Source organism: Erpetoichthys calabaricus, chromosome 8 (assembly GCF_900747795.2).
Source record: "Erpetoichthys calabaricus chromosome 8, fErpCal1.3, whole genome shotgun sequence".
In the NCBI taxonomy this organism is placed as follows: domain Eukaryota; kingdom Metazoa; phylum Chordata; class Cladistia; order Polypteriformes; family Polypteridae; genus Erpetoichthys; species Erpetoichthys calabaricus.
The window spans coordinates 142,592,612-142,664,700 of NC_041401.2; the positions used below are offsets into that span (position 1 = coordinate 142,592,612).

The 72,089-nt window shown below is 40.8% G+C and overlaps 1 protein-coding gene across 1 annotated transcript; it reads left to right on the forward strand.

The window, feature by feature from the left end:
* Window positions 1-33,559: 33,559 nt before the first annotated feature.
* Window positions 33,560-51,656, forward strand: hce2l1 (high choriolytic enzyme 2-like 1). The gene is made up of 7 exons (XM_051931265.1): window positions 33,560-33,602; window positions 34,470-34,619; window positions 38,928-39,045; window positions 42,030-42,208; window positions 45,539-45,620; window positions 48,028-48,152; window positions 51,527-51,656. Exons 1-7 carry the CDS (start codon window positions 33,560-33,562, stop codon window positions 51,532-51,534), a joined length of 705 nt encoding a protein of 234 aa, XP_051787225.1. The 3' UTR covers window positions 51,535-51,656.
* Window positions 51,657-72,089: the final 20,433 nt, after the last annotated feature.

Sequence of the window (72,089 nt, forward strand, 5' to 3'; positions counted from 1 at the left end):
TGCACGCTCATTCAGCGATTCACATCCGTGACAAATAAACTGTTTTACACGCCGCATACAGCGAATCACATCCGCGACAAACATGCTTCTTCTTAGATGGTCCTGCCGCGTCCACCCTCATTCTCAAAGCATACACACTGCCTGGTCAAGTGCCTGCTCGCAAGAGCAACTGACAGAGACCCGCCCACCAACTCTAAGACAATGGGATACCCCTCACAAACTGTTTTACATGCTCATTCAGCGATTCACATCCGCGACAAACAAACTGTTTTACACACTGCATACAGCGATTCACATCGAAGCATACACACTGCCTGGTCATGTGCCCGGTCACAAGAGCAACTAACAGAGACCCGCCCACCAACTCTAAGACCATGGGATACCTTTCGCAAACTGTTTTACACACTCATTCAGTGATTCACATCCGCGACAAACAAACTGTTTTACACACTGCATACAGCAATTCACATCCGCGACAAACATGATTTTTCTTAGATGGTCCTGTCGCGTCCATCCTCGCACTGGAAGCATACACACTGCCTGGTCATGTGCCCGGTCACAAGAGCAACTCACGGAGACCCGCCCCCCACTCTAAGACCATGGGATACCTCTCGCAAACTGTTTTACACGCTGCATACAGCGATTCATATCCGCGACAAACAAACTGTTTTACACACCGCATACAGCGATTCACATCTGCGACAAACATGCTTCTTCTTAGATGGTCCTGCCGCATCTACCCTCATTCTCGAGGCATACACACTGCCTGGTCATGTGCCCACTCACAAGAGCAACTAACAGAGACCCGCCCACCAACTCTAAGACCATGGGATACCCCTCACAAACTGTTTTACACGCTGCATACAGCAATTCACATCCGCAACAAACAAACTGTTTTACACGCTGCATACAGGAGACTTCAATGCTCACGTGGGCAATGACAGTGAGACCTGGAAGGGCGTGATTGGGAGGAATGGCCCCCGCGATCTGAACCCGAGCGGTGTTTTGTTATTGGACTTCTGTGCTCATCACGGATTGTCCATAACGAACACAATGTTCAAGCATAGGGGTGTTCATATGTGCACTTGGCACCAGGACACCCTAGGCCTCAGTTCGATGATCGACTTTGTGGTCGTGTCGTCGGACTTGCGGCCACATGTCTTGGACACTCGGGTGAAGAGAGGGGAGGAGCTGTCAACTGATCACCACCCGGTGGTGAGTTGGCTTCTATGGTGGGGGAGGATGCCGGTCAGGCCTGGTAGGCCCAAACGTGTTGTGAGGGTCTGTTGGGAACGTCTTGCAGAGCCCTCTGTCAGAAGTAGCTTCATCTCCCACCTCCGGCAAAACTTCGACCACGTCCCGAGGGAGGTGGGGGACATTGAGTCCGAATGGGCCATGTTCTGTGCCTCTATTGTTGAGGCAGCTGACCAGAGCTGTGGCCGTAAGGTGGTCGGTGCCTGTTGTGGTGGCAATCTCCGAACCTGTTGGTGGACACCGGTGGTGAGGGATGCCGTCAAGCTGAAGAAGGAGTCCTACAGGACTCTTTTGTCCTGTGGGACTCTGGAGGCAGCTGATAGGTACCAGCAGGCCAAGCAGAATGCGGCTTCAGTGGTTGCTGAGGCAAAAGCTCAGGCGTGGGAGGAGTTTAGGGAGGCCATAGAGAACGACTTTCGGACGGCTTCGAGAAGATTCTGGTCCACCATACAGCGTCTCAGGAAGGGGAAGCAGTGCAGTGTCAACACTGTATACGGTGGGGATGGTGTGCTGCTGACCTCGACTCGGGACGTTGTGGGTCGGTGAGGGGAGTACTTCGAAGACCTCCTCGATCCCACTAACATGCCTTCCAATGAGGAAGCAGAGCCTGGGGACTCAGAGGTGGGCTCCCCCATCTCTGGGACTGTGGTCACCGAGGTGGTCAAAAAACTCCTTGGTGGCAGGTACCGGGGGGTGGATAAGATACGCCCGGAGTTCCTCAAGGCTCTGGATGTTGTAGGACTGTCTTGGTTGACACGCCTCTGCAACATCGCATGGACATCAGGGACAGTGCCTCTGGATTGGCAGACTGGGGTGGTGGTCCCCCTCTTTAAGAAAAGGGACCGGAGGGTGTGTTCCAAATAAAGAGGGATCACACTCCTCAGCCTCCCTGGAAAAGAATAGATTCGGGGGTCCTGGAGAGGAGGGTCCGTCGGATAGTCGAGCCTCGGATTCAGGAGGAACAGTGTGGTTTTCATCCTGGTCGCGGAACAGTGGACCAGCTCTACACCCTTAGCAGGGTCCTGGAGGGTGCATGGGAGTTCGCCCAACCAGTCTACATGTGTTTTGTGGACTTGGAAAAGGCATTCGACCGTGTCCCTCGGGGAATCCTGTGGGGGGTACTCCGAGAGTATGGGGTACCGGACCCCCTGATAAGGGCTGTTCAGTCCCTGTACGATCGGTGCCAGAGCTTGGTCCGCATTGCCGGCAGTAAGTCGAACCCGTTTCCAGTGAGAGTTGGACTCCGCCAGGGCTGCCCTTTGTCACCGATTCTGTTCATAACTTTTATGGATAGAATTTCTAGGCGCAGCCAGGGCATTGAGAGGGTCCGGTTTGGTGGACTCAGGATTGGGTCACTGCTTTTTGCAGATGATGTTGTCCTGTTTGCTTCATCACACCGTGATCTTCAGCTCTCTCTGGATTGGTTCGCAGCCGAGTGTGAAGCAGCTGGGATGGGAATCAGCACCTCCAAATCTGAGACCATGGTCCTCAGCCGTAAAAGGGTGGAGTGCCCTCTTAGGGTTGGTAGCGAGATCCTGCCCCAAGTGGAGGAGTTCAAGTATCTCAGGATCTTGTTCATGAGTGATGGAAGAATGGAGTGTGAGATCGACAGGCGGATCGGTGTGGCATCCGCAGTGATGCGAGCTCTGCATCGGTCTGTCGTGGTGAAAAAGGAGCTGAGCCGCAAGGCGAAACTCTCAATTTACCAGTCAATCTATGTTCCTACCCTTACCTATGGTCATGAGCTATGGGTAGTGACCGAAAGAACGAGATCGCAAATACAAGTGGCTGAAATGAGTTTCCTCCACAGGGTGTCTGGGCTTTCCCTTAAAGATAGGGTGAGAAGCTCAGTCATCCAGGAAGAGCTCAGAGTAGAGCCGCTGCTCCTCCGCATCGAGAGGAGTCAGATGAGGTGGCTCGGGCATCTGTTCAGAATGCCTCCTGGACGCCTCCCTGGTGAGGTGTTCCGGGCACGTCTAACCAGGAAGAGGCCCTGGGGAAGACTGAGGACACGCTGGAGGGACTATGTCTCTCGGCTGGCCTGGGAACGCCTTGGGATTCCCCCGGAAGAGCTAGAAGAAGTGGCTGGGGAGAGGGAAGTCTGGGCATCTCTGCTCAAGCTGCTGCCCCCGCGATCTAACCTTGGATAAGCGGAAGAGGATGGATGGATGGATGGATGGACAACCTGAACCACTTTATAAAGCGCGTATTTACATATGATGACGATATCATTTTTAAGATGAAGTGCAGCAAAATATGTTTATTATATTATAAAGATAAAACTTTAACTTCATTTAAATAATCTGTATTGTTAATAATTAAACATGTGAGGACATGGTGCCGCAGATTGTTCCTGCCTTGTGCTGTATTCTTGCTGGTGCTTAGATTGTTGGATAGAATAATTAAACACGTACTACGAAGATATTTCAATGTTCCTTAAAAGTTTTGAAGAATCGGCGTTCTAAGCTTACAGGTGGCTTAACGTCTATTACAGAGCTGATTGTGTGGTGATTGGGTATTTGGAGAAAGAAAAATAAGGACAGGAATTGGGAGTTAGTACGTTTGACAGAGACAGTACTGCTACAATAAAGTATTTCATCGAAAGTCACGCATGGCGCAGCAAGCATCTTGCGTGAGACATGAACAATCACTGCTCCACCGTGTTCCCATGTTTAATAACATGCTTTAACTCCTATCATCATGAAAATAACTTCACGTATACATCTCAGTATTTTAATTATTCAGAGAGCTGTAATATTACGAATGTAATGGATTCTGTGTCTTGTCGGAGGAAGAGAAAGCCCGTTTTTAGAAGCATGTAGTGATTCACATACATAGAGCACATAGAAGATCAAATACAAAACAAAGCATTTAACGTGCTACTTTAGTTACGATGGGATTTGAGAAACTAATCATTAAACGATTTTAAGATGAAATTTATGATGTTCTACTATAATGACGAAATAAACTACGTGATTAAAGTGTAAATTTAGAGATTAAAGTTGACATTTCGTGCTTTTTTCCCACTGTGTGCCTATTTTTTTTTCTCTGTACCCTAATAAGCTTTCATATGACACTCAGAAGGTGGGCTACGACTCACCTTTTCACGGCGACTTTCATATATGACAACTTCTTTTTTATTTCGGGTTCTGTGCGACTTTGTGAACTTAAGCTTTTGAGATCCTCTGACACTCTATGTCACTCTATCAACTTCCTTTTGTTGTTTATATCACTGTTTAAACCAACAAATAGTAAGTTTTTCCTTGCCTCCACTTGGTATTCGCTGAAATCCTTCTATATTCCCTTGTGCTTTTGCCATTGTCTTTTCACAGAAGGCTGATCTTAAGGGCTATTTATATTTATTTGCATATTCAAAGAGGCGTAATTCTGGGAGGAGTTGGGGCGGGACAGCAGGTGCGTGCACGTACGTTACTTTTCACGCTGATCAGAATTTATGAAGCGTAAGAACATGGAAGTTGGCGTTCGCACAGATTTATGCATGTGGATTTTTTTGTGCATAAGTACATTTCCGCTTTTGTGCTTACGTCATGTTATAGTGTGAATTCTACACACGGCGTTATGCATGAGGCCCCTGGTCTGTCAAGTCCGAGTTTGTCTGACTTCTGATCATGATGTCAGTCCAAAATGGCGATGTACACTGCAAATATTAGTGAAGCTGTAGTATTATACTATTTATTAGAACTTTGGTCTATTTGTGTCCCATGAAATCAGTCATTCACACAGTACTGTCCAACTTCTATCTATTGCTACAGTGTTTTAATGCGCAAAAAACTACAAAATAGGTAACTGAGATGTGGTTGTAAAGCTCGACAGCAAGCTGGCTGCGTATATAGTGGTGCTACACTTGTTGGTCGCCTTTTGACAGACTCAATGAGATGCAAATTAACTCATACCTCGCATTCAAAGTGGTAATAAATATTTGGCACCAAATTTGTAAAGAAAAGGACAGTTCTGAAATCTGGTATCCTTATATCTTTTACAGTTTGTCCTAACCCTGGGGGAAGCCTGAAAATGAAACCTAGATGGGGTTCAAAATGGATCTTCCTGTTAAGTGTTGGGTAAACTAAGAACTGGAAAGAAGATTATGACAGCTTTATCTTATATGGAGATAAGGGTGGCCACATACTAAAGGCAGAAAATAAGGATAGAATAATAACAGAATTCTTAAGCTTGCTTAATCTAATTCATGTTTGCATAGGCCAGAGCCTATCAAAGTGAGACTGGGTACAAGGTAGAAGGCAAGGAAGGATTGTAAAGAAAAAGGCATTTGAGAAGTGGAAAGACAGGAGGCACGAGGCAGAAGCAGATTGGCTGTTCCGTCATTCAGATCTGTACAGGGTGTAGGCTTTACATTTGTTCATGATTAAATAAAAAGGTTCCAGACTCATACTGTACTGACTGGCAAGACAGGTAGCCAAGAAGACTAGAAGGTGGATAAATGCTGAATTAGTGTTTAGACACAGGCTAAGGTCAACTACCAGGAAGTCAAAACAATTGTGCATCTAAATCAATTTGTGTGCCAAAATCAAAAATATTTTTTGCCAAATAATCAAAAGAAAACTCCCAATAGCACTTGCAAAGCTACTGCAAATCCATAATCTTGGACAATGGAAGATGAGTGAGACCAACATTTACACCATCCTGCTAGCTCAGGGTTCTCCAACTCCAGTCCTGGAGAGCTACTGTGGCTGCAAGCTGAATTTAATTTAATTTAATTTCTTAATTAGTGACCAGTTTTTGCTGCTAATTAACTATTTCCCTTTGTTTTAATTGACTTTTCTTGAGACTCTGACCGCTGAATTGATTCTTTTTTCCTTAAACGGCACCTAAAAATTAATTTGATGTGAAGTGAGCCAACAGATGACCAACTAAGTTGGGACCTCAAACTCCAACCAACTTCACTTCATTCAGTTTCTTAACTTGAAGCCATGGTAGACATTTCCAAAACTGTTGATTTTCTTTTTTAAGAGCGTTGTCAAAATGTTTTGTGGACCTGAGCAGATCAACATTACTGAGGCCTTCACCGTTCTTTATTTTCAGTTATTGTGTGATGGATGCAGGTTGTTGTTTATGTGTTGGTACATTTTGTGTGTTAATATTGTTTGGTTGCTAATTATGGAAAAAAGAAATAATTAAGGGGCCTGAGTCTTAAGTTGTGCATCAATTAAAATTAAGGCAAAGAGTTAATTAGCAGCAAAATCTGGTCACTAATTAACAAAAGGGTTAGAATGAAAACCTGCAGCCACAGTAGCACTCCAGGACTGGAGTTGGAGACCCCTGTGCTAGTGACATGTCATGGGTTGGCAATGCGCCTTGCAACCACAAGCAACACAGCTGAAAATCATGGCATGTCTAGACATAAAATATTTCAAAGAACTGAAAATGACTCAAGATAAGAAAACCAATTACAAAAAAATGAATTCCATGTATTTAGAAATCCCTAAGAAAGGGAAACATCATAGATATATGTGGTGCATTTAAACAAAAAAATTAACCACTGTTCTTATTGTAGTAAATATGAGAGATCTCTGTTATGCTTTCCTGCCCGGACAGTAGAAATATGAAAAGATCTATACAATTTCTGAACAAGGTTCATAAATCAATGAAAGTCTATATTAAATACTTTCACTTTCTCTATTGCATGCGTGTGTGTGTGAGATGCTGCTCTGAACTTTCCTACTGGATGTAGGAAGAAACCTATAACAGTTAAAGACTTATCCTTCACAAAGTGACAGTGATACCAATGCTATAATACAGTAGCTGGCTTTTTCCTAATTATCAAATTACAATTAATAGCTCTTGTTATCAAAGTAGGTGTACTTATGGTTTGATGTTGGTAATGCTTTGTTCCTTTCCTGGACAGCTTTCTCCAGCATATGAAAAGATCTTCAGCGCGCATTTCTTTCTTTGTTCTGGAGCTCTTCTCCTTTGTCGCTTTGATTGCACCTTCTGATTGCAAACGGTGCTGCAGTTTTCACTTTGAGGTTTGTACATCCAGTCACTGAGTTATAGCTCTTTGTTTGAGCTGAATGAGAAGACAGCTCTGGGATGTCACTTAAGACAAGGCCCAGAAAATTAATTTCCAAAAAGAGGCTCAGTCAAAAAGAAACTGATATTTTGGCAGTGACTTTTTAAGCCAAGGACTTGTATTCCAGGCATACCAAAATTGGTAATGCCAGTCTTAAATTATTCATGATGCCTACCTCTGCTTGTGTCTCTGAGTTCATGTGGGTTCAAATCGTGAGGTTAAAACAAATCTCTGTGACATATTTAAAATCACAAAGTATTTAATCTTATTCTTTAATTATCATGACATAGTACAGAGGAAACCACATGCCTTTAATTGTTGATAATGTCTTATTGTCCATAATTTATCAACTGAACTTCATCATATGTACAGTATGTATGTAATAAAAATTGCTTATATATAGAGTTTGCTACTATAAGCAGTTTCAGGCATCTGTGATAAGTCTTAGAATGTATCACTCAAGGATAGGGGGTTCTTGTCATGACTTGGGAGTCCTAAAAGCACTTCAAAATTTTGTCCTCTGGAGATTACCATCAAAACCCCAACTACATACAAAAAAGGGCCTTGAAAAGTCTTTACTAAAGAAAAATTTTATTTTGACGAAAGGCTCTGCAATACGCAAAGCTCTTAAGAGCAGAAAAAGAATTACCTGAACAGGCAAGGCACTATACGGTGAATAAAATCCCGAAAAAAAATCTGAAAGCGAAGTCAAAAACAGAGCACAGGTTCAAAAATTCAGGAATTCACAAAGAAATAGCAAAGGCACAGTTAAACACAAGAAACACTCCACTCCCTAGCGTGTTTGAAATAAATCACCAGGAACTATGGAAGGCTCTCCAATAAATAGTGAAGAGGGCAGATCCAGGCAGTGATTGGAAGGTGGCCCCCTCCCCTGGGGAACCACCCACAAAACACCTGGGACATAATTAAATAAAGGTAAAAAATAATATACATAATAAACAAAAGAAACATTAATACAAATAAATGATAAAAAAATTAGACAAAACACACAACTTTGAACCCCACCCAGGGGAGAAATGCTGGCTGAAACATGACAGTTCTATTGCACAACATGATAATTACATTTAATTAACAATGGCAGCTTTATTGATTTAAATATTGTGGATGCATTTGTTTGGAAAGGGGTAGTCTCTGGTTCCCTACAACCCTAACCAGGAAAAAGCAGCTTTTGAAAATGAATATGTAACTTTATTAAAATGCCCCTAAAATCATTTTACAAGTAGGCATTGTCTCTGTTATGATTCACAAAAAGACTACATATTTAACAGAAACATTACTTTGATGAACAAATCTTTTATACCAAAAGAGCTGATATAGTGAATAAAATACCTCATCTTCTCCAAGTGAATTAGTGCAATGAGTGTAACAAGCAGTGAACTCGAGTCCCATACTGGTTAGTCACTCTTTTGTGCCTGCGACCATTTGGATTGGCTCTCGCTCCCCATGGACCCTGCAGTAAAACAAGCAAATTCAGGAAATGAGTGAATAACTAAACCAATAACATAAACAAAAATAGGAAAATAGACAAGACGAAAAAGCCAGTGTCTAAACTGAATGTGAAAATGTCTGCTGCCTGTAGAGGACATGAAATCCTTTGATATGCTTTATGTAAATTCCGAACTTGCCATTTATTTTTAATCGTTAGCAACAAAAACAAATCCGTTCAAACATCAGCGAGCTAAACAATTATAGCCTTACATGGTAGAAAGAAGCTAAAGAAGTATTCTAACACACAGGATGGTATAGTTGTATGCTAAGACCTAGCCAAGACTTTGGTCCAACACTTAGAGAAATGTTGAGAACAAGAAATAGACATGGAGTGAAGTTCAATACAATGTAATTTCTGTAAATTTTAGTAATTGGCAATAATGGATATAATGAGATTATTAGAAATAAACTTGATGCATTAGGATTAAAAGTCAAGACGGAGGTAAAGAATTTAGGGGTAACTATTGACTCTGACCTGAATTTTAAATCACATATTAATCAGACCACTAGGACAGCATTTTTTCACTTAAGAAATATAGCAAAAGTTAGACCTCTTATAACATTGCAAGATGCTGAAAAATTAGTTCACGCTTTTGTTTTCAGTCAGCTAGATTATTGTAACGCACTCCTCTCAGGACTACCCAAGAAAGATATCAATCGCTTGCAACTAGTGCAGAATGCAGCTGCTAGAATCTTAACTCGGAAAAGAAAATCCGAGCACATCACCCCAGTTTTGATGTCACTACGTTGGTTACCTGTGTCATTTAGAATTGACTTTAAAATACTGCTTATGGTTTACAAAGCCTTAAATAATCTCGCTCCATCTTATATTTTGGAATGTGTTACACCTTACACTTCAAATCATAACCTTAGATCTTTAAATGAGTGTCTACTTAGAATTCCAAGAGCTAAACTAAAAGAAGTGGTGAGGCGGCCTTCTGCTGTTACGTACCTAAAATCTGGACTAGCTTGCCAATAGGAATTCAACAGGCTAATACAGTGGAGCACTTTCAAAAAACTTCTGAAAACACATTACTTTAACATGGCTTTCTCATAGTTTCATCTTAGTTTAATGCTGATGCTCTGTTTATTCAATTAATTATCATTATTATTCATGGTGGCTTCAAAATCTGTACTAACCCCTACTTTCTCTTCTGTTCTTTTTCCGGTTTTCTGTGGTGGCGATCTGCTCCACCACCACCTAATCAAAGCACTGTGATGTCCCTACATTGATGGATTAAAGGCCAGAGGTCCACATGACCGTCATCATCAAATTCTTCCATGAGAACTCTGAATCCAATGAGGACTGATTGAGGTCATTTATGTTAGGTAGAATGCCTAGAGGGGGCTGGGTGGTCTCGTGGCGTCAGAACCCCTGAGAATTTTTTTTTCTCCAGCTGTCTGGTTTTTTTTTTTGTTTCTTCTGTCCTCCCTGGCCATCAGACCTTACTTTTATTCTGTTAATTAGTGTTCCCTAATTTTAATTCTTATTTATTTTGTCTTTTTTCTCTTTCTTCATCATGTAAAGCAGTTTGAGCTACATTGTTTGTATGAAAATGTGCTACATAAATAAATGTTGTTGTTGTGTAAAACAGTTCATTCTGATATTTCTTTAAATTCCTTCATTGAATTCAAGTAGCGTTGATTGGTGAAATTCTGCAGAGCATTTTTCAAATTAAATAGGCTGTGTTTACCAGTGACCTTGTTTGCTAAATATTTAATACACTTAGATTAACTTTTTTTTCCCAGCACCCCATGATTCTTTTGCAAGGCCAACATGACAGAGTTGTAGCAAGTATATAACACCGATCCTAGTAGTGGGCTAAAAATGAGCAGAAAACTAGAGAATAAAATTTATACCCATAACACATTCTTGGAAGGAAACTGGAAATGTGTTGGTGTATTTGTGTCTTAAAGGTAATGTCATCCTGTATGGACTTGTATTTGAGATGCAAGTGATACGTAAACCTAACCCTTTGGTAATATTACCTAGAGTAATAGAGTTGATGCATACAGGAAAGAGTGAAAAATCCATGAGCTTTAGTGTTGCATATATTTGATGACAGTGGTAGGGAACAAGCAAAGACAAAACAAACTGTACTTTCATTTTGAGAGATGTAATGATCTGGTATTGAATATGTATGAAGCAAGCCTTAGTGAATTCATTCTTCATGTCTGGCACTTCTGCAAGAAATTTTTGGCCACAATAATCAGCATAGTTGGCAGACGTTTCCGGCGCCATCAGGAGCACTTAAAAGACCATTGCACCATTATAATCTACTCAGAACGTGTTCAGTTTGTCTCTTGTCGTTGACTTTAATGCATTTTGCTGAGCTTGGCAAAGTTCCCAAACATTTCTAACAACTGGAGGTGAAGTGAATTCAGCTGAAGTCGCTCATCACTGGTTCGTACAAATAGTCCTCCTTGTACCATCATTGTTCAGCTGAAGTAGTCCATGAGAGAAGCAGTTTGACTGGTGATGTTAAGCTGGAAAACACAGAATCACTGGGAACTGCAGCTTTTTGAAATGGAAGGGGTAATTTGACAGGATGATGGTGCAAGTAGACTCCAATGGCACTATGGAACACTGTATTAAAAAAAATAAAATATCAAAAATGATGTGGAACCTGACAGTGCATACATGATCCTAATTATTTATACATTTTCCAAAAATGTTTTTGTTCTTCATTTTAAGGATTTACCATGTCAGGATAGAGTATGGCCACTAATGGAAAACACAAGTTCAAAAATTGATGACTACAAGTTTCTTTTAATAAAAAAATTGGAAATGAAGCCACTCTGATTATTTTTCTTTTTTCTCTCTTCACAGCTCTCTGAGAATATGAAGGAACTAGAAGCAAGACAAACAGGCAATGAACCTGAAGCAGGAGAAGATTTTGTATTACATAGTCAGGCTCCTTCTTAAGATCGTACTGCTGCCAAATCATTAAATTCATTTAATTAAATTGTTTAACCGCTTTATTGTTAACCGTGAGCGTGACTCAGGCTCAGAAATCTATGCAATTACTGTCAAACCTGTGTCAGGTTCAGGATGACATGTAATGATACAATTTATAGTGTGTGGTGGACAAGCCGGGTCCCATGCCCGGCAGGGACGCCCCTGCTGCATCTGTTCCGGGGGAGCAACCATTGGCAGTTCAATACCTACCTTGGTGGTAGCCTCCCTGGTGGACGGTGATCCCCCAACCTGTCGCATGGCTCCATGGGTGATGGAGTCCTCCACAGCCTGGTTGGGGGCTCGGATGGCCGCTAGGGGGAGCTGCATGGAGTCAGCAGCCCGGCTGGAAGATTCTTCAGCCCCAGCTGGAAGTGCAATTAGGTCCAGGTGGTCAAGCACCTGGAACGCTTCTGGGTGGGATATAAAAGGGCCAGCCACCACCACTCAGTGAGCCAGAGGAGGAGGAGGAGGACTAAGCTAGAGGAGGAGTGGTGGTCAAGGAGAAAAAGTGTTTTGGTGTGATAAGTGCTTGATGGACTGTGTATTGCCTGTGGGGTTCACGGGGAAGACGTGACCCACAGGTGAAGAAAAAATAAAAAGCCTGTGTGAGTTAACACGTGCCTCTGCATCAGTCTGTGCCGGGTCGGGCGCTATATAGCGCCTTATTACAAGTGTTGTGCCCGAACAACTCTGGTGACAGGATTCTGCTGCTATCGAGTGATGAATTAACATCATGCTGTAAAGAATCACAAATATTATTATGCTTTCTGTCACTTATTGGAACTTTGTGCAGTGGTTCTCAAACTCGGTTCTGGGGACCCCCTGTGGGTGCAGATTTTTGTTCCAACCAAATTCACAATAAGTGATAATAAGTGATCTAATTTAGTTAGCTGGTCTTTTTTTCTCTTCTCTTATTCTACACTTAGAAAAACACAGCAGTATGATTTTTATATTATAAAACATTTAGAAATACAGTAAAACCTTGATTATCCATCAGGGGTCGGGACTGAGGCCATGAAGGTTAAGAGAAAAGATGGATAACAGAACAGCTACTTTAAAAATGATATACAGTAGATTAGTTTAGCAGTCATTTATTTACAAAACAAAATTATATTAACAAAATATAATACAGTATCAACAAAATGAATTAATTCATATAATATTGTACCGACCAGTGTAATAAGCAAACACAACTAAGAGGTACTGGAGTTTTCTACATTTTACTTTGTTCCATCACAAATGGTACCCTGTCTTATACTTGGTTATCTGGGTTACGGAACACACCACCAAAACACTAAAAGAAAGCTTTCCTACCAAACAGTTTATCTCCTGCCACCCATGTTCTGTGTTTTTCTATACAGCAAACTCTCTTGCTTATCGTCTCCAGACTCCCTACTCAAAACTTCATTCAGCCGCACCTTCCTTTTTCTCCTAACTTCTCCTGACACTCATGTCCATCCCTACCATAACAGAAGCCCTTCACCCAGTCCCATCACTTACAGCATTCATTCCACCCTTTCTGCTCCCCCACAGCACATCATAAGCTGCCTTCAAATCACAATATATTAACAAAACATAATATAACAGAATTTAAAAAGAAAATTACAATGCAGAAGAACATTAACATTAATACAGAATAATATTACCGTCAGTGGTTTCTATTTATATGGTTCACTGTTGTTCTTCCTACTCCATAAACTGAAGCAAAACTTGAACCATTTTTGCCTTTTCGTAAATGTTTTAATAATTCCAAATTTTTGGGACATTTCCAACACCACATGCATATGTTTATCGGCCATAACAATGTATAGTAGATTAATCATAACAAAAGAGAAATGCTGCAAAACGCTATTAAAACTGAAGGTACATACCTGACACTGTGATTTGATTTTGAAATGCGACATGACATATAGTCTTGGCGAAGTACACTGCATGCTAGCATAAGGGAGAATTACTCCAATGTACACACCTCGCATTGTACCACAAAGCAGTAGGGATGGGTAGGTGCTGGTGGCTTTTTTTTCATTTTTTGCCCTTAGTGTTAATGGAGACGGACGGTTAATCAAGTGACAGATAACTGAGGTTTTACTGTACTTCTATTTTTTGCTATGGCTTTAAATGCTTAACTCTTTTTGTTGTTTTTCTAATATTTTTTCCATATTCTGTGCAGTCTATTCCCTTCATTGTATCCTAATAGTGACAAAACAAGCAATGCAGACACTCGGGTGTGATAAGAGGTCTATGGCATAGGAAAATTTTTAAATAAATAAACTCATTCTAAGAGTATGCACACTTAATCGGGTGCGGGTGGGCACATGATGGTGCTGCTCTGGGGTTGATTGAGGTACTTGGGTGATCGTGCATTCACGTGGAAGGGCAAACTGATCAGTCAGGTGCCTCATTCATACCTCGGAGTCGGAGGAGGGTCACATCTGCACCCAATCAAGCCTATATACTGTAAAAGGAGCCTGTATGGCAGATAGGACAGAAAAGAGAAAAGTAGAGAAAGAGACAAGGAATCAGAACAGCATAAGAGAGTCAGAGGTTAAAAGGGGAAAAGATTATGGAGATGGGTGGATTGTGAGCCACTGGTGTGCAGAGGAAAGGAGGCAGGCAGATGGGAGGAGAGCCCTTGAAGGAGTGTATGGCAGACACTAGTGGTGGGTGAAGAGGGTTACCTCAAACTGAGCATTTCTTGGGGTATCTGGAGTGACCCGATGCTCATAGGGAGCTCCCGCATAAGACCGAGTAGTGACAGTGGGAGGCAAAGGAGCTGGGAGCCTAGGTTGACAGTAGTGACCCAAGCCTGTGATGCCTGTCAGCAGTAGGATCCCATCTGGTGTAAGCAGAGAAGATGTCAGTTTTTAGGAAGGATGCACTGGGCACTGAGTTTTTTTAGAACCATTTCCTGCCTTGTGATTTTAAGTTTGTTTTTAATGGATATAGCTGATTACCCAGTGGCTTCGCTCACTGGGTGCAAGCAAGGGAAAAAAATAAAATGTAGTCTATAAGTTATTAAACAGTAAAACATTAACATTTAAGAAGTAAAGATACATTGAGCACTACTGGAGTGGTTTCAGGTAAACTACATTTTAAAGGCGGTATAACACAACAGGTAAGTAGTACTAACAGCAGCTAAAATGTATTTGGATCATCCCTCGGTAGTAGATCCCTTGTGAAAGGCGCTACACGACCGCTGTGGTATAGAAATTACATTTTCTATGTGATTGTCCAAATTTCTGCCTGACAACCTTGCACTATGTGCCTGTGATTTAAGAGAAAAATAATTCTGATAAATGTGGAAGCTGCCCTTCCGTGCTTAACAGGCAGAAGATCCAAACAATTCTCAAGTCCAACACTTTACATGAAGAGGTCTGTACATCTTCTTAGATGTAAACTCTCCATCTTCTTAAAATAATTGATCACAAAAGCAACCTCGAATGTTGCGGGGTTTTAGTGACCCGAACTCACCTTAAGGGACAGTAAGTAGTCGTGCAGGGCAATTTACAAACAGAGTCCTGCTTCAATGGCGCCGATTACACTCATTCGCAAAGATTTCCACTCTCCCAGGAGTCAATAGTGCACTTGAAGTGTCACAAACAGTGCGAGAAGAGAGGACTCTGCCCGAAACTGCGAAGCTCTCGACCCGGCGGAGCAGCCCGACATTCCGCGCCTCCTAGCATCCACTTTGTTCTCACGACCCCTCGCCGCTGAAGGCGGTCTCATCTTCACATTGTTTACAGCTTGATGCAGTTAAAAAGTAGAAAGACGCAAAGTTGTTTTCCTCATCTCTTCTACTATCAAGTACTGCCAACTAAAAAAAAAGTTACAATGTGGCAGTTTCCGCGACAGTCACGTGGACAAATAAATAAAACTTCTCTGTCAGAACGCGCCTGGCGGTGGACGGCTCAGCCCTGTAGTCCAGAGATGAAGGCTGGGAGAGGGTGACGCGTGACGCACTTCTACGGGATAGATCGGCGTGTTTGTGTTTACTTCTTTTCAATATCAGTAAAATAACTCTCACACAAATAATAACAATTCGTAAAGACTATATAAAAATGGCGTCCAGAAACGAAATGATTAGCTCCTGTATTATAATATGTTCTGTGGTCATATGTAATTTCCATATCGCGTGGTCATACGTAATTTCCGTTTCAAACGCGAAAAGAATTTTATATATATAGATTTATTTATTGGACTGTTTTAACCTCCACCTTCACATAGATTGAAAGTTAGAAGCGCTGCACTTTTTGAATACTGTTTGCTTATTCATTTGATTTTAATAAAATCACTTAGCACTTCTGCATCAACTCCTTGCTGGATGTGCATGTCCTCATTGCCCTGGCTCATTTTGGTTCATGAATATTGACGGTTCTGTGTTGAAGATAAATTGATTGGATAAGGGTTAGTGACTGCTGTTACTAGTCCTACATTGCTGTTTGTTGGGGTCATTCACTTGGAATAGCTGTTATTCTTTGTTTAACGCCTTTCACAGTTCCCTGTTATTTTGAATTTCCCCCTGGCTTGCCTGCATTTTCCTGTGATTGACTGGACAAGTAGGGAATTGCTTTCTTGTGATCATTCTTGTTTCTGGTCTTGTTTGTTTTCAAGCCCCTGTTCGCTCTATACCTTTACTGGAACAGTTCAAAATTTCCAAGATGTAACATAGATTTTCAGGAGGTGTTCTGTAAGCAGAGATCTCAAGTATTGTCCTCCCACAGACTATGATTGTTCCATCGAGGTTGCTTCCTGTAAGTCCTTTGCCAAAATGATGTATTAATCCATTGTCTTGTCCTGAGTCACAGTCTACTGTGTGAAGGGTTATATTAAAGGAAACTTGGCTAATGTATTTATTCATCCATCTTCAAGTTCTTTGTGTGCAGGATTTTTGCTAGTCTCCAAACAGAATGGGTTGTCCCATCCTTGTATCAACTTTCGTGGCCTTAATAAAATCACTGTAAAGAATAATGTTCCCCTCCCTCTGATCTCTTCGCTTATTGACTAGATTATGAGATCCGCAATATTCACAAAATTGGACCTCCAGAGTGCTTGTAACCTTATTTGTATTAAGAGGTTTGACAAGTGGAAGACAGCTTCATCTTACATCTTCAGGACATTATAAATACCTCATCATGCCATATCAATTGGGTAACACAGCTGAACTTTTTCAGATGTTTATTAATGAAATCTTCAAAAACATACTAGGGCATTCAGTGCTCTTTCTAAATTGATGATATTTTAATCTTTTTGAAAGAAATGTATTCTCATATCACTCAAGTAAAGGAGCTGTTATCTCAAGGTTAACAATTTATTTGTTAAGTTCCAGAAGTGTGAATTTCATAAACAATCAGTTCTATTCTTGGGGTATTCTATCAGCCATTAAAAACATTCGGATGGATCTGGTGATTGGATTCAGACTTCCGTTATTTTGACATGGCAGCCTCTAGAGCAAGGGTCTCCTGCTACCGGCAGCTTGCAACCTCTTTCCAAGTAGCTCGCCAAAGGGTAAATGAATCCTACATAAATTTGAAAACTTGAATAGTCAAATTAGGGGTGGGCGATCTTTCCAAAAAATCATATAATGAACCTTTTAACACAAAATCACAATCCACAATCTGAATTTCAATTTATCTTTTCAATGTGGCATACACTTAAGAGAATATCCGGACTCAAACTCATCAAGACCTAAGTAACACTTTATTTTAAATATCAAACAAAGTTGAATTCAATTGTTCTCTCGTTCGCTAGCTAAGTGGAGTTAAAGAACACACCCCGAAGCTGGCAAATGAGTGAGGGAAGGCCCCCTCCCCCCCTGACCCATCACGTGGATCTTGGATTCGCACAAATTAATCGGTACCGCAAACGAACTATGATACATAAAGAAATGAGAGAAAGTTGCAAAAATCAACCGGAATGTTCAAACAAATTATAGAAAAAAACCCAATCTAAATCCGTTTAAGTAGTTCTCTCGTGAAAAGCGGACAGACATACAGACAGAGACATTGTATTATATATATTATATATTAGCAAACCTTCAAAATAATGTGCAGTTAAAGTCTCAACAGCATTCTCAAGCAAGTTCTGGAGCTTAGTAGAGCCAGATATCTATAAGAATCTTCACCAAGTAGCTCTGAAAATGTCTGCTTTGTTTGGGTCTACATACCTCTGTGAGTCTGCCTTGTCTGACATGAATGTCATGAAATCAAAGTTCAGAACAAGAGATGAACATTTAAATGACTCCATAAGAGTGAACCTAAGTGGCTACACTCCACCATACACCTCTCTTGTTGACTTCATGCAGTGCCAGTCATCTCACTAACTATAAAACACATCACACATGCAACTGGACATGTGAATACTCTTGTGAAGTGAAACAGTGACATGGAACAAAATGACAAATGAATAAGTAATATCTGTGCATTTGTAATTATATTATTTTGTTTTGACAGCATTCCTGTTTTAATTCAGTAGTGTGAGATACACTAGAAAATGCATACAGACATACAAAATGCACTTGCAGGTGAACTAAATATTTTTTTGTGATTTTTTTAATGCAAAATGTGAGTTGAGAACACACTAGAAAATGTATATGGACTCCTGAGGTACAACAGTCATTTAATACATTAAAGTCCAGGTTTACCTCCGTCCCTAACCTTGTCAGCCAGATAGTTCTTTACTGTTTCAGATCGAGGTTGATGCTTCAAGTGTTGGTGTGGGAGCTGTCTTACTGCAACATTTTCTTGACTCTGGTAAATTACATCCATGTGCTTCTTTCTGTAGGAAATTGTCTTCACTGGAATAAAATTAATATGTTGATGATCATGAGATGTTAGCGATTAAACTGGCTTTGGAGTAATGGTATCACAGGTTGGAATCTACTACTCACATATTCACCATTTATACAGACTGCAAAAACTTGATTTATTTAAAATTGACTACACAAATGAATTCTAGACAAGCTAGTTGGTCGTATTCTTTAGCCATTTTCATTTCATTATTACTTATAGTCCAGGAGGGTGTAATATCAAGGCTAATACTTTGTTTCAGATTTTAGAACCTGATACAGTATGCTTCTGAATGAAACAGAGTTCATCATCCCGGATCATAAATTTTTGGGGGTAGTCATGGTGGAAGCCCCTAATTTTTTGAGGGATTAGTTACCCACTGTATGGTCTGTTTTCCCACCACCTCCTGACACTCTGGAGGGAAAGTTATATGTTCCAATCCTGTGGTGGGAAGTGTATTAGAGTGGTGTCACTCTTCTCCATTCCTGGTTCACCCAGGCATTTCTAAGACTCTGGATTTTGTGGACGAAAAAGGCACACTGAAAAGCAGACAGATAATATTTTCTCAATTCACTTTATTTATTCATTCGGAGTCGCAGTAAGTAGAGATTCAAAAGAGCATAACTTATTGCCGCAAAGCTCAATTGAACCCTGATCAAAAGCCAGGAGGGGTTTTTTATACTTCAGCATCTCATGATTAATAAGACAGAAAGAACATCCTTATCAAAACAGTAAAGTTAAACAATATGTCTGTTGAGCTAAGCATTATCTGTGTTTTGGAAGCTAAGCACAGGAGAGACGCCTTTGCATAAACTACATGTACAGTTCTGCAGCCTTGTGACCTTGTCCCTGAAACATTCACTCTGAGAAAGGGAAAAACAAGAAACAGCTTACATTTTATTCATGTGGACACTATTTCTCCTGAACCCTGGAATAACATATTTTTGTTAGTTTATAAGCCAAAGCGTCTCTCACTGGCAAGTTACAAAATAGTTATTATAAAGATTCTAATTTACTAAACACACAAAATACATGGTGCTGAGGAGAACATTCTTCTTCTACATTCCCCCCTTTTTGAACCAACAAAAATATGGGTGACATAGGAGTAACAAGGGAGACAGTAGGAGAAGGGGAAGGAGTGGAAGGAAAGGAGGAAGAAATGGGAAGCATGCATTCTTCGTGTAACATATAAGCCTTGGCCACGGAGGCAGTGAAATACTGGGACACAAGATATCTAATTAGGGGGACTACACAGCAGGCCACAAGTAACAGAATGACAAAAGCAACGGCCAGTGAAATAAAAGCTGACCTGAGCCATCAGCCCCAGGGGCTAGAAATGCCAGAAGTGGTAGCTAATCCATTTGAAAGGGCAGTTAAACCTGGCAAAGCACGGGTGATTGATACATCGGGAGCCGTATTATTAGGGATGCAAGTGCAGCACACATCACCAAACATAGTACATACACCCCCCTTTTCAGCAAGGAGCATATCTAATGCTAATCGATTTTGCCAAGTCATAAGGGATGTTCTATCAAGCTGTTCATGTATCCCTTCAACAGCCTCTTTAGTAAAATTCAGGAAACGCTGTTGGTTGTAATATAAGTAATTAATCCAATCTTCATTTTTATTTATTGTAACTTGGGGGAAAATAGACTCAAATCTGGCAGCAACTTGATCTTGCGCTTGAAATTTATCAGGGACTCCACAAGGGACACCAATGGAATCAAAGTAAACGCCAGGGCCGTGAAGAGAGAATGTGGAGGGGTCAGCAGAGCGGGGTCGACGACGTCGGCCAGAGCTGGACGACATACGAGGAGAATTCAAAGGGAGGAGGCGGAAAGGCATATCAAGTTGGGTTAATGCGCATGTGCCAGTCCAAACAGGGGGAAGAATATCAAGTAATTTTAATGTACTGCACATCCACCAAATATCAGCACGCGGAGTGGACTGTTTCAACAGGAAAAGTGATAATGTAGAATTAAATGAGGTGGAGTTAACCTGGAAAGTCTGGGAACAGAAGGAAGAAGGGATATGACCAACATTAGTACCTCGGAAGGGGGAACTATAATTACTAGAGAAGCAGGTATAATTGCCTTCATGAGACTGGAACATCGGGGGAGTCATATGAGGAGTGGGGGGGGGAAAGAGGAGAGAAAGTGTAATGCAGTTAGAGTCTTTTGGTGTGGACGGAGAGGTAAAAAGGGCAAGGAGACAAGGAAGACCAACAGGGTAAATATTAGAAAGAGGGAAAGGGACGGTAGCCAAATGTGGCCTGGCCGTAGCACAGGCATAGCAATCAGATTGATTTACTTGCTTAGCCGAATATAATACCCACTGTAACCAACGATTCTGATCGCCATAGCCAGTTTCAATTGAAAAAGTGGATGAAAGGGTGGAAATATTCATAATCTTAACAGAAGAAAAGTCTGGACCAGAAGTTGGGGTGACAGGGTGTGTGTGCAGGAGAATGAGAGGTGTTAGTAACAGGATTGTCAATCTTAATTAGAAATCTCCCTAAAGGGTCTGTTCCAGATACATATGCCCCTAATATATAGGTTCCTGAGTCATGTAAAGAGGAGTTCTTCAAAATGATGATCAAGGGGTTACAATGGTTGTCAACACATTTATGAGAAGCATGTCCTTTTATGATAGAAAATCGATTTTTCAAACCGTATTTTTGGGCCTCAAAAGGTTGAGAACCCCAGTCCTCAGTTCCAGTGTTAGCAAAAACCCATTGCCAGGTGTCGCAGTTACCCCCCTAATAATACTTCGTAACAGTCATACACACGTATTTGTCAGACCAGGTCCACTGGGCTTGTCGACCAGTCCCACAGTTGATAATAGAGCAGAAATCAACCTGCACTGATGTGGTGATTCCTAACAGGAAAGTCAAGGTGACCAGGGCAGTAGACAAGGGAAAAGAAAGCATAGTAGCACAGCAATCAAGGGTGCCATCTCTTGCAATGTGAGGCGTGAATCCAGGCGGGCAATCCTTCCATTTTCACTGCATGTGGTGTGGATAGAAGAACTTGGAACGGTCCTCTCCACCTCGGCTGATGCCAATGTTTCCTCTGAGTGTCATGGACGAGGATCCAAGTGCCTAAGGGAATCGGCGTGTCTTTAGATGGAAGACTAGTCCTCCAGGCCTGGTTAACCTGCTCGTGGACTTCTTTCAGAGAAGCTCGGAGACCTGTAAGACAAGAGAGAAGATCATTGTCCACAGTATGCAGGTTAACATTTCACATAACCATGCCCACAGGCATGGGTGTCCGATCAGAATTTCAAACGGCGACAGTCCTAATTGCCGGTGTGTTCTTGCCCTCAATCTCATTAAGGCCAGAGGCAAAGTGTCTGGCCAGGATAAAATTGTCTGCTCACAGATTTTGGCTAATTTAGATGTTAGGGTGCCATTGTCAGTTTGCAATTTCTGTGGTATGCCCCACCTAGGAATAATTTCTTTGATTAAAGCTTTGGCTACAGTTTTAGCATCAGCGTGTTTAGCAGGAAAAAGTTCTACCCATCGGGAGAACACATCAACAATTACTAGACAATAACGATAACCTTTAGATGGAGTTAGTTCAATGAAATCCATTTGGAGGTGTTCAAACGGACCCATTGGATTAGGTGTAACGGCGGGACTTACCTGGACTTACCTGGGTGCCCTTTCCTACATTAGACTTTTGACATAATGCACAGCATCTGCAGAACTGCTCTGCAGAGAAGCCTTTGGGAGGAAAGGTTTGTTAGTTTGCCTATGGGTCCAGACTCCATAAGAGAGGGGACCATTCTTTGGACTATTTTCTTTTTTCTCTGTCCGTGGCTGCACTCTGTAAAGAAACAAGTTGATTATCAAGGTCCTGGTTATTTCTCTGTTGGAATAAAGAGATTGGTGTGTTATTTTATGCAGCCTGTTTAGCAAAGTGATCAGCTAATTCGTTTCCTTTGCTGACAGGATCTTGTTTTCCTATGTGAGCTTGACATTTAACGATCGCTAACTTTGATGGTTTAGTTATAGCTTCTAAGAGGGATTCAATCAGTTTTTGATGTTGGATTGGTTTGCCAGCGCTGGTCTTAAATCCTCTACTAAAATAGAACGAACGGTGTGAGGTACCTTTACTGTTAGGGGGCTCATGAGCACTTTGTTTGTCTGTATGTGGTTGCGTTAAAAACTGCATTCATTAATCCTCCCTTTTTCGTCCACGAACACAGTGAATGGACGAGAATATAGTCAGTGAGAGTAATGCATTTTTATTATTATTTATTTTTTTTTTTTTTTTTAATCACATAGAGCCTTGTCAGCCTGCTATACCACTGCATGCAGCCAGATCGCAGTGTTAGCTAGATTTTGTAAAGGCTGTGCTCCTCCTGAAAAACTTACAATCAAACAACTTCTCAGGCCGCAAGCTGGTACTACTTTTAAATTAGTAATTCATCTCACCGTGGTGCCATACATGCTAGCCTCCAGATCATGGAAAAGTCTGAGGCGGAACCGGGTCAGCGACAACAAGGAAACACTAATTTCCGTGGCGACCCAAGTGCCAACTGTAAACAAAGATAATCCATCTCGGGAAACACACAGCACAACTCCACAACAAGAAAACATTCCCACCAAAAAGCTATGCAGCCACAGAGAAATATGCTGACTTAACCTGTTGTTTTGTGACCGGTCTTGGAAGGTTTGAATGATGGTTAAACGGGCTGCTAGAGAGAGCTCTTGTATCGCAAGAAATGTCATGACCTAAATATTTAACGATAGCTTGAAGTAACTGCAGTTTTTTTTTTCTTTCTTCGACACTTTTTTATGGCCATTTTCACCTAAAAGAATAGCAATTTTCTGAGTGTCATGTGCACTTGTTGTTTATTTATTTTTCTTTTCTTTTTTCTTATCTACATACTGTATCAATTTATTATCTTTTTCCGGCCAAAACCATAAACACAAGGGGCTTCAGTATATCCCTGAGGTATGACGGTCCAGGTCCATCGGCGGTTTTGAAAGGTAAAAGCAAACCAGAATCAGGGTGCACGGGAATGGAAAAGAAAGCGTTAGCAAGGTCAAGAACAGAGAAGTAACCGGTCGGACGGGGGCATCGTGGAAAGAATAGTGGATGGATTAGGAACAATAGGTGTTCTAGGAAAAAACCGCAGAGTTAACATTGTCGACCCGTCAGCCTTTTTACAGGTAAAAATGGGGGAGTTGACTGGAAAGTATGTAATTGGAATAATCGCTCCTCGCCTCACGAGATCAGAATGTACGGCGGCGATGCCAGCCTCTGCCTCTGGAGACAGAGGATCCTGGACATGGTACGGGCGGAAGGAAGATTTTGAGAAAATCACCAGTGGCTCAGTGTGCTATCCTTCCATAATCAATTTTTCCCTTGGCACCACAGTGCTAAGGAAACATGGGGACCCAAATCTCCTAAATAGAAAACGCTTTGTGAATATGTGAGGTGCACTGAAGCAACTGCTTTAGTAGACAACAAAAATACATGGAATGTGCAAAGTTTCAGGGCATGTGCTGGAGGAAAGAAAAAAATTCTAACCAAGGTGTGTCCACTTCAGTAGGGAAAATACTGGGCAGTATAAGGCAGGGTGTCCGGGACCTTGTAAGTGAGGAAAATAGGCATGAGGGGAAAGAATGAAGGGCTTTCAAGAGGAAGGTGTGCGGGGAGATGTTCAGGGTCCAGGCTGTAAAAGAGGGCTTGGGGTGTGAAGTGTGGCACAGGAGCTTAGGAATGGAGCAGCAAAATCCTTGTTCAGTTAAAGAAAATTGAGACTGACAATTTAAGTCATAAGATCCCATCCCAGCAGTTTCACAGGACACAAATGATTTAACAGAAAGCAACGAGTCAATAATGAAACTGTTAATGCTGAGCTGTAATTGCACAGGAACCTCCTTCAGCGCATGGCTCCTGTGTCCATTTCAAAGGCAGTTTCTTTGCCATTAAAGTCAATAAAAGATCAGTTTCAGCATGACGAGTAAGCAAAGGAAACTGGAAAAAGTGGCTTGGGTCCCTGATATTTCTTAGGACCAAGGAATGTCATTAGGCTCAGGGAGAGGGGGGTGACGGAGGCGCTTGTGTGAGCAGTTGCGTCTGAAATGTCCAAGTTCACCGCAGCAGCGGCAGGCATATGACGCTGGCGTCTGCTCCGAAGGGTTAGGCATCTGAGCAAAAGGATTTTTAGGGTTTGATAAATGGAACCCGCGTCCTCTTCCGTGCCCTCGCCCTCGACCTCCAAAGAATTTTCCACGTCCCTCTCCCCCTAGCCAGGTCAGTTCTTCCAGTATAGTAATTTATTTGTGCAGCCAAAAGTTTGGTCTGTGTGTCTGACTCTTTAATTTAGTCTGTCTGTCAGCATGCTCTGCATGACGCTTGTCTTCCTCGAACGTTGCGGTCTCCCAGCCTTTTTGCAGGACGTGCAGACTTTGCTTTGAATGTCACTTTTCAGTCCCGAGATGAAAGGAGGCACTGCAGCACGAGTTCTATCGTTTGTATTGTCTAGCCCAGAGTGATTAGCCATCAGATCTTGCAATCGGTGAGCCGGCTGAAATTAGTGACCAGTTTGTGCCCTTTTTATATTTTTTCTGCCAGGGCTCCTTTCAAAGGCTCTCACTGGGTGAGGAAAGGACCTTCATTCCAACACCAAGGGACACCGTTATGAACACCGTGATTTACAGTTGCCCATGTGGCGCTCAGCTGTCGACGGAGCACCTGTGTCCACTCTGCAGCATTTGTTTTATACATGTTATCCAGCTGCTGTAACGGCTCCACAAATTGCAGTCCACGGACTGCTCGTGCGCTGGGAGACAGATGACTCTTTTAATTTCTGCCATTACAATCCAGTAGCATCTTGTGAATGATCTGAATTATCTTCTTTAGGGTCAATATGTGAGGATGGGTCATAATGATATTGTTCATCGTAAAAACCTGCTCCAGACGGTTCGTCTGTTAACAGGGGTGTTGTTGGAGAAGAGGGTGTAGGAGGGTGGAAGCGGGGGAGTTTTGGTAAGGAGGGGGGTGGACAGATTACGGGGTATAGGGGGTCTTTCTTTTCGGTCTGCTTTCTTTTACTTTCAGGCTTGGGCGCTGTCTCTATCTTCACTTTCTGCAACGCTAGCAATAATTCTTCCTTGTCTTTTTTGTGTTTTGACTTCAGCAGCCAGCAGGTTGTTACGCCTCTGCTTATTCCACTTCTTACATGCCTTTTAAATCCAACCCAGTCTGCTTCTCTATTAACTGTTTAGGGGACCCGCTTTCAATCCCGACGGTGTACTAGGAGCCTGGTGATTCTCTGAAAATAATCCTTCTAACATTAGGTTTTGAGGACCCTGGGGGACCTGTTTGACTGGCGTGCCATTACAATTTCCCATAGTAAGCGGCAGGCCTTCAACAGAGAGCAACTCAATCCCCAATTATTTCTCGTCCCACTTGTCGTCCCCGGAATCAACCAGTCGACAAGTGGAAATCAACCTCCCCTCTTCCAAATTTCACACGTACTCTAACTGCCCCCTTTCACCCCTATTCCTCTTAATATAGGAACGTGCCACTCGGTCCTTTCTACTCGAATTCTTAAGGGATGACTTACTAGCATTCACACTGTGCCGTCACTCTCTATGAATCCCTAAAACCTTTCTAGGTCGATACGGTATGATTCTCTATTCTTTCAGCATGCTTTTATTTTTTATTCTCTTTATTATTATTTTCTTTTTCCTCTTCCCCGTATACTTCTATTTCTTCCAGCACACCAGTCAAACCAACGGGAAACCCCCGAATCTACTCACCACGACTCCTTCTGCCTGCCTGGAAAAATCCCATCCATTTGCTTTTCGTTTCGGTCAGGAGGAGGTCAGCGACTCCCCACGCAGGAAAACGCCCAAGGTAGGCCAGTCCTAACTTTTACCGGAGCTGGTCCTCGATCCGCGGAAATCGGTCCACTTGGACCGAACCCGCCAGGGAGTCGTCTGCCCATCTCCTGCCCCACGTTGGGCGCCAAAAAACTGTGGACGAAAAAGGCACACTGAAAAGCAGACAGATAATATTTTCTCAATTCACTTTATTTATTCATTCGGAGTCGCAGTAAGTAGAGATTCAAAAGAGCATAACTTATTGCCGCAAAGTCCATTGAACCCTGATCAAAAGCCAGGAGGGGTTTTTTTATACTTCAGCATCTCATGATTAATAAGACAGAAAGAACATCCCTTATCAAAACAGTAAAGTTAAACAATATGTCTGTTGAGCTAAGCATTATCTGTGTTTTGGAAGACTAAGCACAGGAGAGACGCCTTTGCATAAACTACATGTACAGTTCTGCAGCCTTGTGACCTTGTCCCTGAAACATTCACTCTGAGAAAGGGAAAAAACAAGAAACAGCTTACATTTTATTCATGGTGGACACTATTTCTCATGAACCCCTGGAATAACATATTTTTGTTAGTTCATAAGCCAAAGCGTCTCTCACTGGCAAGTTACAAAATAGTTATTATAAAGATTCTAATTTACTAAACACACAAAATACATGGTGCTGAGGAGAACATTCTTCTTCTAACAATTTTTAACAGCAGTGCTTTTGGAGGCTGGGCATGTCCACAGACCTCTTAGAAGTTTCCCAGGGCAAGATCCAACCTGCAAACGCTGCCAACCAGCTCTCTGCCTCACTGGGTCACATGTCCTGGCCTGTGCACCAAACTAACATCATTTTGGACCAAAATATTCTAAGTGCCTTTCAGACAGCCTTGGGGTCACAATCCCTCCTAACCCATTAACAGCTGTGTTTGGTGTTCTTCCGATGGACTTGAAGTGGAGAAGGACAATGCAAAACGGTGATTTGCATTCACTTACACTTTTGGCACGCAGACTTATCTCTTTAAATTGGAAGAATCCTAACTCTCCTCTGATAAGTCAGTGGGAAACCGATGTTTTATATTATTTGAAATTGGAAAAATCAGATTCTCAGTTAGAGGATCTGTACAAAATTTTTTCAAACCTGGCAGGAATCTAATCAATATTATTTTAGAATAAGAGAAATAACTATTACCGCTTTAATTCCCCTCTCCATCTCTTATTTAACATATATATTTATTTTCCCCCTTCTTTTGTTTATTGTTTACCTTATTAAAAAGCCCAAGATTACATCTTGCTGAAGAAGGGGCCTGAGTTGCCTCAAAAGCTTACCTATTGTATCTTTTTAGTTAGCCAATAAAGGTGTCCATTTTGCTTGGCGTTTTCTCTACATTCATAATGGCTAACATGGTACAACACCCCTAGCTGCTAAAAAGCCCTAAGCAATTCTTCCTTTGGCTAAGCATCTCCTTCTCAGCAGGTGGAGTTTGATTTGTCTTCAATTTTTGTTTGGTTTTAAATTGATCTATTTGTATGGAATGATTACAATAAAAATTTATAAATAAATAAATAATAAAAAAAGAAGTTATAAAGGCTGGGGGTTTAAAAAAATATTAAAATATGAAAATTTCCAAAGAGGTTGATATTTTTATAGGCCACTGTACATGTTTTCCTTTCTATGCACACATATGTATAGGAAGAAAATGTAAATTCTAATCAAACAATCACTGTAACCACAGGTTGCAGGCAGCAGCTTTAAAAACATCTCACCTCATTTTGTATACACATGTACAGAGCACTTCCTTTTGTCAAGTGAACAGTGCTTAATACATTTACATATGGTTAACATTCCAAAAAATCTATAAAACAGATATAATACTGTATATTCCAACTGGAAAGAGCCCTCCTGTCAACCCTACATACACAAAAAAAGCTAATGCCATGTCTTTATTAAATAAAGAGATAACACAAGGATGCAAATAAATCCAAATTTGTATGTGTCTTGATATTTATTCATGGGTATAGATTTTTATACATCATTCACAAAAACGTTTAAGAAATAACTGTTATGTTCAGATATAAAATCATTTCTACACATACTGTATTAGTAATAATAAGGTTTCTTAATCACATTCTGGATGACTGCCATAAAAGGGCAACAGTTGCAGACACAGGTTGGAGTGAGACAACTGGCCTCTTTCCAGTCTAAACTTTTCAAAGAACAACCATGATTCCACTTTCATTTCGCTGGAGCTGTGGTCTGCCTTGTTTCAGTCAAGGGGTGTTTTGACGTCATGCTAAAATTTTAGGCCTCACTCTCTGGATGTTAGATAGCTAAGGAACCAACTACATCTTATGTTGCTCTTCAAATCTTCTTCTATGGTGCCCCCCCTTGCTTCGCCTGCTCCCTTCCATAGTATTCAGTGTTCTGGACAGCATTAAATAATGCCACCTAAGCAAAGGTACGTTTTCGCAGCCCAAAAGTAAGTAAGTACTGAAAAGGTAATATGGAAGTATTGGCTATTTAACAAGCAGGACAGGTTATTTGACTCATTAATCTGGTAGTGTTGTGACATAGGAGTCCCTAGAGCATGTAAATCACAAAAAACACTTACAAAAATACCCATTAGAGGGGAAAACCATCAAACACGGAGAGTAAGGAGGGCAAACACAGTATCTTTATAAAAATAAAACATCTCATTTCCACAAAAGTAGCTCTGACAAACAGGTGAAGATCTGAAGAGCGCAAAAGGCATCAAAGATTACCTAGACCAATGAGGGCAACACCAAGCAAACACAGTCCCAAAACTCACAAATCCAAGGCAACATCAAAACACCGGCCAAAACGTTTAAAAGTCCAGAAATATCAAAAAGCACAGAAGAAAACAGAGAAACTCACCAAAACACCCCAACTTGCGTTCGAAATGAACCCACTTCTTCGGTGGTGATTAGCAGGTGACCCCAGCCTCTTGGTGGACCAGCCACAAAAACACATGGAATATAACAAAGGCAGCTTAAGTACATAGATAAAACCAAAAATAAAGAATGATGCACATGAACAACATAAATCAAAGTATCAAAATTAACAAAAGAGACATAAGGCATGAAAAGGAATCCAAGCCCATGGAGGAACCCTGGCTGAGACATAACAGGTAGACTCAGAAGTCACCAATATATAAATCCAAAATGCTTCAATGTGGGATAGTAAATTGTTGAAATTGTACCCCTTGGGGTATTTGTGAACAATTTCTAAAACCATAAATTGTAAAAGAGAATGTTTGGCATCTGTAACATGTCTGGAAGCAGAGTGTTTTGGATATTCAGCATGTACATTCATTTCATATTCTGAGATAAATATCTTAATTTTATGAAACATCTAATGACAAGAAATATTTCATGTGTGAGAGGGAAGAAGAGACTAAAAAGTGTGGGAAGCAGAAGTTAAATTGGAATCTTCAAGTAAAACCAAAGCCCCACCCTGCGCACTTTTTAGAAGTGATGAATATGCCACATTCCCTTGCAGAAGGGAATGAGTTTCCCAGTCAGAAATTTGACATGAATGTTCTTTGAAGTGGAGGCCTCTCAGTTGGAAAATTCAAAGAAAATAAAATTGGTATCTGAATTCTTCAAGTTGTGGCATAATGCTGACACTTCATCGAAGTTGATAATATAAAATAAAACAAAATAGTCTTTTCAGGCAGAAATTGCATTTTTGTGTGTGTAATTGCATTAGGAACAATGTGAAACACTTTAACCTTCGTGCATTTTAGCCCATTGTGTTACTACTAGCACTTGGAATTACATGCAATTATGGCGATTCCTGAGTCAGACTGGGGGGTGACGGTTAATGACCAGCAGTTACGGTGTTAAACTCAAGTAACTTTCAGGACAGTATTGTACTGACATCAAGTGGATTAAATAACATTAAATAAAAAAGGTAACTCATCAATATTCATGAGTGGACCAAAGTACAATGGTATGTAAATGAGAAGCTATAAAGCCAGTTTTAGAACAAAGTGAAACTGAACCATTAGCTGAATCAAGCAATAATGATGACAATGTGTGTTGACACAAATAGTGAAACTAATGAGGTACAGCAACTGTACAACTGAGCTGCAATGATATTCTTGATGAATTCATTTGCGTAAAGCTGCAGCGGGTGTGCAAGTAGCTGCATGGGAAAAAGGCAAAATAACTGTGATCAAGTAGAAAAGTATTAAAGGACACTAAGCTCTGTTCAAAACGTAGCAACTGTAGCTCGTGTCAGGAGAAATGTGGATGTCACTAAGCCTTGCAATGTAGTAGCCCACAATAAGACAAGGGGTGTGTTGCTCGTGTGGGCAAACACTGACATCATATCCTCTCATGTGCAAGCAACAGAAAAAAAGAAAAGAGTGCAAAGAATCACGCTTCTGCAAGCTTCATGTTGGGTTGTGTGTTGGCAACTGTTTCAAAACATATCACATTAAGGACATGTACTAAATCTGCAAAAGTACAGCTGGAGACACTCGACATACCTTTCCTACTGTATCTGTGTTGGACATTCTGGTATTTGCATGTTTCTGTTACACATAATAGCATTTTTCTTGTTGACAATAATTCAATTTTATTATGTAAAACGTAACGCTCCTGCCGATTCTAGAATCACATATTACACAGGTGTCGTCGAATTCCAAAGAATTTCCCAGGGCAAGAGACTTGACACAAAGTAATTGAGGTGTTATTTTTGGAAAGAATTTATTACTGTGGTGTGATTGCTACATTTGTGGCATGTGCACATTGCTGGCAGCTGGCAACTTGACTTCATGCAAATCAATTTTACTGTGCTGACGTTCACTTCTATATGTACGCACATGTATGGTGCATTTGCTTGTACAGTGGTCATTCTGCATGCGTACATATCATGAGACATGATGTAAGATGCAATAATGCACACAAAGCAGTGGTAAGATATCATAGAACTTATGTAGTATCTGATTGGTTCAGAGGTATACAGTACATACTGACACACCAAACACTCAGGTAAAGGAATGGATTGTTCTTTTCCCTTATTTTTTGCCCTACAGGCAACATTTTTATTTGGCTCGATAGCACCCTTTATAGACCACTACTGACATATGGTAATACCTGATTTATATAAAGGTGCTGGACATACTTCCAGTACTTACCTACCCGGTAAAAGTGTTGCATAAAGGAATTGATACTTCTAATTTTGCTCTTAATTTTTACAAATAAATGAGATATTATATTTAATTACTTTTTGTGTGCCCCAAATAGGCAACAAAGTGGGGAGGTGAAACATCACAAGTTGGACCTCTGAACACTCCCACAGCACATGAACTCCACATTAACTCATATTATATTCAGTCAAGTAGAAGACACAGTGGCTTATCTGCCTAAGGCACATTCTGCTGGGAATACGACTGTTCCCTTCATGTTTATATGGATTTCCTTCCACACTACAAAGGTTAAATGGCCATGCATGAGTAAAGGTACTTTGCAATAGTCAGGGGCCCAGACTAGGATTGGTTCTTTCCTTGTGTCAGTGGATACCAGTTTCACCTTTAGTTTCTGTGTTTCCAAAACAAGTAGGTTAAATGTGGAAGTGAATTTCTTCAGGTCATGCATGTAAGTTTTACTAGTGTCTTCTAGATTTTTTAATGATTTTGAATCGTTTTTAGTGCTTTTAGTCTTATTGAAATTGTAATTTACTGCATGACGGTGTGCACCTTGCAAGGTGCTATATACCACAAAAATGAACAAATTGAAAAATGCAAACACAAATCAAAACTGAACCAACTTCTTTTTCACGTATAGCGTGCTTTTCATGCATGGATTCTGCAGATGGTGTTTCCACCATCCACCATCCTGTTTCCCCGCCTTCCTCTAAACACCTACTGAGCCATCATTCACAGAATGCTGAGCTGGCCACTGGAACTACAGGGTGTGCAGAGAGTGAAACGCCTTGCCCAAAGTCCGTTGTGAGTCATAGCACATATAATGAAGGGTTTGCAGTCTTGGAGGGATCTACTTTTATTCCTTTCAAAGCAGAGGACAATACTGGCCAAGGCTCTATGGCTAATCATGCATCAACAAATACCTTGGGTGTAAGCATGTTTGCCAAGAGTATAAATTGGTCCAGCCAGCTTAGCCCAGCCCATGTGAGAAGCAAGACTTGTGCTGAACCTGCCAGCTGCTTTGAGATGTATTCTGCAATAATCGTCTTTTTTGCAGGCTTGGCCTCTGAGATGAGTGCCTTCCCGATTCAGGTAGGGGTCTTTAGGCTTGCCAGTTTCCTCAGGTGGACATGGCCTCTCTGACTTATATATCTGTGCTTTTTCTACAGAATTCTTCTGCACTAAATGATGAAGACAAAAGATTTAAAGAAGTGTCTCAGGTAACTGTCTTTTTTTTTGTGGACAAATTTAATGAAGTGTAAAATGTTCTGGTCTGGCAAAAGTTGAAGTCTTAACCACAGAGTAAAACACATGACAGCAAAAAGTAACACTTAGGGCAGTTTCAAAATGAGATATAATTACATGGATAAAAAGAGAATACCGCATATGATGATACATGAGAAAAAAACTTAATTGCTAAGCTTAAAATGTCATCATACTTTAAGATTTAATAAAATATACTTACTGCCAACTCTTCCTAGAATGAAAGTGCCTTCTACTATGCATAAATGCTATCTGGTGGCTACAACAAATAATAAAAATTGTTACTCTGAATGAGCTCATCACCCATGTAGCATATTAGAAGATCAAACAAAGTGCTGTCATGTCCCAGTGCTCAAAATGTAGTTCATATATCTTCCATATTGCATTTATAGAATTTCTTCCTACTTAATTAGGTCTCCATTTAATTCAATGATGCATACATGAAACCATGCTGCTGAGTATGTGAATTTCCCCTTGGGATTAATAAAGTATCTATCTAGTCTATCTATCTATCTATCTATCTATCTATCTATCTATCTATCTATCTATCTATCTATCTATCTATAATTATTAGAGACGTTGAACTGACCTCAGGTTTGGTTCATTTTTGCTAACTTCACAACCCATTCTGGCTGTTAGAGCAGTTGATGTTGTGTGGTGGGCTGATCACACTAAAATAGCACCATCCTTTGGTCTTGCAGATGAGCGCTTAGGGCGTGGAAGACATGACAGCAATGGACAAAATCCTGGAGACCAATGAATATCAGCGTAAGTACTTAAATCTGAATAAAGTTGTACAGTGATCAATATACTGCCTTGACATTGGACATGAAAATTCTTTTTTTTATAAACTTTTTGAGGTGTTGAAATATTATTTGTAATGCACGATGCCTCATTACCAGGCAACAGAACTATAAACATGGCTTTAATTAGTAGAATAACGGGCCTCCAAAGCTTGTGTATTGTAATATGTTCAGTTAGTCAATTTAACGTGTCATTTTGCTTGACTTCTCATCAAATCCATAATGGCTAACACAATACAACACCCTACTACTACAGAAACCAGCTAAAACGCAACATTGTTTATGGAAATGGGACTTGGTACAAGTACAGCAGTGGTATTATCATGTGAATAGTTTAAGTTCTTACTTGCATTTCAGACCAAAATGCAATGTGTCACCATGATGAACAAGAGTGTATTCAAGTACAGAACTTCTTTTTAATACATACAAAATACAAATCATATTATCTGATGTACTGTTTACTCCTTCGTCCATACCACTTGCTTATTTACAATCATGTTTCTGATGCATGTTTTACTAGAGCTGTCTGATGTACTCATTTGATGAACTTTGAAGAATATTTCCAGACTTGAAAATTAGGGTGACTAAAAAAACATGTCGGAAATCTTTTCATGATCCTCTTTGATTCTTTCCATTATGGTAAGATTGTTGCTTATTAAGGAAAGTTGAGGCTGCCCCACTCCTCTTGTTACCCCTAAAATGGACTTGCCAGCAGTTGTAATTGGCCTTCCAATGGAGCCATGTGGTCTGGCTACTTGCTACATTAAAACACAAGAAGATCACTATTTTACCTTATAAAAATGAACCTCAACTTTCTGTGAATTACAGTGACAGCACACCCCGGAGGCCCCACATTTATGCAGGGTTGACATCGCCATCTCAAGCAAACGAAGTGCCATTGCCTGCCCAGGGAACACCTGCTTGTGGCCTAAATCTGTAGATGGTCACGTCTACATTCCTTACATCTTGTCTCCACAGTACAGTATGTCAAGGAGTATTTTATTCTGAAAGATTGTTCTGCATTTGAGTTAAATGTGTGCCTTTTAATGGACTGCCCTACTCGCATTACTCCTGAGACCAAATCCCAAGCAGAAAACAGTACAAAGAAAATTAATGCCTGTAAAGATGCATATTCCAAATATTATTGCCATACATTTATTTAAATTTAATGTTATAGTAGTTTTGGGGTAGAAAAAACAGCACAGTGTTCAGCAGTACATCTCAGCTTTCTGTATGGACGTTGCAGGATAAGCCTGCTTGCAGACTCTGACTTGCCCTAAGCAAGACTTGTTGTAAGCCAGAATAGTCTTGCACACTATTTTTTAAGCAATAATTTATTTGTCGTTAAGAAAAGAGGGATCAAGCAAATGAGAAAAGTCATGGGACATCACAAAGGGAAGAAAGAAAGTCTCTGACCTGCAGACACCCCTTGATCCATTCAGAGATGGGCTGAAAAAACAAGTAGAAAATACTAAAAAAGGTGTTGCGTTCATGAAATGTTGCTCTACACATCCCTCTTAAAGCAAAATAAACAGTTCTTAAGAAGTGTAACTCCTCTTTCAAGTGATAAAATATGTATGTGAAACTATTTAGTATAGTATGTGAAAGAGGAGAGATTAATGAGGGCAATTCTAACAGAATTAAGTCATTTTTCTAACCCACTTAATCCAGACCATGGTCACCACGGCCTGGAGTCTTTCCCAGCTAGCACAGGGTGCAAGGCAGGAACAAACGCTGCACAGGTAACCAGTTCATCACATCCCAGACACACACTAGGGACAATTTAGCATTGCCAATTTACCTAATCTGCATGTCTTTGGGGGCGGCACGATGGCGCAGTGGGTAGCGCTGCTGCCATCGCAGTTGGGAGATCTGGGGACCTGGTTCAATTCCGGGTCCTCCCTGCGTGGAGTTTGCATGTTCTCCCCGTGTCTGCGTGGGTTCCTCCAGGCGCTCCGGTTTCCTCCTCCCACATTCCAAAGACATGCAGGTTAGGTGGATTGGTGATTCTAAATTGGCCCTAGTGTGTGCTTGGTGTGTGGGTGTGTTTGTGTGTGTCCTGCGGTGGGTTGGCACCCTGCCCAGGATTGTTTCCTGCCTTGTGCCCTATGTTGGCTGGGATTGGCTCCAGCAGACCCCCGTGACTCTGTGTTCGGATTCAGCGGGTTGGAAAATGGATGGATGGATGGATGCATGTCTTTGGACAGCAGGAAGAAAGCAGAGCACCTGGAGGAAACCGAGACAGGAGAACCCCAGACATGAACCATGGTCTCCTTACTGCGAGACTGCAGTGCTACCACTGTGCCATTGTGGCTCCCCCAGAAAAAGACATAAAATAACCCCCCCAATGTATTGAACCTCAATCTTTTTCCCAGTGAGATATCAGGAGGGTCTTAGAAGGTAAAGAACTTATCAAAATCAATTTGTTATTTATAGATTAAAAGGAGTATGGTTGAAAATCTAGAATTAGAAAAGGATGTGAATAGCATGGAATTTTAATGTCTAAAGAAAATAAGAGAAAGGTGAAAATGGAAACAGTGAACAACAACATTTTTTTATATAGCACATTTTCATATAAATGATGTATCTCAAAGTGCTTTAAATGATGAAGAAAGAGAAAAAAGACAAAATAAATAAGAAAATAGAATTAGGGAACATTAATTAACATAGAATAAAAGTAAGGTCAGATGGCCAGGGGGGACAGAAAAAACAAAACTCCAGGCAGCTGGAGAAAAAAATAAAATCTGCAGGGGTTCTGAGGCCACAAGACCACCCAGCCCCCTCTAGGCATTCTACCTAACATAAATGACCTCAATCAGTCCTCATGGTATTCAGGGTTCTCATGGAAGATTTTGATGATGGCGGTCATGTGGACTTCTGGCCTTTAATCCATCAATGTAGGGACATCACGGTGCTTTGATTAGGTGGTGGTGGTGGCACAGATTGCCACCACAGAAAACCGGAAAGAGAACAGAAGAGAAAGCAGGGGTTAGTACGGATTATGGAGCCATCAGGAATGATAATGATAATTAAATGCATATACAGAGTATCAGGATTAAACTAAAATGAAACTATGAGAAAGCTGTGTTAAAATAATGAGTTTTTAGCAGTTTTTTAAAGTGCTCCACCATATTAGCCTGGCGAATTCCTATTGGCAGGCTATTCCAGATTGTAGGTTCATTACAGCAGAAGGCCGCCTTACCACTTCTTTTAAGTTTAGCTCTTGGAATAATAAACAGACTCATTTGAAGATCTAAGGTTATGATTTGGAGTGTAAGGTGTAAAACATTCTGAAATATAAGATTGAGCGAGATTATTTAAGGCTTTGTAAACCAGTATTTTAAAGTCAGTTCTAAATGACACAGGTAACCAATGTAGTGACATCAAAACTGGACAGATGTGCTCGGATTTTCTTTTCCGAGTTAAGATTCTAACAGCTGCATTCTGCACTAGTTGCAATCGATTGATGTCTTTCTTGGGTAGTCCTGAGAGGAGTGCGTTACAGTAATCTAGTCAACTGAAAACAAAAGCGTGTACTAATTTCTTAGCATCTTGCAATGTTATAAGAGGTCTAACTTTTGCTATATTTCTTAAGTGAACAAATGCTGTCCTAGTAATCTGATTAATATGTGATTTAATATTCAGGTCAGAGTCAATAGTTACCCCTAAATTCTTTACCTCCATCTTGACTTTTAATCCTAATGCATCAAGTTTGTTTCTTAATAACCTCATTATATCCATTTTTGCCAATCACTAAAATTTCTGTTTTCTCCTTATTTAGTTTGAGAAAATCACTACTCATCCATTCAGAAACACAAGTAAGACATTGTGTCAGTGAATCAAGAGTGTCGGGGTCGTCAGGTGCTATTGATAAATACAGCTGTGTGTCATCACCATAGCTGTGGTAGCTTACATTATCTGACCTAACAGAAACATGTAAATCGAACAGAGCAGTGGACCCAGGATAGAGCCTTGTATAACATCATATACAGGGTGGTCCAGATATAATTATGCAATTATGCAATTTTCATTACACCATAGAGAATTCACAAAAAATAATTTTTGTTGCCTATAGATGGCAGCACCTGCCCTGCAATCGTTTATTACAAGATATTTTGAACAATTCTTTTGTCTTGCATTGTTTTCCTGCATTTCATTAAAAGTTGCATAATTAGACCTGGACCACCCTATAGAATATTGTGTCTTTTACCACAACTAACAAAGAATTTTCTACCTGCCAGGTAGGATTCAAACCAATTTAAGACACTGCCAGAGAAGCCCACCCACTGACTAAGGCAATTTCTAAGAATATTGTGATCAATGGTATCTATGGTGAACTTTGATGGAACATTAATTACAAATTGAGTAAGAGTCTGTAACCCTTTCAATAAATTCAAAGGGGTTGTGTAAATCTATGAAAATTTTTTATTGAATGAATTTATGATTGGGGTTTTAGGAGTAATTTTTGACTATATTTAATCCAAGCTCAAGGGGGAGGAAAGTGTCACAAGACAAGAAAAGGTTTCTTACATGCAATATAACACAGATGCATGTTTGGACTGAAACCTGATTGTAGAAAAAAGTTAAGAAATAGTGAGATGAAATAGTAAAGGATGAATTGATGCTGCATTTTTTGAGGATCAACCTTAGCTGTAGGTAAAAAAAACATAGAGGAAAACCCTGAGAATTAAGAGCAAAGGTTGTGGAATGAAAGGTGCCATACCTCCCCAAAATGATTATACAGTATAAGAATACCAAGCGTAGTCCAGTGTGGAAAAGAAATTGGGCAGCCACCAAACCTGCAAATAATGTTGTCAGGATGCAAGGCAGAGTAAAATGAAGGAATTATCATTAAATCATGGTGAGGTAGTGTTCCTTTTAAGCCCTACTCCTCCTGGGACTAGCTCTAACCATCCAAAATCTTGAGCTGGACCAATCTCTATGAAAACAGACGGGCTCTATTTTGGATTAGACAGAAGAACAACATATTGGAACTTTAAATCCCAATACGTTTTTTTAACAGCTGCTTTCAAGCATGAAATATATTTTATTAGATTGCATCAGCATTGTTCGGTGCAGTAAGATTGTTATAGTTCATTGTACTACAAGTTTTGCTGTTCTTGAAAATTTTGTATTTTAAAATAAGCATGGTAGTTCTCTCCACAAATCACACCAGTCGAGCAGATGACAAGGTTCCCTCTTTTTGATGAAAGTTTTCCATGTAATCTGCTCACTGTTTATTTTGCAGCTTGACCCCAAACTAAACTTATCTCTCTTTTCAATACCATAGATGACTTTGACAGGATAATCATTGAAACAGGAATGCAGGATATCTCCACTGGCACTTGTGTCCGATTTGTGCCACGGACACATGAGGCCAACTACCTTGACATCCAGCCCAAGTTTGGGTGAGTCTGCTCATCTACAGATGCTTTAGACTTAACATGGCAGGTTTTATTTTGTATATTTTCTCTTACATGACCAAATGACTCACTTTAGTCCTCAACTATCTTAAAACATTTTCATACCATGTTCATTAAACTCAAGTGATTTTTCCCCTAGCCTGGTTCATACAGGCTGATGCGCACTTGCCTATCGCTTTCTGGTGTGGAACAAAACAACCAAAGGCCTTTAGAAAGGGTTAGTATTAGTGCAATTCCAATTAAACTCTGGAGTAGTTTGCATGAGAAATTAATGTGATGGGACTGATCTAACTACAGGAAATACTGTGCATAATGGGAAAAATTTGTGCAAGCTATATTTCCTATGTGACGTTATTTCTGCTGGTGATCAGGCAATCTTAGTATAAAAATAAATACACAATACATGCATAACAGCTCCCATAAGGACCAGTCAATCAGATTAAGCCTCTGAATGGCTTTATCTCTCTCACAAGCAGATAGCAGTTGACCAACAAGACAATAAAAAAACATATTAATTCACTTTTGATGGCGTGGATCAAACCACATCCTGAGGTGGTAAGAAACAAACACCCTGTGGGACTGATGATCAAACCCTCAAATCTTATACTGCATCCACCTTCTCAATGCAACTGCTCTTCAGAAACAATGCAGACAATGAAGGCACATTAATTTGAATACTCTGTAATAAAGTTAATCAACATTCCAAAGTAAACATTATTATCAGTTATTTACATGTTACTTGAGATAAACTTAATAGAGGTTATGTTCATACACAAGCCTACCTGAGAATAAACACACAACATCATACAATGAAATGCAGCTCATCTGATACACCTGCTGTGTAAATGAAATTGAAATCCATGCCCTCTATGCCCTCAGCAGAGCTGGCCCTCTTCTGTACGGTCACATGCCTGTAGATGAAACGTTACCTTTCTATCTCACGCAAAGTAACACATCATTTTCATGTCCTCTTTGTTGTCCGATAAGACGCATTCTGTTCATGGAACTATGTTGGGTGAATAAACCACAAAATTATTAACAAATTCTGGAGCGCACAGTCTTCTTGACTTTCCATGATGAGTTTTAAGGGGGAAAAATAATTTCTTCCCAATAATAGAAATCCATGACATGCCATGGGGGATTTATTGTTCCTTCTGTTTCACTTGAAAGTTTGCTGTGTGAAATGTAACCAAACTAACTAAAGATTGAAACAAAGCAACTAATCACCTCCTGATTCAGCACAAAACAAATGAACCACGAGTGTGAAAGCACCTTCAATGTCTCAACCAGTGGTAACTTTCTTCACTTAACGTATTCAATTTTCCAGCCTGCTGAATGTTGTCTCTTCTTCCCAAAACTTAGGTGTCCATCACTTCTCTCCATGTTCACCTAGGAAACTCCATGAGCCCCTATGGGCAACATGTGGAAGTTCCAGAAAGAGTTGTGGCTGTCTGACATGGTCATTAGCTCTTTGACAATATAAGATGTTCTTCAGTACATGGAATCAGCTATAGTATGTCACAGGATTGGGGGTTAAATGTAGATGTAGACCACCCACAGTTATCAAATAATAAACTCCTAGTAGCTCAGTATGATCATTGTTCTGACAAGTTAGAAAATCGGCAGTAACAGGACTAGGAGATAAAAGAGAAATATGAGTCAAAAATGAGCAGAGGTCAAAACCAGAAATTTAAGAAACCGTTTGTTTCTTAAAGCCAAAATGAGACCATAAATCTTAGTCAAAAACTGCCAAATGACTTTCTAAATCTTAAGGTTTTACAGGAGGTAGCTATCACTTGAATTCTTCGTTTTAAAATGTAGTAGCATTGTGGCAACTTAAAACAATACTCCACCCAAAAATTATGTATTTTTCGAAGTGTTACTTACCCCATGTAGTTTGTACTAAGAAAAATTTTAAATTTAGAAATTACATATTGAATATTCTACAATCAACAGGGCAATTCTGGACAACAGCATATGATGTGAAAAACATCCGTTATCCAATAGTATGGGCACGATATGCCAAATGTGTGTATTTTTTGCCAAAATATTAGTAACAGTTACTTCCTCTTCCTGAAAACTCGCAATTGAATGTAGCTTTTTCTCAACCTTTGTAGGGCTGAGGGCAGTCCCTTGAAGTTGCTGGGCAGGTAGCCCTGCCTCTTGGGGGACCACCCACAAAACACATGGCACATGTAAAAACATACATAGACATAAAGAAACTAATCAACAATGTTAATATACAAAATTAACAAAACAGACATAAATGAAAAATTTGAACCTCGGCTGAAATATAACAAACAGGACAAAAGTTGCAAAACACCAACATGAGATTACATGTAGAGTGGAAATTGCCACACAATTATGATTCAAGTTTTCAAATACAGGTCACATTCAAGTCACATACGTCTGTATTAGATTTATAATGCCATATGAAAGTGCTCTAAATAATATCCAAGTTCCAGGACCATGTGGATATCTGCTTTCATACTTCTCCAAAAAGACTGGATCCATGCTATATGTGAGTTCAAAAATTGCAATAAAGCTGCAGTGTGAACATAGCCATAATTATGCTTCAATTTAAAAACTCCTATTGTTCATTTTTTCTTTTTGAGAGTTCACTATATATGTCTTAATCACCACATTCACATATATGGATGCAAGTAAAAATAAATACACAACTATAAAAATGAGGGCACCAAAAGATCATAGAATCTACGGATGAAGAACAATAAATTCCAAGGACTGATGACTGATGGGTCTTCATCTGCTTTCACTGTTTTAGAAAAAGTGAAATATTTGCTGGATACATAGCCTTTGTGAGGAAAGGAAAGCCAAAAAAGTTCAAGTGCTTAACCCATGTGAAATACGCAACAGTCACCCTTCACTTCTAAGGTTTAGAAACAGTAACTCTGTATAGGGGGTCATCTTTATGTTGCTTTTGAACTTCTCCTCCTCTCTCTTTCCAGATGTTGGTCCTATCTTGGTCTCAATGGTGGTGCACAACAGCTGTCACTACAGACTCCAGGATGTATGTGGTCTGGAGTAGCCTCTCATGAGCTCATGCATGCCCTGGGTTTTGTTCATGAACAATCACGATCGGACAGAGATGAATACGTGACCATCATGTGGGAGAACATTTTGAAAGGTACTGATGGGCCATTAATGTTGTCAAGTAGAAATCAAACTTTATGATGTTTTGAGGTACCATGGTTGATATTCCAGATGTTAGCAGGTAACCACATTCTAATGGATTACTGTGAAATGAATGTGTTTGTGCAGAAAAATCAACAGTTGTATTTTATCTCAGGGAACAAAGCAACAACATACTTACTGAATCTGTGACACTTGCTTTCTAGCTCACCCAGTATCACTGCAATTAAAGAATAATCATTGTGTGTATCAAAAATATCACAAATAATGACTTATTTAATAATAGTAGCTGTAATAGTAGAGTAGAGTGACATTCTCACTTGCATGTCTAACTGACATGCAACAAGTTTCCATTCTCTGGTGCCAAGAAAATCAAAAAGGTATTAAAACACAGCACTTCGGTTTGTTTAGGAAAAGAAACTAACCAACTTACCTGATGTACCGCTTACCCCATAGTTACCCCTTAGTTATACCACAGGCCACACATGGAGAACACACTTACTAATTAAGTTAAAAAACATTTTCATATATATACTTACTGATAGGGAAGCTTCCTCAAATTCCCACCTTCTGAATATCATAAAGTATTTTCCCATCATACTTGGCCTCCTTTTCTTCCCACCAGCTCACATCACGACCCTAATCTCAGTGAGATAGTAGTAGGGAATGGTCCTTCTTGGCCAATTCAAGAATCACTTCTGGAGTTTGGGTCAGTCTCTTAAAGTTACAGCAACCACGTCAGAGTTTGAACCTGGTGGTTACACACTTCAGACTGCCTTTAAAGAGTTAGGCCTGAGAAAACTTTATTATTTTGAAGTCAGATATGAGATCTCTCGCTGATGTAACTGATCAGGAGTCATCTCCATTTCCTTTGACCACAGAGGGTAGCAGCAGTAGCAACAGGACTTAGGTTAGTAATAGTCATAAAGGAGATTCAGACTAATTCACAAGTGCCAAGCTTGTTCACTATGGATGGTGTGGGTATAGACAATCATAAACGACTTATACTGAGCACCTACTGAGGGCGGTCCTCCCGCGGAGAGTTATCATTTTCTCTGCCTGGCAATGTGTGTGCATGTCCTGCACTTGCTGTGGTATTTGTACTGCTTTTATTATGTGTGGTTTGTCTGCCTTGGTGTCTCTCTATTCTAATGTTGAATGTGCAACTGTTATAGAGCAGAACATTCGATAATTAAGATGTTTAGATTAACATATTTTAAATTATGCCACCAGAACACACTGTGATGTTTAAAACATTTAATGTGCTTCTTATCTGGTTGTATTTTGTGCTGTTGTGTGTCTTCTCAGTAAAAAGGCTATTCCATTGAAGTTAGATTATCTGATGGACCGCTAGATCCCTCCATCTCTTCTCTTCAACCATCTCTTCAGTCAAGTGCCTAACTGATTACAGACCCAGAATTACTGCCATTCCTTTCATTTAAATTCTTTTGTTATCAAACGATTATTAAAATAGTTTAAGTAACCAACACTTATTTATTTGCTTACTTACTTTTTTCTTTTCTATTATGCTTGATAGGGTTGGGGTCCTGAGCTATTGATTATATTTTTTGTATCTTTTTGAAATTATTTGTACCATGATCATCCCTACTCTTTCTACCTGCTTCTTTGACATTTTCTTCCAATACCCCTCTATCTTTTTCCTTTGCCCTTCATTCCAAACACCTTTATGGGATACACTGTTTCACTCATCTTTATTATAAGCCCATACCATTTTAGATGCTTCATTTTTATGGGTTCCATGAGTGGTTGCATTTCCATCTCTTCGTTCTACTAATTCTTATCCGGTCACTTTGTTTCACCTGCGACTCCTCTTAAATACTTCATTTTGTGAGAAAATAATATAGAAGTAACAGTAGTTAAATGTTTTGGTTTGCAGTGCACATTGAAATATATAAACATTTACAAACTGGCTGATGGAATGTTCTTTCATTCACTTAATAAGACTTACTTGTTGGCATGTATACAGTTTTATGCTAAAGCGCCTTATGTCTTTTAAACGATTAGAGTGTGGTAGGTAAGTATTAATTCAGCACTGTTAGGCAAATTCAGTTGTTAATAAAATGGACCTCTGCCCTTACATTTTTGACAATTCTGTAACACACTGCTGTGATAAATGCTCCCTCTTTGGCATTTGCTGAAGAGATAATTAAAGACGTAATGAACAGGTTTCCTCCTTCCTGGTTTTTGACTCAAAGAGGTTTTATCAAACTTGTCAAAGTAGAGGATACGTTTTTTTCTTTATTTAATATGTCATTTCTTCCATAATTTCAACTGATGTTATTTTACATCTTTATTTATCCAGTATTGCCCAAAATTCAACAGCATATAATATGTTGGTACATACAGTATATGGTTTAATATAGATGCAGAGTCACCATTATACTTAGTTCTTTTTAGGGTGTTGTTAATTTGATAATATACATTATTAGTTTATTTATTCTGTTTCTAATTTCTTCATCTATCTTTCCATCTTCACTTGTTATTATTCCCAGTTATTCATATATAGACATATTTTGTAGTTGTTTTCCATTTATCTGTATGCACATTTCTTGTTCTTCATTTGTTATTTCCATAACTTTACTGTTCTTTACGTTTATTCTTATATTGTTCTCCTTCCTTGCTCTTCCATGTTAATGTTATTAATTTCCTTTGTTACTGTTGTTCATTTATTGCAATTAATGTTATATCGTCTGCATACATCAGGTCCTGGGTCCATACCGGGTTAAATATATAGTATCCAAACCTACATTACTAATTTGTGTCATGCATATGATAATTATATAATCCATATATATCACAAATAATAAAGGACTGACGCTATCATTCTGTTTGATACACTTTTCGATATTCCATTGCTCTGTTGTTTTCCCATTTAATTGTGCCATTCTTACATATTTGACTGATAATTTTAATGATACTTTTTAATTTTAACCAACACATAAGTAAGAATTCATTCAATTTTATATTGGAAATTCATATTGACAAATGGCCACCCACAGAAATGCAAAGGCCTGCCTTAAGGCTTGGGGTAGGCAATAGGCCTGCTTGACCAGGACCCCATTTTAACCCAATTTAGTGTGTTGATATAATATATCATCCAAGGTAGGACACAAGGAAGTAAGACTTTGTCCTCGGCACATATGGCAAGGTTACACAAAATCTCAAGGCCTTCTTAGTTCACATTAAATTGAGCAAAATCAATCTGAACATTTAAAAAAATGCAACAAAGTTCAGAATTTTACTGAAGATGGTGTCTCCTGCCATGAGGCTCTATTAAGATGTATGTTTGTTTTTATTTTAACAGATCGAGAGCACAATTTTGACAAGTATGAAACTAATAACCTGAATGCTCCCTATGACTATGGATCCATCATGCATTATGGAAAGTAAGTGGGCTCATTAAAGTACTAGACATGCTCTGTGGCATCATTGTCACAAAATTAATGGATAAACCTAAGCAAATTTAGCAGGCATCATACACTTTAGGAATGTAAAGTGGTGGCCATGGTGGCACAGTGGTAGAGCAGTTAGTGTTACAGTTCCAAGGACTTGGGTTCTCTTCCCATCTCTTTACATCTTGGCCTCAGTCTTGTAGAGTTTGCATGTTTCCCTGAGTCTGAATGTTTTTTTCTAGTTAGTTCATTTTCCTACTTCCCAAAAACAGTTATTGGGTTGACTGTACAATGACCCGTTGAGTGAGACAGGTGCCTCTAAGCTGACCCAGTGTGAGCCTTGGGCCTAATATTTCCATAGTACAAAGCCCTCCTATTACTCTATAATAAAAAAATGGGTGGGCTCAGGATCTCCCTTGGAGATCCTTGCATACCTTGGATGACTCCTGAGACACATATCCATTATAAAGTTAGGTTAGACTTCCCAGTTCATATAGATGGTGGAGGGAAACCAGAGGAATGTGACAAATGTCTGCATGCAAAGGACACTGCAGCAAATGAAGGAAGCTCTGAGACCAGAGGCATAACAGCCACAGCTCACATATTGGGTTTAAAGAAGCCGTGAATGAAGAACCTTGAACCCAACAAAATTAGACTCCAGCCATCTAAAATAACTGAAGTGCAAATAAAGTACATGATCTAGTTAAGTAGACAAAGGCTAACTAAAACCTAAGTCCTTCCCTAAAAATACAGCTTATTGATGGAAGGAAAGAACACAGCATGACTGTATGAAGTGTTGGGGTGCCAGCCCTGTTGCCCTGTTTAACAATAAACCAAATAAACATTTGAGGGTGCAAAATGTAACATAAATAGTCCTTTTCGTTTTATTCAATGTGGCTCGTATGAGCGAGTCACGGTGTTGGAGCTCCATCCTCAAAATGGGACACCAACATTCAACGGATTCTTAAAGCTCTTAGGCCAGAAAGGGCAGTGTTAGTGGCCCTCAAGGGGTATCTTGTCACTGCTGTGGAGGAAATGAAAGATGACGCTGTTAGTGCCTACCTTGGATGATTCCTGATGGTGTCCCTCTGATGCGCATGCGTGACAAGCCATATTTTTAAAAATGGTTAATATAATATCCAAATATTTAGTGTTATCTAGTGACTCCACATTGTGGTAAGATTATCCCATGGCTTGGGTGGTTAGTTAAACAAAGATAGAAGATAGAATTGTAAGGGATTATTGATCAGAAAACTGAATCCCCTCCCTACTATGAATAGACTGTAAATGTTTTAAGAAGAAAAAATCATTCAACCCAGCCTACTCCTCAGTCTCAACAGACTTGACTCTTTCAAAATTAACACCATAAAATCAATATTTGCCTCCAAACTATTATTAGCACCATTATTTGCCATATTTGTAATAAACTGTGAGAGGTAACAGTTGTACAACATTTACCCTGTGACACTAGCTTTCGCTCCTCTAACCTGACAGACAAACATCCAGACACCAGGTAAAAGAACAAAAAGGTGTTTTAATTCTTCCTTTTTCTGTAATAGTGCCTCTAAGCACCCTGACCACCATACACAGGAAAGTAATAATAGTAATAGATACAATAATTATTCACAATTCTCTCCTCCACACCTCCCAGCAAGCTCTGTCCCAACTCTGGCTCGCTTGCTGGGTCTCCAGCAGTCCTTTATATAGTTCCTGACCCGGAAGTGCTTCTGTTCTTCCTCCCACGTGACTTGCCAGCACTTCCGGGTCAGACTAAAGAATCACAATTCTTTAATTAGCCCAGAAGAACTTTGAGGCTTCTGTCCTCATGACTTCCTAGTACTTCCAGCATGCAAGGGAAGCATGGCTCCCCAGGTCCTTTCACAGCTCTCCCTGGTGGCACCCATGGCACCCAACGGGGCTGAGAAACCAAACTCCAAGTCTATAGTTTTGGGGGAGGCAGTGTCATGGAAAAGCTGCCTTCCCCCATCCTTCTATCTCAGGGGCGTCCCGGCAGGGTTGCCAACCGCCACAACTCTTAAACAAATTTTATTTGTCCCCCCCCCATAATTATATTGAAGAACTTACTGCAAGTGCACCCAAAAACTATTGAATAATGCAATACAGGTTTAGAAACTGAATGAATGAATAAATGAATAAACGAACAAATGGATAGTAGTGGTTAACAAAAGAAGCAGGCTGTCAGATTTAATGAAGCTCGTCAGATCACAATACAGAGCAGTCCTTGCAAAGTTGACTTCTCTAGTGTTCATGCTGAATGTAATCATGCAAGTTTCATGTTCATTGATCAATGCCTTCAGTATTTAGCACTAATGAGGATCACGTGATTTTGAATAAAGAAACAATATGAAGAGAACAAAAGGGTTTTATTTTTTTTTCACAGATATGCTTTCTCAGAAGATGGCGCACCAACCATCATTCCAAAGCCAGACCCTAATATTTTAATCGGGCAAAGAGATGGTCCCAGCACCACTGACCTCATGAAAATCAACAGGCTCTATGACTGCGGTGAGTCCTAACAACACTTTAGGGAAAGGAAGCCCAAAATATTCAAAAACCCAGAAAAATGATAGCTTATTTCATCTAGTCAAACTGTGGTTCAGTTGACCCTTGCCTTCTGATTACTGTTATTAAAAAGCTAAGTGCAGACCATGGAGTCGGGATATTCTGGGACACTTTATGTATGGTTTCTTCTACACATTCTTCTACATTTTGAGATGGAGCCTTCTCCAGCTTACACTTACTTAGTGAGTGTTTAAGGACTTAAAAGGATTTAACATTGAAATTATGTTTGTACTACAAAGCACTGGCTGAGGTGGACATGTGAAGATTTTATTTTATTATAACTAAAATTGCAGTAGACAGCTTTGTAATATAATTGTTTAATTTGGACTGCCATTGTGGAGTTTGCATGTTCTCTCAATTTTTTGAGAGAGTTTTTCTCCAGCTACTCCGGTCTCCTCACCACATATCAAAGGCATGAATGGTAAGTCCAATGGCAACTAACCTAACCAGAATGAGAGTCCTCTCTGCAATGAACCTGGTTCTGGCCTTGCATTCTGATACCCTTAGAAATAATGGATCTCAAAAATGAATACAGGGACGGATGGCTGTCTTGTACAATTTAATTTACTTTCCTTTTTATGTGGGGTCACTAGCGGGCATACCAACACCCCAGACCCATCACTCGACTACCCAAGACACAGTCTTGTCTTCAAACACAGTTCTTTTATTTAACCATCAAAGTGTACCTTTTACAGGTTTCTTCCTACACTGACACAAATATTCCAAAAACCTGACAGTATAGCATGGCATTTTCTTCAGTCCTATTCTCTCCAGTCTCCTCCACTCCACCTAGATGAGTGTTGTCCTCTCCCGGCTCCAACTCCCTAAGCTGAGTGGAGGACTCTTTTTTAACTCCAGACCCGAGAATACTTCTGACACTTAATCTGTTGCCTCATAACCATTTCCAGGTCAGGCATGACCACGACAGTCCTTGTATCTTCACTATCTGAGAGCTCCCATCCACAACCCCCATGCTGCCCTGCAGGGATCCATAATGGGGCTCTCCAGATGGGATGCTGCTGCCCAGTGTACAGGGGAACAATCTGCCAATAGCAGACAATCCCTCACTGTGTTGTCCTTCACAGTTACCAAGTCCACCCTGGGTGTAGCTCAGTGGCCGTTAGGATGCTAGCCCTGACGTAGCTGCTGTAATGTCCTTCACACAAAGGAGATATTGTTACTCCCTTCCTGACCTTCCATTATCAAGGCCTCCTGGCCAGGTAAGGGAGTGTAGCCGAAATGACTAAACAATAAATACAATCAGTACATGGAAACCGCAGATACTGAAGCATTGATCCTCTGGGATAAAATGGGAGGAGGTTCTAACTGCAGACAGTGACAGGTATGACATTGGTCATGGAATGCCCACAACATCACAGAACATCCACAATATTATGGAATGCCCATAGTGTTTGTCATGAAACGCCCTATTAGTCAGATAACCCTTCCACAACCCTAATCTTAACCATAGTGTAACTGGGCATTCAGTGGGTGTTTTGTGACTGACGTTGTGATGTTACATGATGTTTTTACATGATTGACCTCATAGATATTGCTGTAGTTATTCTCTGTTGTAAAATGGTGTTGGATACCAACAGGATGCTGGGGGGGGGGAAGTGCTGAGGGAAGACAGGGAAAGGCAGATGTGCCAGCCTTCTGCTCTCACCCCTCAAGGGTTGGTAATGATCTTTCTGAATGTTCACCAATGGAAGCTTTGTTCCAACTTTTAATTTCTCAAAAGTCAAGTTCAATTGTCTTCTAGGCTCTCTACACAAGGCTGCGAACACCTGTAGCTGGGCCAATCTGAGGACCTCACAAAACCATCCAATTGGTGTATAAAGGGCAGGGACTTAATCAGGGCGAGGTTTTCACCTGCACTTACTGGGAATTTCTTTTTCGTGGGGAATAACTGCAAGCCACCCTTCCCATTATGAATGGGGATCAATGCACTCTCAGTGCAGAGTAGACACATGTTGATCCATTCAGTGTAGTACACATGCAGCCCCGGACATCTAATGGTATCACTGACCTGTTATTGCTCAATTTCATGCTTTGCTGCTGCGTGGTAGATCTCTCAGACCTCTTTTTATGCTGGGTATGGCCACAAATAGGTGAGATTAGACTGCTGGTTTTTCGAAAAGGGTTAAACTTTTGTAATAGCAGATTAGCGAATCCAAGAGAGCAAGGATTTACTATATGTTGTGCGGAGAATGACTGAGGTCCAGTGTACAGTTGCTTCCTATCCTATGATCAATGATGTTGAAATAGACTTCCGCACCTCCATAACCTTGTTATGAGAAAACAAGTTCAGAAAGTGGATGTCTACAGTATTGGATGTCTCAAAGGAAATAAAACAAAGCTAGAAAAAACAAGACAAAGGCCGTGGAATATCATAGAAGTATAATTAAGGAAAACACTCAATAGACAACATAATAAACGCCAAGCTGCCCCTGTTGTCTGGATCTGTATCAAACTGTGTGGCAGGTTAATTGCTTGCCTACACAGTCTTGCCGTGCAATACCCCATTTCCAAGTCCAATAAGCCCTGACATGGGTTGACCAATTAAACGTCCCCTGTTTTTAAGTCTAGATTAAAGTGACTTTGTATTCTCCTTTGGTCTGTCTCTCTTCTACTTAAACATCCAAATTCCTAGAACAGTTCTGTCACTTTGTCTAATTTAAGAGAAGAACCAAACAATGGGCAGGAGATCCATCCAGGGATTTTTTTTCTGCCAGCTTCCCTGCAGCCTTGCCCAGCTTTAGAAAATGGATGGACGGACTCATAGCATTGCCTTCCCAGACTCCTTTGCATTATTTCTCCATTAAGCCCAGATCAATGGGATGTCATTTCCCTAGCCTGATCTCTCATTTCCTTTCACAGTCTTCCCATACTCGTGCTCAGAACACCTCCTGCCACCACCTTATGAAGTCCACAGGATCCATCCATCCATCAATTTTGATGAAATCTTTTATAAGCATATTATCTGCACACAAATTAATGAATTACATGCAAGGGGCTGCTGCTGCCTGACGGCTCGGAAAGTCATAGGCTCCTTCAGTTTTGCCCTTTGCTTATCGGAAGGTGAATTATCAGCCCACCCAAAAAAAGCTGCCTTGAAGGTGTTGCAGTTTTAGTAAGTAGTCATCAATACTCATCAAAAAAAGTATCCATCAGGTTAAAAGAATATTTTATAACACTTGGTAAGTGCACACGAATGTATGTGAAAAAAATTTGTATTAAATCTTGTGCCTTTATCATATCTGTCTAAGGAAGGTGATCTCACAGTGAATACTAGTGTATATTGTTTTGTTTCACAGGTGTGTAACACAAGCAAGAAGACTGACTTCTCCCTTTCTTCATCTTCATCAATTGTTGGAGCTGGGATGGTTACTGGTTTAATTAGGCACCAGTGCCATACTTCATTAAAAATTTTAAAACAAAGTAAAATTGTGTCTTGCATAATTGCACTGAATTCAGTAATTATAGCCGTCAATATGGGTGCCGGGGATTAGTGCTGCCTCTCGCAGTGCTTGTAGACTAGGAGACCAGACACGGTTAGTGGAGTTTGCATGTTCTCCCTTGCCTGCCTGGATCCTACTTCTGCATGTCTTTGGTTGACTGGTGGCTGCAAATTAGCCCATTATGAGTGAGTGTGCCCTGCCATGGAATGGCACACCATCTAGTGTGTAACATAAGTTTAATATGTCACTGACCTCTGTACAAAAATATTTTATAAATCTACTTTTCTTTCTACTCACGTGCACAGTGGACACAGATTTAGCAGAGGGGCTCATCATTTAGAACTGCTAGGCAAAGCATAAGACAAGACAGATAAAGACAGCTGGGGAAATGTGCACTATTTTTCATCTGTTTGAGTCAGCATGAAATTGTGTCCTCTTTGCCTTGTTTGGAATTGTTTTGTTCACCTAAGTTGGGTCCTGCACATGAAGAAAGAGTATAAAGCCTTGGAACATTGCCTGGCACACCTTCGAATCCGATGGACTGATGGAAGATAACGTCATCCGATCCAGAAAATCCTTCCAACGCAGTGACGAAAATGGCTGTATACATCGGGCCCCCACTTTGGTAACGGTCTTTTCATGGCTTCCTCATCTGTTATGCCGCGTAAACCGTCATTAAAGAAAGCTAAGTTATTTTTCCTATGTGATTTCTTATCACCGTGTCACTAAGAGAGGGGTATCGCCTTTTAATATTATATCTATATAGTTTTGGGTGGACGGCACAATGGCTCAGTGGTAGTGCTGCTGCCTCGCAGTAATGTTCTCCCTATGTCTGTGTGGGTTTCCTCCGAGTGCTCCGGTTTCCTCCCATAGTCCAAAGACATGCAGGTTAGGTGGATTGGCGATTGCGTGCTTGGTGTGTGGGTGTGTGTGTATGTCCTGCGGTGGGCTGGCACCCTGCCCGGGATTTGTTCCTGCCTTGCACCCTGTGCTGGCTGGGATTAGCTCCAGCAGACCCCCGTAACCCTGTGTTAGGATATAGTGGGTTGGAAAATGACTGACTGACTATTTTATTTAGTTGAATTAAAATTCTGAGGATCTTTTTTTGTAATTAAAATTCTGAGGAACTATTTTATTCATTTGAACTAAAATTCTGTAGAACTGTTTTATTTAGATGGTGAACAATAAATTTTCATGCAAACTCCAACCAAACTCCACGCAGGTTGGACCCGGGAAGTAAACACAGGTTTCCTTACTGCAAGGCAGCAGTGCTACCTCTGTGCTGCCGTGCCGCCCTAATAAAATAGTTCCTCAGAATTTTAATCATTATCCTGTACTGTAACCTCGAAATGTAGCTAAATAGCAGATGGGCTGTCAGGATCATAATCTTCATCATTGACAGTGTCAACATCCTCATTCAACAGGAACAGATTCAACTTGTGGAGGAAATGTTGATGGTAGTGACAGCACATCTGGTTGACTTGAAGTTGATGGCAGTGGATTATCAAGTGTGGACACCACTGCTGCTTCTTCCTGCTTCCTAGCTCTTTTCTTGAATATATCGTGCAGTGTCTGTTGCTTCATATACTTGGGTCTTTCTCTAATAAGTTTATCTTGGAGCAAGTAAACATTCATGATTTCTTGATCACTTACAAAACTTTGTTGCTCTTGTCCAGCCAGCAGTTCAGTTGTCAAAGTAATTAACCTGTCAATAGAGATTCTTTCTCTCACATCTTCCTCATTTTCGTCACTGCTTTCATCTTCATCACTACCTGTACAGGCATTTCTCTCTGGACTTTTAACCATACCTACAATTTCAGAATCAGTGTAATAATGAACTATAATTTCAGAATCAGTGTAATGATGAACTGTAGGCACATTATTTCAACATCCATCCATTCCATTAAAACATCTTCATTTAACCTTGATGAAAGCTCCTTGGCATCAGGATTAGTTACATCTTTAACATAAGCAAGAAGTTCCTGTATAAGCTGCTTTTCTTTGGAAACCCTAAACCCTGTAAAATTATTTTCAGTGTCTTTGTTAGAATAAGAAGTAAACATTAAACTTGGTCACAATTTATGCTATCCATTTTTCAGTGTTGATGTTTTCACAGACTTCCACACATTGGCGACACAGTACACTGCATCCTTAATGTTGAATTCTTTTATGAACTTCTGTATTGGGGTGCCTAAATTAACTGAACTCACTAGGTGCCTCATTGACAGGGATCCATACTTACACTTCATAGAACGTATAATACTATTGTCCTGTGGTTGAATTAGTGATATGCAGTTGGGTGGGAGGTAGACAATAAAAACATAATCTTTCACTAGAAGATTGGCTTTTGGATGTGCCGAACAATTTTTCCCGATAACGAGCAACTTACATCTATGGGTACCCGCAGCATTTGAGCAGCACATTACCGTGACGTGATCCTTCGAAGCTTTAAACCCCGATGGCGATTCTGCATCCTCAGTTCTATTTGGCATACATCTCCAAAACAAGGCAGTCTCATCAGCATTGTACACTTGTTCAGTACTTAAATGTTCATCACTAACTAACTTTGCAAATTCATGCACATATGCACTAGCCGCATCTTTGTCTGCTGAACGTTTTTTCCCCACACACTGCACAAAGCTGTAAGCCATGTTGTGACTTGAAACAATGCAGCCAACCTTCTAAATATTCACACTTGTGTTGTAATCACAGCTCTTCATAAACCACTTTGGCTTGTTCCTTTAATAAATCACCAGAAATTTCCACACCTTCACTTACACGAAGATTTCACCAGGTTATGAGAACTTGGTCCAGTTCCGAACTATTTCCCTCTGTCATTGACTTCCTTACAAACATTTGCTCTTTTGATCCACTGTCAGAAAGGAACTTTAACAGTTTTTCTTTCTGTTTTTTAATATCATACACTGTTAAAGAGCCAATGTCGTATGTTTCACAAATGGTTTGTACAGACATGCCGCTATCAAGTTTTTTTTAGCACTTCCACTTTCTCTGTGATAGACAACGCACGATGTTTACGTTTTTCTTTGCTGAATCCATAATGGGGCTATACAGCAGCAAATAAATGATAAAATGAGAAGGAATGAGCAGGAATGCCTGTTAGAAGGTGCAAGCAAGACCCAACAACTGATTATCGACTACAGCTCCATCAAAACATAAACGGCGCCTCCAGAAAACAGTGGCACACCAACACGGTAAATTTGAAAATGCGCTCCGAAATCCATGCTGGAAATCTGTAGGAACCGGGTTATCGATGGCTGGATTTTTGAATGTCAATCTGTAGTAAATAGTGGAGCAGTTCCATTTTACAGTGATTGCAATGAGATATTGCACTTTTGTCTCATTGATGCCATGGGTGACAGTGAAGATATAAGATCAAAACCTTGCACTTAGATGCAGTAAAGTTATTTAGCAAAATTTAGTTCTCTGATATGCTTGAGTAGAAGCTTTTCAGTAGTCTAGAAGTGTGCGTCTTAATAAAACGAAAACGGCTTCTGGAAGGCAGCAGAATGAAAAGATGCTGGTCTGGGGGAGATGGACCCTTAATGATTTATTTGGCCTGTCATAAACATCGAGTTCTGTATACAGTATATCTTGTAGTGAAGGTAATGTCCATAAAGAATCAAAAAGAATAACAAAATATTTTTTCTCTCATCAGGACTAGTCTCTGAGTGAATTGAATGAAATGCTCTTAACAACACAAAAAATCTTTGGGACCAACACATTCTCCAAAGTAATAAAATTAAGAGTTTGCTGTTCTTCAAAACTGCTATCCGATCAATTCGACATCCACCAAAGTGTACCATTCATTTTTTAGTGTTATGAAATCCAAGCAATAATACCTACAAAATGTGATGCGATTCCAGTCCATCTGACAGTAACACTTTGTTCAGCATATTCAGAGTTTGAAAAAATATTCTTGTTGTATTTATCATTTCAACCACTGATAAGCCACAAACATTAGCAATGCCGTTGAAAATCCTAAACCAAATGAGACAAACTGACACAATAACTTATGTGGCGGGACCCGGGCGGGACGCCCCTTCTACATATGTTCCGGGGGAGCAACCATGGGCTTCTCAATATCTCCCCCGGGACGCTTGGTGGCAGCCTCCCTGGCTGACGATGGTGCCTCAGTTTCCTGCAGGGCTCCTTAGGAGATGGAGTCCTCAACAGCCCGGTTTGGAGCTGGAGTGGCCGCCAGGGGGTGCTGCATGGATTCCACAACCCAGCTGGACAACTCTTCAGCCCCACCCGGAAGTGCAATTGGAACCAGGTGGTCAAGCAAAAATATTTGAAGGGTAACTGACTAACCTGTGGAACCCCATAAAATGATTGTTAAACCGGTGATGATGATGATGATGATGATGACAATAGCAGTTTTAATGTTTTTGTAATGGAAATACAGAAAGGCTGCGAGCCAAAGGGATTGATTCATGTAATAGTCATATAAGACCTCATCCATTTACTGAGCCCACTTTATCTCATTTTAGGATTGTTGGATTCTCTGGTGAGGGGAGATTTTGCTACTTCCTTCCATGTTGCACTTCCTGACTACTGTCTTACTGGGCATGCAGCATATAGTCAAGGTTTACAGCTCCCTCCCAGTCCCCATCTTTTGTCAGGGTGGTCTTCACAGTGTGCCCTGGGTCTGTCTTAGGTATGTGTCACACTTTTTCTTTCTGGCAGCCTACCACATAACCCATCAGAAAATACATAAAAATTTGCAATTATTTCAATACATAGGCTATTTTCTAATAAATGACAAGGAGTAATTATAACTCCAAGAGAAAATGAAAGTAAATTATTTTGATGAATATGAAATTGTCATGGAGTTGCATCTCCTTCAATTATATGTGAGGTCTTTCAGGCTGTCCCATTCAAGGTCTTTTATTATGTTGTGCTAACAGTGGCTATAATGCTGTTAAAAGAACGTTGGTCTCACAGTTGGCATCACATGAAGGTTTTGCATTCTGTTGTTGTCATGTGATGTTGTGCTCTTCATTTGATGTATGTAATGGTCTGAATTTCCTTTCTTTTTAATGTGTGTTTTAACTAATCTGTATCTGTATATGTGTGTGTTATGTTATTAGTAATTGGTGAAGTTTGTAATTATATTTTGCCTGTGAAGTTGATTCAGTGCTCTGCGTGTGAACTCGGTGAAGGGTACTATATAAATATATACTAAACACTGACAATGCAGAGAGAAAGAGATAACTTCTCTAATGCTGGCTTTTAAAAATATCTATCACAGCCTAAAATGTCATCCTTCAAGACAAAAGTGATAAAAAGACAATATTCACAATCTGATAACTGGTTTTAGTTTTAATCTTATTTACAATTATTACCCTCAGCCACTGAGGGAGACTCCTTAACTATACTGCTGTGCGCATTAGCATAGGGAGATTGATTAGTTTATTTAAACATAAAAGTCAGTTTCTTTTTTCACCATATATGTAAGACTTGGATAAACATTAAAGAATTGAAAGCTCGGCTTTTCTGAGGAGGCTTAAGGGGCATCAGATACGCACCGAGGAGTTTCAGAAGTAATAACTGGCTCTCAAACCCAATCATTTCTTAAAGTTCCAAAATATACCTCATGTTTTATATTATTTTGGCTTTCTTTCAAAAGTAACTTATCATTAAAAAATCAAATCTAATTATTTCTCTACTCTGAGTCACTTTTGTAGAAGCACACTTTGTTTTAAACGTTTATCATTTATAAATAACAGAACCACTGCACATGCTCAAAAGGGCTAAAGAGAACTTTTCAAACCTTTCAAAATGTGGCCACCCCTTTAACTAACCTTTTAGTTATTAAATCGCATAATATATTTGTCAATGGACTGGTTTTTTAATCAGTAAATTTAAATTGAATGTTATTTTTGTTGTTTCATGCTTCATGTCCCCTGCTGTTGAGTTGTTTTGTTCTGTTTTTAACAGTGTGATTTAGCGCATGCAGTTCAGAAAAATAGGGGGAAGGACAGTGAGGGTCTTCTTATCCCAGCTTCCAAACGGAGGCATCCTCTGTATAATAAATGATCGATGATGTAGAAGACAAATGTAAGATCCACTAGACAGCAGAGAAGTGCAAGAATCAGTAAGACAGGAGACAATGTTGAACTGTCAATTCTAATGAACCATTGATAAATGAGGCCAATGAATAATATACAATACGAAAGTGTTAACAGCGAATATGCCCCACCTTGTTCAAATCTTGAAGTTAAACCAGTGACAACAAACCCGGTGCCCTCTTTATTCCTAACTTTGCTTTATCTCTGACTCAGTTGTGTCTGTATTTTTTCTTCAGTCAATAAACTGACAGCCTTTAGTTTGTCTTCTGATAATGAAGGAGATGGTTGTGTGGTGAGGAATGGCGGTGAGCATGTCATTAGTTACACAAGTTACAGTTAGATGCTTCTGAATTAGGTTGTTGGTGGACAGAAATTGGATTAAGTAGTATTATGTCAGGCGGTATCTGTCAAACTGTCAATCAAAGATGATTGATGACCTTAAGCCCCGCCCCTTCCCTCTGATTGGTGGATTTGAAGGATGGGCCCTGCCCCTTCCTCGGATTGGTGAAGGACATCCTGTCCCCACCCCTCCACCTGATTGGTGGATTTAAAAGATGCACCCCGCCCCCCTGTCGGTGGATTGGTGAAAGCCCACCTGCCCCCGACTCCGCCTTAATCCTACCCCTCCACCTGATTGGGGTATTTAAACGGGTGCACCCCTGCCCAGACTCCCACCCCCAGCCCCCCATCTACCTGCTTGACCACCTGTTTGTGGCCCCTCACTTCCGGGACCCTTCTCCCGAAGACATGCCCAGACATGTTCCAGCCATCCCGAGCGACATGTCTGGGCATGTTCCTATCCATACCCTGCCGGCCCGTTCGACATGTCCCGGCATGAATGGCCTGCCTCTGCCTTGGCCCCCGGTCAGGCAGCACCCGTTTGTGGGCTGGCCCCCCACTTCCCGGACCCTTCTCCTGAGGACATGCCCAAACATGCTCCTGCCGGCCAGATCTACCTTATAGCCATTCCTGCATATACTGTGTGGGGTCATGCCCCTGTATCTATCTATCTATCTATCTATCTATCTATCTATCTATCTATCTATCTATCTATCTATCTATCTATCTATCTATCTATCTATCTATCTATCTATCTATTATTATGTTCAAATATCTGTCTAACCTTTGCGTTATCATTTGTAAACCGCTTTTTTTTTATCTAAGTCAAACAGCTTTCCATCTCACAGAAATCCCTTTTGCAGAAAGCTGTAAGCTTCCAGCCACAGCAGTGAATCAGGCTTCCCACTGAACAGCTCGGCACTGAAAAAGCCTTCAAGATTACACAGCTGGGATGCTTGCTCGAAGCATGCACAAAGGAGCTGGCGGCCCCCTGCACCGTCCCGCTGGGTGAGGAACCTGCGCGTACGCGCAGCCAAGTGCATGCAGCTCAAAGATCACAGAAAGGTTCTCTCTACACACTGAGTTTGGAGCTGACAGCCTCTGCGCGCGCCCTCAAGTACGAACTGTCCAGGGCCTGGGTTCTGCGCAAGTATGAACTGTACAGTGTGTAGCTGGAAGATGTTAGGTATCCCGCTGGGGGAGGCCCCTGCGTGTTTGCCTGCAAACAACTGTGTGTAATCTCCCACCCCCCAACCCAGCTGGCGGACCACTCCTGAGCGCATTTCTCGTCTGTCCACGAGATGTAAATATTGTACTTAACTTTTCAAGGTAAAGCACGAGATAACTAGTTCCATATAAGCCCTTTAAAAATCACACACACACAGTTAAATAATATGCAGCAGTTCCCTTTTAAATTACGTTTGATACATATAAAAAGCTATCCTTGGCTTTATAATTTATATAAAAAGTATATCTAAAACAAGCCCTTTTTCCATCCAATACCTCCCATTTTAAATATAGTTTGATATAAGCCTTGTAAAAATCACACACACAGTTAAATAATATGCAGCAGTTCCCTTTTAAATCACATTTGATATGTATAAAAAATCTACCCTTGGCTTTATAATTTGTATAAAAAATATATCTAAAACAATCCCTTATCTATTAATACACCCCACATATTAAATAATCAAGTGCCTGTATTTTCAGCTGAGCTAAGGATTCACATTGCGAAAGCAAGGCGTTTAGTTCTAAAAGTTAGAATTGTACTCAGATAAACCCAGAGTGAACGGAGCACGTTTGAGTAACATTGTGTTAACCAGTCCAAAGCTTTCACCACGCAGCCATTCTGGGAATAGAAAAAGGCGCTTTAAAACTTTGAAATAACATTTCGCTATTCCTGAGGATACGGTGGTCATTTTTCAGCTCTTTCCAAAACACATGGCCCCCAGCTCCGGACAACTGAAGTTATGGGGGAGGAGGTCGGGGGCGATTTACACTTCAGAGGCAACAGGTGGGGACAGTTCAAACCTTTTGCTGACACAAGAGAGGTTCACACATACAGACCTTTAACCTCAGGGCGTATTTTCTGGTGGTCAGTATAAAAACGAGCTTACGGAGAGGCACGCAGCTGCTTAAAACAATCTACATATTACAAAGGAAGCTTTTTAAAAAATTCTGGGCTTTTCGGTGTAAGGATTTTTAAATGTAAGCCTTTGGCTGGACACCGGACATTACTCGTATGTCCAGTTAAAATGGGGTGGCAAATGGCACACATTTGCTATCACAAATCACCGTCCAAATTTCAAAAAAATTCCTGTGCTTATTTCTCTATAAAATGAGCTGCGTCCGGAACCCAATCCCATTTCCCTTCTCTCCGCTCAGACCGAGAAGATGTCTTCGATGTTCAACGAAAATGGTTTGTCTTCATGATCTTCGTAGAACAATGTTTTCTATTTTTTATGGATAGGACTAAATGAAATATAATTATTGTTAATACAGACTATTCTCCAGAGAGTCCTGCCCCACAAGATCCGGATAAGTCCTATGAATGATTCTTATATGCGTCAAAGGATAATGCTTTTAAAATGGTGGGCTGAATCCTTATATTTCTTCCTTAGAGTTGTATATTCAAGCCGATTCGGAAAACGGTAAGAACCTTTTTAAAAATGATATCTGTTTAAAACATGCTGGATTTAATTAAGCACATGAATTCCGGGCCTGCCTGAGCTTGGAGGTGTGCGCATGGTATCGTGCGTGTGAGCACGCTCGTGTGTGTTTATGATAAGTTGTAGCATTTTATATTGACATGAATCTATCTGTCCGGGCCTTCACAACAGCCTAAAGCCGTAGACACGAATGTAAATTCCCCACAACTTTCTACCTCAGGTACATCAGGTACCTCATGTACCTCAGGTACAAGTAGATCCCCACTTCAGCATTTACCTGTCAACGAACCTGTAATACAACCTTCTACCTCAGGGACCAGTAAGGTCCGTCTTGAGCACTCGCCTGGTGATGACTTAACAGCGTATAATTCACCCCTACATCCTCAGACAGGAGCAGGAGTGACTAATCTGTCCAGGGTAAAGTTGAGTCTCGAAGCCAACTCTCCACAGCCATCTACCTCACATACAGCGAATCCTTCGTCTCCAGAGCCGTCAGTAAACTCCCCACAGCCCTCTACCTCTAGATTAAATAATCTGTCTATAACAGAGCGTCCAAAATTTAACAATATCGAGATTTGACACAGTTTCGATTTTTCTGAGGCCTTCAATCTTGATTCATTCGCCGAAGTTTTTAATCATATACACGTGACCCTTCAGCAAATATTAGACGGTTTTGCGAGCACTTTGAATCCTAAGGATCTAGTTCAGTTAGAATTATGTGCCGAATCTCTCAACCCCAGTGTTTTTTCCCTAACCCCTGCGGGTACGCTTTCTGTTGAGGACTTTTTTAACCAAATTGAACTACTTCTCCAGAGTCACGCTACTATTTTAGCCGATTCCAGGTGGTGAGGGTTCCATCTGGTGGAGGGCCTCCTAGGCGTAAAGCACGTACCCTTTTCAATGATACAGTAATCCCTCACTATATCGCGCTTCAACTTTCGCGGGTTCACTCTATCGCAGATTTTATATGTAAGCATATTTAAATATATATTGCGGATTTTTCGCTGGTTTGTGGGTTTCAGTGGACAATGGGTCTTTTAATTTCTGGTACATGCTTCCTCAGTTGGTTTTCCCAGTTGATTTCATACAAGGGACGCTATTGGCAGATGGCTGAGAAGCTACCCAATCAGAGCATGTATTATGTATTAAATAAAACTCCTCAAATATATTGTGAGCATGGGGGCTGTTCGCACCCCTAGAGGATACGGCCGCTCCTCAAAAAACGCTGAAAGACTACCTTCACATTGCTCCCTTCCTTGCTGGCCTTCCTTGCAGCTGCTTTGTCAAGCGACATGCTTCTTGCACCGTGCTTCGCATACTTAAATGCTGGAACAGCACCTATCGGTTTTTGATTGTTTGCTTCTCTCTCTCTCTCTCTCTCTCTCTCTGACATTCTCTGATCCTGACGCGAACTCCTTTGAAGAGGAAGATATGTTTGCATTCTTTTAATTGTGAGACGGAACTGTCATCTCTGTCTTGTCATGGAGCACGTGTAAACTTTTGAAAAAGAGACAAATGTTTGTTTGCAGTGTTTGAATAAAGTTCCTGTCTCTCTACAACCTCCTGTGTTTCTCTGCAAATCTGTTACCCAAGCACGACAATATAAAAATAACCATATAAACATATGGTTTCTACTTTGTGGATTTTCACGTTTCGCAGGGGGTTCTGGAACGCAACCCACGCGATCGAGGAGTGATCACTGTATAATCGTTCAAAAGAAACGGAAGCACCTATGGATCTCCTTCAACTCAGATGATCAGTGCTGTTTTGCCAGGGGTTTGCTGGCTGTATTAAATGATAGGTTCAGAAACAACCAGAAATTGTGTGAACAAGAGGCCCGTCAACTGTACGTCAGGATCGGATTATCACCGGATCTGAAAGTAACGTTTTCAGATGTTGAAAAGTTTGAGAGGCTACTGGGAATTAAAATTATCATCTGGTACCAGGCCCTGAACACTAGCGCTCTATTAAAATTTGAAGCGTCCTGTGTCAGAAAACCAAAGACTATTATTAGACTAAGATTATTACGGTATTTTGAATCTAAAAGGCTTTCTGGGGTTTTCCTACATCTGCGATTTCTGTTACAAGGGATATTCTAGCCTGTCACGACATCGTTGCGAACAGCACTGTGACGTCTGTTTATCTACAGACTGTCGATGGGTTGACGGGGAGGCTTTTCAATGCTCCGGTAGCAATCGTTTCTGTCAATCAAGGTTTTCCTTAGAACTCCACAAAATGCGTAAATTCAATGAAAAGACGCGTCGGTCTGAAATCATCTGTGACGTCCATAAAGTCTGCGCTCTCTGTAACCAGAGATACAGTGTGAATGCCGAGTCAAAACCTCACAAGTGTCAACCCAAACACTGCCGTGTTTGTAGAGTGGTCATGAAAGAGTCGGATGAAAATCATCAGTTTTATTGAAAGCTTACCGCAAAGACTGATCCATGAAAAGTACGTATTCTACGATTTTGAGTGCCGTCAAGATGACGGAACCCATTTCCTAAATTACATCCACTGCATGCATGGGAGCGGTCAATCATGGAATTGGGCTGTTGAGGACTGCGTAGCAAAATTCTTCCACAGGTATCGATGTCCGAAATACCATGATTACACGTTCATAGCTCACAATTCTAAGGGGTATGACAGATATTTCCTAATGAAATATCTCGTCGAGAGCGGGCAAATTCCATTTGTTACAACTCAGGGATGTAAACTAATGTGTTTTATAGAAGAAGATTATGACTTGAGATTTATCAATTTGTTGAACTTTTTACCTATGAAATTAAGCAGTATGCCCAAAGCCATGGGATTCCAGGCTCAAAAAGGGTACTTTCCACATTTCTTTAACACCGCTGAAAATCAAAATTACATCAGTTCGTACCCCGATCCTAAATATTATGCCCTTCAACACATAATGAGCAAGGAAAGAGAGGAATTTTTGTCTTGGTACGAATCGATTAAAAGCAGTACCTTCAACTTTAGACAAGAAATGGCTTACTATTGTAGAAACGACGTGGTTATTTTGAGAACAGCTTGCATGAAATTTAGAGAGGAAGTGCTCAGGATCGGTAATATTGATCCTTTTCAGTGTATGACCCTAGCTTCTCTCTGCCTGTCCATGTACAGACAAAATTGCATGCCTGATAATGCAGTTGGAATAATTCTGAGTGATAATTACAAAAGCACTCACAAAGCTTATTCTAATGCTTCTATTCAGTGGCTGATGTTTCTTTCCGAGAAGGAAAAAATAAACATTCGACATGCCCTGAATCACGGTGAAGTAAAGATGGGGTCCTTTTATCTAGATGGTTACGCCGAAGTTCAGGGTGTCCCAACGGCCTTTGAGTTCGCTGGCTGCTTTTATCATGGTTGTCCAAAGTGCTACGATGCGCAAGCCAAACATCCTCTCACGGGTGCGTCTTATGCTGAATCGTTTAAAACATTTGACAACAAACTGAAGAAATTGTGTGAAAAATTTAATCTGACGGTTAGAGTGATTTGGGAACATCAGTGGGAACGCATGAAAAAAGAGGACTCGGTGCTTCAGGATTTCTTAAAACGCTTTGAGTTTCCTAAACCTATCAATCCCCGTGATGCCCTGTATGGAGGGCGCACCAATGCTATCAAATTATATCATAAGGTTCAAGGCGACGAGCAAATTCATTATTACGATTTTACAAGTCTGTACCCTTACGTCAACAAAAAAAAGACCTATCCGATCGGCCAACTGACCTTTGTTTTTGAGGAGTTTGGCAATCTTAAATATTACTTCGGGATCGTTAAAATCACCAGGCTAGCCCCTCGCAATCTGTATTTTCTGGTCCACCCTTTAAGAATTTGCGGTAAATTGATGTTCACTCTGTGCCGTACGTGTGCAGAAACCCAAACATCAACCGGCCTTTGCCATCACAATGATCGGGAAAGGTCTTTAACAGGAACCTGGTGCAGTGTTGAAATACTAAAGGCCTTAGATAAAGGGTACAGAGTTTTAAAAATACATGAGATATGGCACTACGAACAGAGCACCGCCGATTTATTTTCCAATTACATCAAAATTCATCTGAAAGGCAAGCAGGAAGCCTTTGGGTGGCCCTCGTGGACCCAGGACGAGGCATCCTGCAAGATCTATGTTGATGACTATTTCATAAAAGAAGGCGTATTATTGGAGCGTGAAAACATAGCCTCCAACCCCCGCTAAGAGACAAATTTCCAAGTTATTTCTGAATAATCTTTGGGGAAAATTCAGTCAGAAGCCTAACCAGCTGACCACTACGTTTGTTAAACACACCCAAGAATTCTCCGATTACCTGTTCTCAGACGTGTATAGGGTCTCCTATTTTGGTTTTGTCAGTGACAAAATCACTCAAGTGCAGTGGAGGTATACGGATGACAAATATGTTCTACCCGGTCCAGTCAATGTGGTGATCACCGTTTTCACAACGGCCTATGCCCGCCTAGAATTGTACGATTTGTTGGATCGTTTAGGGCCAAGGATTCTGTATCATGATACAGATTCTATTATCTTCACAATGTCGCCCGGGCAGTACACGCCGCCGCTCGATGACTATTTAGGGGAACTCACCAGCGAACTAGATCCTGACGACTTCATAGAAGAATTCGTCAGGATCTAGAATTCATAGAAGAATTTGTTTCTGGAGGTCTGAAAACGTACGCATACAAAACGTTCAAAGGCAAGGTCTGCATGAAGGTAAAGGGCATTACTCTCAATCACGAAACGGTTCAAGCAGTAAACCTATACTCGTTAATGGATCTAGTGCATAGTTTTGTAGAACACAATCTCATGAAAGAATTAACGGTTCACGGCGCACAGATTCATAGGAACAAAAAGAACCTGACGTTGCAAAATCGTCCACTCAGAAAAAGATTCAGAGTGGTGTACAACAAAAGGGTTCTATTGCCCGATTTCACAACTCTCCCCTATAGATACTAAAGAGGGTTTTGATGCTAGACTTCAGCATCTATTCTCAAAAATAGTCTTGGGACCCTCCTGTTCAGGCAAATCAAATTATGTGAAAAAGCTTTTGGAGAACGCGGACCATGTGCTTTCTCGTCGTCCTGACAATATAGTCTGGTTTTATAGCTGCTGGCAGCTTCTGTACGACGAACTGTTATCCCAATTTCCAAAAACAAAATTTTTGGAGGGGTTACCTGCCTCCTTAAGCGACGATGAACTACTGCCGCCTGACCGAGTTTGATGGAACAGGCGAGCCATAGCGAAGAGATAGAGAGGGCCTTCACAAAATATACTCATCACAGGAATTTGTCCATCATTTACTTGGTCCAAAATGTATTTTTTCAAGGCAAGAAAAAGAAGAACGATAAATCTGAATGCCAATTACATCACCCTCTTTAAAAACCCTCGAGATAAGCAGCAAATCACCAATTTAGCTCGTCAAATGTACCCTGGGATGGTTAAATTTTTCTTGAAGGCCTTTGAGGACGCTACGAGGGCCCCTTATGGTAATCTGGTGGTGGATCTGAAAGCCCATACACCTGATGAATTTCGTTTACGTACTGGATTGTTTCCTCCCGACCTGCCTGCGGTGTACGTCGTGAAAAGATAAAGACGTGCAATTTTCCAAGTATTTGAGAAACAGCCAGCTTGTCGTGCAGAATAAAAAAAAATTTCCCTCAGCTCAAGACCCAATACAGGGTCTCCTGTCGCCGAAGAAAAGTGGTGCTGAGCAAGGCTCCGGACAATTTAAATTACGCTCTGGCCGAAATAGCTCTCAATACTTTAAAAGGCGGTGTTCCCCTGGTGTCCAGATAGTTCAAGCTGCTGAAGAAGCATCGTTGCGCTGTTAAAAAACTCAGCGATAAAAAACTTACCGTTAAAAAAAAAAAAAAAGAAAAAAGCCCTTTTAAATCAGAAAGGAGGGTTTCTCTGAGCCCTATTAAGCACAGCCATTTCTTTCATTACTAGTTTAATAGGTTCGAGAGTATAAATATGGAATACACGCGCAAGATGTACCTGGTCCCTCAACAACAAATGGCTCAATTGCAACAGAAAGCCCCAGCTTCCACCAACCTTTTAAATGCTACGGAAAGTGAATTGGATAAACAAATGAAATTCATACTTGAACGTAGTGACTTGAGCGCCGATGCAAAAGTAAAACTTTATACGACCGTCTTGCAAAGATACTTTACCTTTGTGAAAAAAGCAGATAAAGAAACTGGTTCTCTGGCTGCCTGCCGAGAGCAAGGAAGAGCCGCTGGGGGCGCTCAAAGAGGCTCCTAGTAACCCCGAAGACCGAGATTTTGAAAAGTGTGCCGGATAAATCAAAGAAATATACCAAAATTATTTTACAGAAAATGTCGTATAACCCTAATACATCCTACTGGAATGGCTTAGGTGAGTTTGTGTTTCGTGGAGAACCATTACCCGGTACGAATATGGTCGATCTAATGTGGAACTTGACCTCCCATCACAACATACCATCCTATCGGAGACCTAGGGGGTGGAAAGAATTTGTTAAGGCCCTGGCCAGTTTGAACATTCCGTCCTCTGGCGTACCAAACGCCGACACAAGAGAACTTCTAGAGAGTTTCAAACCTTATGCCCCAGATGGGGTCGCTGCAGCTGCCGCTGCCTCTGCTTCTGCCGCTGCCTCTGCTTCTGATACACCTGTTGGCAAGAAAACCAGATCTTGCAAAAAGAATGAATGGATTCCTTATTGAAATGTAATTATATTTTTGTTTAATAAGATATTACATTTGATTACACAGTCTGTCTATTCTTTATTAAGATAATTACAGGTCATAGAACTTTGCATACAGGGGTGATCCTGAAGACCTCTAGAAGTGTACTGACAAATGTTTTAACCATATAATCGTTCTTGGTGACTTCAGTAAAATACAGGTTCATGACCTCTTTATAAGAACGTCCTTTCCCTTTGTGATGCAGGAAAAAAATACAGTGTTGTCCGCAGACGGTGGAAAACCAGCTTTGAAGCTGGCTGGTATGGTGAATAATTTCTTTACAGTTTCTGTTTAAAAAGCTGTATATTTTCCTCAGGAAAATAGATGAAGTCTGGTGGGGTGCCGTAGGAATCGAAAAATTCTCCAGTTCCGTCTTCTCTGAGATGTATAGCCAACCAGTGTTCTCCGGGTTGATTTTGACGGTGAGTATTGACGATGATCATGGCCGGGAGATCCGTAAGTATTTTTTCAGGCAGTTCGTCTCATGCCAACACTCCGTTAAACAGATTTTCTGTGTACGGATTACTGGACATGAGTTGACTGATCTGCAGGGTGTTCATGCTTTTTAGTAATCAGAAATTATGTTTCCTCTCTGGTTTATTTCAATAATGTTGTCAAAGACGGCGTACACTATTAGATTCACAGTATGGGGTAGGGGTTGCCGAAAGCGGATTTCAAATCTTGTGTTCCCGGTTCTCACCAATGAGAAATGGTCTCCGCATTCTTGATCAGGCATCAAATCAAAGGCGAACAAGGTGTATCCCCGGGAGAATTCAGAATGGCTGATGGCTAGAAGCAGGTCTTTTAAATGCTTTCCGGAGGCCAACATGAGGTTGTAATATTCTTGAGCTGTGTTGTCATTAGCAAAATTGGGCTGAAATGGTTTGGCTGGAATCTGCTCTCTGTCCAAATACAAGGCCAAGAACTCCACATTGTTATGCTTGAAACTGAAGGGGTTTCTGGCGTAATCCCCTGAAAAGGCCTCATTATCCATCATGCCTATGACCACATACTTGGGCAGTTGTCCCAAGAACAGGTTCTCCTGATTGCTCACTCGTATCCCGGCCGGCATACTGAGAACTTTCATATTCACTCTTTCCACAGGGTACTTGGCATTGGCGGATGTGAGAGCGTGGGCATGACCCAATTTCACTGCCGCCGAAACTTTAACTTCCTTGACAAAAAGAGCGGCGGATAAAATGTTTCCTTTGTAATGCTCAGCATCTCCCTACATCAGACAGAATTCATTTTTGCTCCGCACCATTTTTATTTTGATGTCCACCCCGTTTAGAATTCATTTTTCTTGAAAAAATATGTCAGAATGAATAGGCCTGAGGAATTCTACTGTTTTACCCTAGGTTGTATAACCGTTTCTTTTTTTGAAGCCCTCATTCGGCCCGTCCAAGGCTGTGTTTTCATGTTCGTTGGCCGTGTCTTTGTAAAAAAGACCCGCCGCAAATTGGTACTTGAGAGTTTCATTGCTGTAATTTAACAATCCCTCAAAAAGGGCCCTGTACAGGTAAAGGCTGGAACTCTGGGATATTAGGCGGTCTCCCAGGGTTATATCCACTTGTGAAAATAAACCGGCTATCAGATAATTAACAAAGGCTATCTTGGCCACGGGGGCCAGATTAGTTCTAGTAATGAAATTACTTTTTGTAACAGCCCCGAGGTGCATGTAAAGAAAAGTCAAATAATTCCAAATATGTCATATATAGTGTTAAGTGATCAAGTAACCAGAGCAAATTATTATTATTGCTCAAAGTACAGCAGCATAAATTGTTATTGCTCCTGATAATGAATAGTACATTACATATTCTACAGTATATTGTATTACATTAGTATATTGCACATTACCATTATAGCTTATTGTTCAATTAAAAATGGTCTCAGACTGAGGAGATTCAGAGTTCAGAAAGTTTATGGCAGATGGGAAAAAGCTATTTTTTAGTCTGTTTGTGCATACACGGATTGACCTAAAGCGTCTGCCTGACGGGAGGAGCTCAAACAAAGAATTTCCAGGGTGAGTTTTGTCCTTGAGAATGTTTTTGGCCCTTCTCACACAGTGAGTCTTATAAGAGAGTTTGAGTGATGGCAGTTCAGTCCCTATAATGGCCTCTGCTGTTTTTACGACCCGCTGCAGGGCTTCTTTAGCAGCCTTGGTGCAGCTGTTGTACCAGGCTATCATGCAGTTAGTTAAAATGCTCTCTATAGTGCATCTATAGAAATTAGCCAGCAGCTTCTGGGGGAGGTCAGCTCTCCTTAGCTTCCTGAGAAAATAGAGGCGTTGTTGTGCTTTGCTATTATAATCGTTTTGCTTGTGATATTATAGCCAAGTTGTTGTCAGCCCAGGACAGGTCCTCTGAGATGGTGACTGCTAGAAACTTAAAACTGGAAACTCTCTCCACAGCATCTGCATTGATTGTTATCAGACTGTGATTGGTCTTTTTAGTGGTCCTAAAGTCCAGAATAACTTCTTTGGTCTTTTTGGTATTTAAGACCAGGTTGTTGGTGTTGCACCATTCTGTCAGATTCTGAACCTCTTCCCTATATGCAGCTTCACTGTTGTCTGTTACAAGCCCGATGACAGTTGTATCATCCGCAAATTTAACAATAATGTTTGATTGGTGGATGGGTTGACAGTCATGGGTGAAGAGTGCATAGAGAAGGGTACTTAGTACACATCCTTGCGGCACACCAGTGCTCAGGGTTAGGGTGGAGGATGTGTGTTTGCCCATCCTGACAGACTGAGGGCGGTTGGTGAGAAAATCCAGTAACCAGTTGCATATGGACGGAGCAAGTCCTAGTGCAAAGAGTTTTTGGATCAGCTGGTTAGGTATGATGGTATTAAATGCAGAGCTGTAGTCAATGAAGATTATTCTAACATAGGTGTTGGGCTTTTCCAGGTGCGAGAGGGCAGCATGTAGAGCCACACAGATGGCGTCCTCAGCTGATCTGTTTGACCGATAGGCAAACTGGTGTTGGTCTAAATCAGCTGGGATGGAGGCTTTGATGTGGGTGATTACCAGTCGTTCAAAGCACTTTGCGATGACAGGGGTGAGAGCAACTGGTCGATAGTCATTAAGACAGGTTATCCTCGGTTTTTTGGGAACAGGTACAATGGTTGTGGATTTCAGGCACAAGGGGACTACACCTGAGAAGAGAGAGAGGTTGAATATGTGTGTAAATACCTCCGCTAATTGGTCAGCGCAGGCCTGGAGCACACGTACTTACACATTATCAGGACCTGCTGCCTTCCTTGTATTTTCAAGTGCTCGCCACACATCATGTATATGTACGACCAAAGGCTGTGAGTCTCCGTTTAGCTCGAAGCTGACTGGAGACTGGTTACTGTCCTTGTCAAACCATGCAAAGAAACTGTTAAGTTCCTCTGCTAGGTTGGCATTGTTATTGGCCAGTGTGCCTTGTACGTCATTTTTCTTTTTGTAATTCGTGATTAATCGGATGCCTTGCCACATCCGCTGTGAGTCTGAGTTACTGTCAAAGTCCTCCTCGATCCGTTGTTTGTACATTAGTTTAGCAGACTTGATGCCCTTCTTGAGGTTGGCTCTGGCAGCTCTATAGGCTGAGGTGTCTCCTAATTTAAAGGCTTTGTCCCTTTCCCTGAGCAGCTGTTTGACTTCACTATTCATCCATGGTTTCTCATTTCGGTAGACATTAATCCTTTTGTTGACAGTGACATTGTCCACACAGTAATTAATATATGACAGCACAGATGAAGTATATGTCTCTAAGTCTGTCTGATGAGAAAATATATTCCAGTCTGTTTGTTCAAAGCAGTCCTGGAGTTGGCAAATGGCCGTTTCAGGCCAAACTTTAACAGTCTTGCTAATTGGATTAGTACTGCTGATAAGGGCTTTGTGCGCTGGAACAAGAGACAAAGAGATATGATCAGATTTGCCAAGGTGGGGGCGTGGAATGACCTTATAGGCGTCTTTTATGTTTGTATTGACATGGTCTAAGGTGTTTCCCCCTCTGGTTTTACAATGTACATGCTGATAAAATCTGGGGAATACATCCTTAAGATTTGCTTGATTAAAATCCGTAATACTACTTTGATTAAAATGATAATGTCAAACAATTTTTCAAGCGCTGACTTAACATTAGCCTGAGGAAGTATGTATACTGCCGTAACAATAACGACGGTATATTCTCTCGGTAGGTAAAACGGTCAGCATCTTAGCATCATATATTCCACGTTTGGACAACAAAACTTGTTGATTATAGTTATATTAGTGCCATCCATCCATCCATTTTCCAACCCGCTGAATCCGAACCCAGGGTCACGGGGGTCTGCTGGAGCCAATCCCAGCCAACACAGGGCACAAGGCAGGAACCAATCCCGGGCAGGGTGCCAACCCACCGCAGGACACACACAAACACACCCACACACCAAGCACACACTAGGGCCAATTTAAAATCGCCAATTCACCTAACCTGCATGTCTTTGGACTGTGGGAGGAAACCCACGCAGACACGGGGAGAACATGCAAACTCCACGCAGGGAGGACCCGGGAATCGAACCCAGGTCCCCAGGTCTCCCCACTGCAAGGCAGCAGCGGTACCCACTGCGCCACC

Bases quoted from the DNA above. Each gene is read 5' to 3' on its own strand.
- hce2l1 (XM_051931265.1), top strand. From the start codon at position 33,560: ATGACAGCAATGGACAAAATCCTGGAGACCAATGAATATCAGC. The intron at 39,046-42,029 runs GTGAGTCTGCTC...CTCTCTTTCCAG, and splicing joins GACATCCAGCCCAAGTTTGG to ATGTTGGTCCTATCTTGGTC. The intron at 42,209-45,538 runs GTACTGATGGGC...TTATTTTAACAG, and splicing joins GTGGGAGAACATTTTGAAAG to ATCGAGAGCACAATTTTGAC.